The 72089-nt window shown below is 41.8% G+C and overlaps 1 protein-coding gene across 1 annotated transcript; it reads right to left on the reverse strand.

The window, feature by feature from the left end:
• Positions 1-1010: 1010 nt before the first annotated feature.
• LOC309555197 (baculoviral IAP repeat-containing protein 1-like) lies at positions 1011-56232 on the reverse strand. The gene is made up of 10 exons (XM_082257054.1): positions 55682-56232; positions 43311-43410; positions 40892-40973; positions 39193-39241; positions 33894-36041; positions 29419-29589; positions 25975-26133; positions 20681-20767; positions 16281-16445; positions 1011-1384 (listed from the first exon to the last, which is right to left on the reverse strand). Exons 1-10 carry the CDS (start codon positions 56172-56174, stop codon positions 1020-1022), a joined length of 3819 nt encoding a protein of 1272 aa, XP_082113180.1. The 5' UTR covers positions 56175-56232; the 3' UTR covers positions 1011-1019.
• Positions 56233-72089: the final 15857 nt, after the last annotated feature.

The raw sequence follows: 72089 nt of genomic DNA on the forward strand, positions 1-72089 counted from the left end.
TGTTCATTATGGTGCACAGAAGCATTTTTTTTACAGTATATGTATGTTAGGGTGCCATTCAGTATAAATAGCAACATACTGCAATGCACAAATGTACCTGCACATTAGCGTGCGTTACAGTAATGTGCAGTAAAACACTTTTTACCATGCTTTACAACAAAGCAAAATTTATTTTGCATATATTTACATATATATTGTGCATTCACATCAGTCCCTTCCCTCAAGGAGCTTACAATCTAAGGTCCTAAATCACTTTCTTATATACACATAGTAAGGCCAATTTATACAGGATCCAATTAACCTACCAGCATGTCTTTGGAATGTGGGAGGAAGCCGGTGTACACAGATGAAACCCACACAGGCACATGGAAGAACATGCAAACTCGAAGCAGGTAGTGTCATGGTTGGGATTTGAACCAGTGACCCTTTTGCTGCTAGGTGAAAGTGCTAACCACTACACCACTGTGCTGCCCTTTGTGCCCTTAGTGATTGGTGAGAAAGATAGATACTACTGCCACACAAGGCTGCCACACAACTGAAAGGTTTACATGTAACTTCTCCTGATCTTTTTGACATGCATTTATCATGAATGGTAGTCTCTGATATTGCATGTTTTCATAATTTCCTTGGATTAAATCCATAAAGGTTTTACCTTGTACAGTATGCCTTAAAGAGTAACTCCACTTTTGTTGCGAAAAAAGCATTCCCCTCTGGGTGATCTATGTACATGGCAAGGATTATAACAAACTTTGTTGCAGATTCCTGTTTTGTTATTCTGAAGCAATCCCTGTATGTTTCTTCATGCCCATGTGCTCAGTGAGTCTAATGGGGTGGTTTCATAATTATCAACCAGCTGTTGCACCTGCAGGCCTCTAATGAGAAAAATTGCACAACTTTAATTACAATTGTAATAATTAATATTATATATATATTTTTTTTTATATATATTTTTTTCCCTTACTATTGTGGAGTTACCCTTTCAGTAAGTTTTTTAGGATTGCTTTTTGGATTTACATTTTTTAATTCTCAATGGTGGGTGAAAATGGCAAATACCACTGCCACTCAATGATTAAACTTTTAGCTTGAGGGTGACTCTCTTTCATTGCGTTAAACATATCTAAATCATTTTTATCAAGCAGCCAGCCAAGCATGCGTATTTTCAACAAGCGTGGTAGTCTGGACACAAATCGCACAAAGGAAATGACAGTTGAAGCATTGGACTTAATATGCTGCGTGTACATGCGACTTATATCGAGGCAACGGAGCTCTGGCATGTTATATGATCTCTCAAAAAATGTTCTCCACCCAGATTCAGTGACTTCAGTGTTGATTTCCAGTTCAAGTTGTTGAAGCTTTTTCAGGTAGCCGTTTCTTGTAATATCAGCTACAAAGATAATAAATATAGATAAGATAAATACAGTCATAGAAAAATGTTAACATTTTTTAATTGTCCCATACAGTCTTTCTAAGTACAACAGATATATGCAAACATTGCTGATTGGTCTTCAGGTTCCTGTGTCCAGTGTTCCCATGTGCTCAGTATTCTTGGATTTTCTGTTTCTGACCCGGCTTGCTTCCTGACCATACTCCTGCCTCTTACCCCAACTTGCTCTTGCTTGCTCCCTGTGTATGACCCTGGTTTGTTCGCTACTTTTTATGATTCTGTTCCCGATCCTGACTACATCTCTTGTCTAGCCCTGCTGTTCTGGACATGCCTGCACATCCAGTGTGCCATCTTACCCAGCTGCCTTCCAGTCTGGCCTGTCTCCAGATGTATTCGGCAACAGTACATTCGGCAACCCATGCTTCTCTGGGCTCAGCATCTCATGTCACTACTCTCACGGGTACAGTGCACTCAGCCACAAGGAAAGCCTTCTTGTCACTTTGGCCTCATACCAGGTACTTGATAGTACCAATCAGCCACTAGGACAAAGGCCAAAAGAGGTGCTCCCCCATTAGAGGCTTTGTGCCAGCAATTAGCAGCCCTCATTCTTTCCCGTTGTTTAGTCCCCTCCACCAGTATCTAACGTAAATCAAAGTGTTCCATTTATCTATCATGACTTTCTGGATGTTTTTGATGAAAAGAAGGCTGATACATTACCACCCCATTGGTCTTATGACTGCTCAGTCTAGTTACTTCCTGGTGCAGAGATTTCTTATGGCTGGATCTTCCCTCTGTCTGAGATTAAATTAGAAGCCCTATGGCAGTATATTGATGAAAACCTGTAAAAGGGATTCATTGAACTTTCTTTAACTCAACAAAGTACCATTAAGAATCGCTACCCTCTTCCATCTCTTCCAGAGATTCTGAACAGCCCAAATTTTTACAAAGCTTAAACCTATGGGGTGCCTATAATTTAGTTTGTATATGGGAGGGGGACAAATGGAAAACATCCTTCCGGACCCATTTCAGACAATTTGAATACCTTGTAATGCTGTTTGGACTGTGCAATGTCCCGGCCATGTTTCAGCATTTTGCAAATTATATCTTGTGGGAATTCTTGGACCACTTCTTATTCATGTACTTTGACGATATACTAATCTTTTTGCTACATTGTGTTTGTATATAGCCACAGATAAAGGGGCTACCTATAGCTCTTGCTGTGAATAAAAATGAGGCTAAAATAAAGGTGCTTAACCAGTGCAAAGTTGTGATACTAGAGGGGTGGGTATCAATTAGAATGAATAAGCCTGAGTTGCTGTAATGTAGGTTTTCCTATAAGTGACACTCTAAGGTGCTAGGTGTGCTAATAATTAATATATAAATACAGAATTATCACATGAGATGGGTGCACCTGAACAATAGCATTAAACGCAGCACATATGCAATAAAAATAACAAAATTTATGAATACCTCTATGGTGCTTGATAAAGTGTTAAATGAAGACAAGGTGCTCAATGGAACATAAAAATTACTACAAAAAATAAGGCTGAATTACATATAAGTGCATAGTTATAGTGATCGATCAGAAAAATTCATAAGAATTCATAAAAAACTCATAAAAATCAAATAGGCAAAGTATTATGGGTGACTGGAAGTGCAAATATTAAAGTGATGAGTATTCAATAAGTGCTCAAAAAAGAGTTCATAAAAATCCTCATAAAAATAAAGTTCATGGGTGACTTGAAGTGCAAATAAGCAGGTATTTCTTGGGTGCCAATAAAGTGCAGGTGCTCTGTGCTCTGCTTCCAAGCGGTCAGGTGAAGATACTTGTTTCCACCGTGGAAGGTAGTAAATAAACACACTCACCAGAGAGAATGGGTCTTATATACTGTATAGTATTAAGACCGGGTATCACTTTGGCCACCTGGACCAGAATAGGTTCCGCTGAGGGATGTAGTGCCCCAATGCTCCGGACTGTCACCTCCTAGTTTACCTCCATCCGTAGGTCCGGCCAGGTTATGGAATAAAAGAAGGCTCCAGATGGTGTAATAATGTTTTTAAGAGCTTTTATTTAACTTTTAAAATACACACAAGTAGTAAAAAACAATAAAACGCCAGCAGGAAGGAGTCGACGAGTGGAGAGCGGTGAATACCGTTGTGCGTTCCACTCGGCTCCCGTGACGTAGACAGCGTGCATTCCACCTTACGCGTGTTACGTTCATAACGTTGACGTCCTTATTTATTGTAGTAAATTTTATGTTCCATTGAGCACCTTGTCTTCATTTAACACTTTATCAAGCACCATACAGGTATTCATAAATGTTGTTATTTTTATTGCATATGTGCTGCGTTTAATGCTATTGTTCAAGTGCACCCATCTCATGTGATAATTCTGTATTTATATATTAATTATTAGCACACCTAGCACCTTAGAGTGTCACTTATAGGAAAACATACATTACAGCAACTCAGGCTTATTCATTCTAATTGATACCCACCCCTCCGGTATCACAACCTTGCACTGGTTAAGCACCTTTATTTTAGCCTCATTTTTAGTCACAGCAAGCGCTATAGGTAGCCCCTGTATCTGTGGCTATATACAAACACATCCCTACCCTTTCTATAGCAGCTGCAGTTGACATACATTTAATATTGAACACCTTCTACAAAAATATTATTTAACCCATTGGCGCGGGGGATATACTTCCAAGTATATATACCCTTCATTTTAGTACATTGGGTTCATGTGAAAAGGGCCTTGTCCACACTAAAGGAACATGGACTTCATGCAAAAGTGGAGAAATGAGAATCTGAGAAACAATTCATTAAATTTTTGGGACCAATAATATCCACAGATGGGATTGCTAAGGATTCACAAAAAGTACCTGCCATCCTTGATTGGCCTGTTCCAACCAACAAAAAGGGCATCCAGAGATTCGGAGGCTTTGTCAACTTTTATCAGAGAATCATATGGGGTTTCTCAACTATTATCGCCCCAATCACTCAGCTAACTCATCAATACACTCAATTTCAATGGGCTCAGGAGGCCCAATCAGCTTTTGGAAATTAAAGGCCCTATTCACTTCCACTCCAGTGTTGCAACACCCTGATCCTGCCTTACCCTGTGTCCTGGAGGTTGAAGCTCCGGAGGTTTTGTCATAAAGCCAAGGCGCCAAAGCATTGCTCCACCTAGTGGCTTTTTTTTTCCTCGGAAGTTGAGTCTAGCTGAAAAGAATTTTGTGATCACGATCTGTTGGCCAGTAAAGCTGCATTGGAAGAGTGTAGATATTTGTTGGAGGGGGCAGTTCATCCTGTAATGATTTTTACCGACCACAAGAACTTAAAATACTTCAGTAGGCCTGATGGGCCTTATTCTTTTCCAGGTTCAACTTTCATATAACCTATCATCCAGGGTCCAAGAACAGAAAGGCTGATGCACTTTCACATATGTTCCAAAAGACCCTTGAGTTGTATCTCCTAGCACCATTTTATCCCCTCAAAATGTCTTGCTACTACAACCTGATCTAAAGACATCTATTGGGTAAGCTTCTTTCCAGTGCCCTGAATCTAAAGCCCACTCATTAAGGAGACAAGGTGGACATCTTTGGCACAATGGCAAGATTTTTGTACCTCAGGAGATAAGACCTCAGGTTCTTATGTTCCATGATCATCAGCTGACTGGGCATTTTGGAGTGCATAAAACAATGGAACTCATCCAACAGCCATTATGGTGGTAGAGCCTAAGTAAAGATTGTAAAGACTATGCAGGGTCTTGTGCAACCTGTCGCTGCAGCAAGGGTAGCAACACTAAAGCTTGAGGCTTGTTAAGACCACTACCAATGCTGGACCATCCTTGGAAAATGTTATCCATGGACTTTATCATGGACTTACCTCCTTCAGAGGGGTTTACCACCATTCCGGTAGCAGTGGATTGGATGATCAAGATGGCCCTTTTTTTTCCAATGGTGGGTATGCCCTCAGCCATGGACACAGCACATATATTTATCAGAGAAATAGTAACACTTCATGGTCTGCCTAACAACATTTGAACTTTCACTTCAGAATTCTAATAAGTTTCACCCGAACTTCCATGTTTCCCTTCTCAATCCAGTTGTTCCAGATACCTAACTGAGGAGACAAGATACTCCTCCACCACCAATCACAGTTAGGGAGGAGATGGAGTTCAAGGTGGAATCAATTCTGGACTGTATGACACAAGAGAAACAGATCCAATACCTTATCAAATGGTAGGGATATGCTTTCTTCCACAGACTTGCTCTTACTTGCTCCCTGTGTATGGCCCTGGCTTGTTCCTGACTAAGCTCCTGTTTATGGTCCTGCCTGATTACCGTTACTGACCTTGGCTCCTGTTCCTGACTACATCTCCTGTCCAGCCCTGCTGTTCTGGACCTGCCTGCACATCCAGTGTGCCATCTTACCCAGCTGTCTTCCAGTCTAACCTGCCTCCAGGAAGTCTGGTATCACTGCCGATCCATCTGGCAACAGTCGGCAACCTGTGCTTTTCTGGGTTCAACATCCCCTGTCACCTCTATCAGGGTACTGTGCACTCAGCCTCAAGGGAAGCCCTCTCTCCACTTTGGAATCAGACCAGGTACGTGACACACTGAAATCATCTGTTGCCTATAACAGAAGCAGTTTGGATGCTCCCACAAACTAATGCCCCACTTATATGGTTTCTTGCAGACCCCATCCACTTACTCGGTCTCAAGACACCATGTTAATCACAGATGAAAAGGAAAGTGAGGAAGAAGAGATGGGCATAGCCTGGTTGTGGCCCTCCTAACCTGAAAAAAATGCTACATTTTCTGTAGCTAAGGAAACACACATGGTGATTCCCAGATGAGATGTCAGAGTCCACGCCTCAAATTCAGCTGTTAGAGGCCCCAGAGGATCTCACAATGCCATCAGCAGCAGAAGATGTAGAAACTGACCAAGACCACATAGATTTAACAAAAGAAACAGAAGAAGCTGAACCTATTGTATCGCAGGAACCACAAACCAAATGAGCTATTCGGTCCCCAAAGAAACTGACACATGACTCCTTGGGAGAAAGTTCAGAAGAAGACATCTACACTACTCAACAGACTAATGGTAAGGCGACCCTCCTCACTACGAATTTGGTAGGAGGCCACCTACACATCCCCTGACACCTCTAGATGGGCCATCCCTAAATTGAGGGTCCATAGACAAGACAATCTTGCCCCTTCTGATAACTGGTAGGAGGTTCCCTTTTTCAATTGCATATGTCAATGGGAACAATTTAGGCCTATGTACTTGTTAATCTGTGTTATTTTGTATTTATTTATTTATTTATTTTTAAATCAGGAAAATGTTTATTGAAATAAACAGACATCATATCAGTCCAATATGACAGGTAATACAATAAATGATGCAGTAACTTACAAATCCAAAAACATTCATCTCAGATACATTGTCAAATACTGGTTACATAGTTAAATAGTTAGTGAGGTTGAAAAAAGAAATCATTCCATCCAGTTCAACCTATAATGTGTGTGTTTGCTGTTAACCGTACTTTGTATACCCCTTTATGTTGTGGTCTTTAAGGTGCCCATCTAATAGTTTTTTGAAACTATTGATGTTCCCTACTGATACCACTTCTTGTGGAAGAGAATTCCACATCCTTACTGCTCTGATAGTAAAGAACCCCTTACATGGTGTTCGTGCTCATATACACCTAGCAAAAGCTAAGCAGGCACGTCACCACCATGACACCATTTCACCTGTAGCTAAGCAAAGTCACAAATATTCATCCAAACCAAGTGAATATCTTAGTCTTATGCCCCATACACACGTGCAGATTATCTGCAGACTTTTGTCTGCAGACTTACCTTTTCTATGTAGTGCAAGGGCCTGCCGGATTGCATACAAATTGAAAGTGTTTAGGTTTGACCTCATATTATATGGTTTTGGTAAGTCTGCAGACAAAAGTCTGCAGATAATCTGCACGTGTGTATGGGGCATTAGTCTTATGGTCTATTCGGACAGGATAATATTCTCTGGTATACCAGTTCCCATGGGCTAAGACCTGGGGAGTCCACCCATAGTCCCCATACCTTTTCAAACTTGCCAGGGCAACCCCGGCGGCTAAAAATATGGTTTTCACGAAGTAAAGCCTGGCCCACAGCGGACACCCAGGACTTGTGTGTAGGGGGATCTGGTGACTTCCACATCACTAACAGTAGCCTACGGGCGTGAAATAGGGCCCTTCCTACTGCTATCCTAGGATGTTCATCTTCAATGATATCTTCTTGAAACAACATTTAGGGTCTAATGGGATTTTTACCCTAAATACCATATTTAATGTGTCTATAACCTGCTTCCAATATAGATGTAGTTTAGGGCAATGCCATAGTAGATGGATTAAATCACTTTAATCCCTTAACTTTGGTCCCTTTTACATCTATGGCGGTTTGGTTCCGTTCCATATCCCATCTTGTAAAGCCATAGGACTCGGAGAGTATAATGAGAGCGTAAGAGAATATATAATTGAGAGAGCTTCTGGGCCACATTTAAGGAACAGGTTACCACAGCCTAATATGCCCTCCTCCCATTGGTCACCTGTCATTGGTCCCAGGTCTCTCTCCCTGAGCGACGCTGCTTTGTTAAGATAGCCCTTGTGTGCTATAGGATTGTAAAATAAAGCCTTTAGAGCTTTCAGCCATTTGAATCAGATTAAAAATAGGGGTGGGAGACATATGCCATCCCCTTGTGCCCTGACGGCATGCCACAGTTGCAAATAATAAAAAGGCATATGCACAGGTAAAGAGTATGTGACTTGCAGTGAGGCAAAAGGTAGCAGAACTCCGTCCCTAAAAATCTGGGACATATTATCTATCCCATACATCTTCCACCGAGCACCATGCATCAACTTGGCAAGCTCCGGATAATTATCATTACGCCAAAGCAGACTATACTTCGTATATCTGGTAACATGCTGTAAGTATTTGGCTTTGTTCCATATTTTTTGAACGAGGCCATATGTCGGTAGGAGCTTATTTGGTTTAGTAAAGCCAAGGGCCTCAAGACCCTCTGAGACCAAGTCTCTCTGGATATGTGCAAGCATAATGCGGGTCGTGGACGGAATGCGGTCTTCAACACCTTGTGTATGGACAAACTTGAGGCCAATTAGCTGCTGCAATTGTGCCGTTATATAATAGAACCAGGGATTAGGAAAGGCAAGGCCCCCCCACATCCTTGGCCCATTGTACTTGTTCCAGTTTGATTCTCAGTGTGCGCTTTTCCCAGAGCAGATTCCTAAAAATGGAATTCACTATTCTAAATGTTTTTAACCACTTGCCGACTGCTCACTGAGCTGCTACTGCGGCAAAGTGGCTCGTTATCGTCTGGCGACGTAGACCTACGTCACCAGACTCTCCCCTCTCTCAGCGGCGTGCGCGCGCCGCCTGAGGCTCGCTCCCGCTGTATTCAGACACAGCGGGAGTCGGGTCAGGGGAGGAGAGGCGGTGATCACCGCCGCTCTTCCCCGATCGTCGGGATCTCCTATGTGACAGACAGGGACAGATTACAGGATTCAGCATAGCTGAACCTGCAATCTGTGTCTCTGTCACACAACCCCCTCCCCCCCTCACACGTCAGTAAGCATGAGGCATACATTTAACCCCTTGATCACCAACAGTGTTAACCCCTTCCCTGCCAGTGTCATTATTATAGTAACAGTGCATATTTTTAGCACTGATTACTGTAGTAATGTCACTGGTACCCCCAAAAGTGTCAAAAATGTCAGTCAGGGGTCCGATCTGTCCGCCGCAATGTCGCAGTCCCGCAAAAAAAAAAAATCGCAGATCGCCGCCTATACTAGGGTAAAATCTTCCGGTCTTAAAGCGGTTAAAAATAAGCTCATTGAGAATTTTTTTGTCAAAGACATGTAGCTAAATACATTTTGGCCTAAATATATGACAAAAATTTAATATAGTGGATATTTTTTAACTGTAAAAGTAGAAAATGTCAATTTTTTCGCTAAATTTTTGCTCTCTTTTTATTAATATCGCAAAAAATGAAAAGCGCAGAGGTGATCAAATACCACCAAAAGAAAGCTCTGTTTGTGGGAAAAAAAGGACGTAAATTTCGTTTGGGTATAGGGTTGCATGACCGCGCAATTATCAGTTAAAGTCGCGCAGTGCCAAGTTGCAAAAAGTGGCCTGGACGTGAAGCAGGAAAATCCTCCGATGGTAAAGTGGTTAAAGGAACAACAGTAGGGGGGCTGTGTAATGGGTAGAGTAACTGGGGCATCAGTATCATTTTGATAAAGGTTTGTTTTACCAGCAACCAACAATGGCAGTTTGTTCCAGATTTTTTAATTTTATCTCTAAATTTATTCAGTAGGGGGGAAATATTCAGTGGGCAGTACTCTAAGGGAGAAGAAGTCACATAGATCCCTAAGTATTTGAATTTATCTGTGATAGGTATGGGACAAGTGGGAGCGATTGGTTGCGTGGAATCACAGTACAGTAGGAGCAGTGCTGATTTGGTCCAGTTAATGGTCCGTCTGGAGTAATGGCCAAATTCAAGGACTGATGACATGGCCGCTTGCAGTGACAGGGTCATATCTCCTAGCATTAACATGTCATCTGCATACAGCATGATTATTTGTGAATTTCGCCATAGCAAACCCCATGATTAGGGGTTTTTTTAAAAAGCCCGTGGCGTGTGAAACACACTCAAAAGACTTACACCCGGTGCATAAAAAGTGCACACACGCAAACGTGAAGAACACAAAAACTGCACAGGGTGTGCGAATGGTCTGGCCTCCGAAGAGGTTGGACCTATACCTTGATCCCCCGGGGCGCAAGACTCCTGACGGGGACTGAGGTACTTCCTATGGTTTGCCTGGCCGAAACCTGGCAAACCCCGTTCTCTAGGGGGACTGCCGAAACAGCCCACCCCAAGTACTGGGTGGGGCTCCCCCGAAGGGAGACCCCATGAGAGAGGGCGAACTAAGCCAGAAGGCCATGTCCACCCCCTTCCAAGACGTTCAAGGTAGGCCCGAAGACCCACACCGTACTTGTCGTGCAGGAAGAAAAAGGTGAAAGTGAAGTGACACACTACAAAGAAAAATACATACAAACAAAAAGGTGGGGAAGGGGAAGTGGAGAAGTGAATTAGTGCCAATGTGAAAATACAAAGGCAGGCCTTCTGGCCGGAATAAAAATTCCTCTGGTCTAAGCCAAAAGGCCTGGCCCAAGAGGCAGGTGCAGAAAAAGTGTGTGTGGTGCAGTGACCAAGGTGCCGAAAAACTCAAGGCGAGCTGCCCCTCACCAGTGAAAATTAAGGCACCCCTGGGCTGCCACCCCAGGGGCACGTACTCCACGGGCTTTTTTGGTCTCAGCCCAAGGCCAGACCCTGTGTAGCCCTTACCTACCAGGAGGTTTGGAACGTGGACAGCTTAGGGAGAACCTGCCTTCAACTGGGGACAAGCCTTTTGCAAGGCCAGATTCAACCCAGGAGGAAAGGCCCTCCCACCGCCATCCAAATTCCTTACCAATTACATCCAGGAGCAATACTAACCATCTTTGGCCAGCTTTCTTGCTCCCTTCAAACTGATAGGGGCGGACCCATTCAAATCAGAAGGCGGTGGACCCATCCGGCTTTCTCTGACATGGCCTACTTCCCGGTCCTCCAGTTACACCCAGAGCGCCCCGGTTCCTTTCAGCCCCTGCCGATACTAACCATCAAGGTCCATACCAACTGATAAGAACAGATACTACACTTGATCTTAGCCAAAAGGCCGAGAAGCGATGATTAGGTGGTTGGCTCGTAAAAGGGCAGCTAACAATTCAATGGTTCAATGGTAAGCGCAAAGAGCAGTGGAGATAGGGGGCATCCCTGCCTAGTGCCTCTGCCCAAAGCAAATTATGGTGAGAACCTATCGAATACTCTTAACTCTACTGCCTTAAGGATTCAACCCAAGGGTGGCTGTGATATGCCCTCCATGTCCTGCTCAGATGGTGTCTCAGCAGAGCCACAGAGAGCTGGGGGAAGGAATGGAAGTCTTGCAGCTCAGGCATGTCTGGCTCTGTTGCAGGGGAGGGGGCTGGATCAGCCAAGGGAAGTGAGCAACCTGACATCTTCTCTGCATAGTAAAGTATGTCCCTTGGTTGCTCTTTCCCTAATGGTTTAGTGGAGGATTTACTCACAGGATCCCTGGACTTGTCCCTTGGACCACGCTGTGGCATAGGGTTCAGGGTGCCATCTTGGATATCCACGGCCGCGGGTTACTCCCCATTTCTTCCCCAAGGCATCTCTGCTTACTAGGCAGGTTCACTTACGGTTCACTGCAGTCTCCGGGGTTACAGGCAATGAATGCCAGCTGAACGAAGTCTCTAGGATGGGAATTAAAGGCTGGGGAGAGGATCAGTGCCGGATTACTTGTGGGAGCGCTGTAAAGTACGTCCGCTCACATGCCCGTCTTGGTCAGGCCCCAATCTGTGTTATTTTTAGTTACTTGTTTAAGTTAAGTTAACCCCATGGACACCATGGCTATGTGTTTGAAGGACTTCGTCCAATCTTTGTAACATAAGATTTCCAGTAGAGGGAGTGTGTAGCCAGGTGCTGGACTACTGAAACATGGATAAGAAAACATTTACCTCTATACAATCAGTTTACTTTCACTTTCTGCTTTCACTATCTGTTACCTGAAAAGGTATACAGGAAGGCTAACATGTTTCGGCAAACCGCCTTGATCACAGCACAATAATGAAGCGAGATACAGAGAATATATAGTGCAAAAAACTCCACCTACCCAACAAGCAATCAGACAATTGTGCTAATTAAAAATACTAATTTTTTAATTGGTAGCCAGGCTTAACACTGAGAAACATGAATACAATAAGACAAAAAACAAAAAAAGTTCAAAGAAATCAAACAACAAATGAAAAATAAATGGAAATATAAAAAAAAAAACAAATATAAGTACATAAAGGCAATAACCTGTGTAAATATATATTGCCCCAATGCATATACTGTGAAAAAGCCACAGGATAAATAATCCATGATTCAAAGCACTAACAATACACTAAACTAAATGATGGTATCATTTCAGAAAAAGGTCCACATCATACCTGTAGTTGATACCTGCAGAAATCCTAGTGTGGGGATTAAAAAATTCCTGTGGGTGTAACCCCCTCGGAGAGAACCTTTAACCCTTTCCAAACCACAAAATTTAAAAGAACTCATGTTGCTGGCATGAATATGTTTGAAGTGTTTTGAGACATTGGACAATCCCTTGTCGCTAGTGTAAGAAGCGCCGTGATAATGTTTGCTAACTCTGACTCGCGTGACGTACCACCTACATACTGTAGTCTACATGATGTACATTCTATGTCATAGACCACATTAGACCAGTGGCAACACCTGAGGCAGTGCAGCACAGACCACAGCAATCACATCTGCACCGCTGCTGCAGGGAGACCAGAGCATCATCTCACCCTCTACTTCCCACCACTGAATCTCTGAAGGCATTATGTGGAGTGACTGAGGGGCCCCCCTTTCTACAGTGAGAGTTCACAGCTGCACCACAGGGATTGGTGAGAAGGTTCACTGACCATTGTTCACACTGCTAGCAGGAACTAAGTTACTGGAGGCAGGACATTGAGTATATTGCACCTTTATTGCATCAGCACTGCACCTTTACTACACCTGTACAGCATCCTTACTGTACCTATACTGCATGCTGGTTTACTGAAACTGTCCTTAAGTGCACCAATGCTTCTTAAAGGGCCCCAATGATAGCCAGCAGAAGAACATAGGGACTGCCCCTCCCATGAAACCATCCTGCAAGCCCCCTTGTTTCCTTCAATTCATTTCTATGGACAGTGAAACATCCAGTCTGTCTAGGCCTAGCATAGTCAACATTAATGAACTTTGACAATATAGTTCCTGTGTTCCCTAAATCAAGTTTTTTTTACTGTCCACTGCTGCACTTTAGGTGACTTTGCTACAGTTTATGCTGATCTGGATGCCACGTGTCATCTTATGCCTATTTCTTATTAATCACCCTGTATTCTAAGTTGTTTTATTACCATTCTTAAGCAATTTCTTACTTTGTTACCAACCATATCAGGTGACAATATATTATATTTGCCTTTACTAACCGGTTCAGTGCCTGTTTACTTTGATATACTGTAGTACTATTACCAGGTACTAAGTATTACTTTCAGTGATTTTCTGTGATATTGCATGCTTTGTACACTCAACCTAGTGTGTTTGAGGGGCTGAAGTTCTTAAACAGGTCAAGGCAAAGAACAGAGGACCCATCCTAACCAGTGGCTCCTATAGGGATATTGCAAAAGCGCTTTCCCTGAGAATAGTACAGGGGCTGCCATCCACAAGCACAGTTCAATGCACATGACAATCCAGTCTCAGGCAAGGGGGGGAGCGAGTACCTGGTTTTGAAGTTATCCTTTCCCCCCTTCCTCCTTGCAGTTTTCTGCAGAACCATTCATAATTGTGAAGCTGCAAGCTATCACAGTCGAATGCCAACAGTTAAGATGACGGCACTGGCAAGGAGGACTAGAGAAAATGGCTCCAGTGAGCACATCGCTGGATCCTGGGACAAGAAAGTGACTGTTTATTAAAAGCCAGCAGCTACAGTTTTTGTAGCTGCTGACTTTTATTTTTTACAAATATGACTGGAGCTCCTCTTTAACAACCAGAAAGTGCTTGTAGCTCCTAGGAAAAATAATACAACTGTGTCCATATTGGAGGAGTTAAGGGGCTAAAATCTTTGTGTTAAGTGGCTAAAAGCTTTAAAAGAGCCTGTAAGGTATCTAAGATTTTTAACCGCCACTCCCCTGCAGTAGAAGACAGCGTATATTCATTTCTTCGTGGCCCATGTATCCTTCCTCTTCTCCATTTCAGCACTGGAGAAGAGAGTCCTAGTTACTCAACACTTCTAAGAAATGTCAGATGCCTGTGTACTGAGAGTTCCTTCTTCTAACCCCTGTCACTGCTAAATCCTGTTGAGGTATTGATTAATTTATTAATTTTTTAATTTAATTTTATATGTGCTAATGTTCCAATTTCATAAAATTTGTGATATAGACCTACATATAAGCCAGTGATATTATTATGATATTATATGTATTTTATAGGATTTTAAACACTAAGGGGTAATGATCAAATATTGATTTTAAAAGAATATTTTATATTAATATAATGATTTACTGAATATGTGTAATTTATACAATGTCTACCTCCGGATGGAATCCAGTATTAAGAGACTCTGTGATTGTGACTACCACCATACCACATCTACCTAAGTGTATGTGTGGTTGATGACATGTAGTGTCAATATGAATGTCCATACACAGTGAGATTGGTGACCGATCGGTGAATCAGGGCGGCGCTGTATAAGTCCTGCTCTGTGATTAATTATCAAGGTGCTTGACAACTATTATTAACATTGCATGAATCATACCGATTTGGATCTTGTGTCAGTACTAACGTCCATATACAGTGTGATCAGGGATTGATCAGTGATTTGGGGCGGTGCTGTGTATGTCCCGCTCTGTGATTGGTCGTCAAGGGACTTGACAATTTTGACCAGAAATGTACCTAATCACACTGATTCGGATGGGTTGTACTTGTAATACAAACATTTGCTCACACTCATGGTGATAAATGTTGGATGGTCGGATTAGGATGGCGCTGTGTAAAGTTCTGTCCGGGCATCCAGCGGTTAACTGATTAGCAAGGGAAGGGCTCCGGAGGTATACATAAGGAAGCATAATGCAACGTACTGGTGTCCTCAGTTGAAGTCCACGTGACGAAACGCGTCAGATGCACGTGCGTTGTTTCCTAGGAGACCGTAGACGCCACTGCTGCAGTTCCGGGACTCACTGCGGCCAGCGGTTTGGTTGATCTACGCCTTGCTCGCGGGCGGCGAGCAGCGGTACTCTCTGTCTCTTTTCTAAAAGCTGTGATTGATTTACATTGATGTAAGCAGATTGAAATAGGGGAGTTGGGGTTTTGTGTACTGTATGTGGAATAAAAGTTTAAACGGTATCACACTATCCCTGTGCCTTTGTCTGCTTGCATTTCAATGGTGGCTTATGGTCCTTCATCCTGCCATTTGGAAGAAGTATATTGGGTATCCTGATCTGAAGTGCCTAGGATTGCTGGATATCTTGAGAAAAGGGCTCATGCAGCCAATGCATACAGGCTTAAAGAGAAGTGTCTTTTGGTGAGTGTCCATTTTGATGGGGAGCACTGAAGGTGTGGTGATGGTTATCAAATGATCTGTCCAAGGAACACTGATGTGATCTATCGTGGTTCTAAAAGTTTCTGTTTTCCTGACAGCAATTTTAACCATCGCATATTCATATATGAACATTTTGATGTATGGACTACTTATTTATGATATATAAATCTTAGACTAAGCACTGCTGAATGTGATATGAAGCTGCTATAAATCTGTGCAGAAGATTCCATTTTACATATAATTTTTTTTATATTTATTCACCGCGGCTGCTATTGTACAACTGAAGTGTTTTTTTTTTTTATTTTAATGATTTATTCATGAATTTTTTGAAAATTTTAAATATTTATAATTTCTGAGACCACTAGCGCTGGGCGGGTGCTTGATGATTTTATCTCCAGACACTTTGTTTACAATGTAGGGGTTAGAAAAAGTAACCAGCAAACATTGGGCAATACAGTAAGTATTGATGCCAAACAGGCTGGAATGGAGCACAGGTGGGAGAAATGGGCATTGGAGGGGCCCTACTGCAGGCAGACTGATTTTAAATCTTTAGAGACCTACAGGGTCTCTTTAAAGAAAAGATAAAAAGGGCCAACCCTGAAGACACTAGCGTCCACATACCCATAAAGTACTCACCTAAAAATGCAATAGATTCATCATCTAGAATCTCTGTCATGGCGAGGAACTGGAGGTTGACAAGGTTCTGGAACTGTTCAATGAAGTAAATAGCAGCATGAATCATTCCTTGGCCCTTTGGCAAATGCAGCTTTTCCAGATGAATGAGGGAGCCCAATGCCACAGCTGTGAGGATATAATGATTAATTATATTTATCTCAATTACATTTAATTACATATCTCAATTACATTTACATTTTGTCTTATAACTTAAAATATCTGAGACGAGTGACTTAAAGAAAAACTTTCCTAATAGAGACGTGAAAGGTACTGTTGCTGGCTTCTCATTCTGCAAACGCTAGTGACCTGTTTTTCGGGATAATCCTTTTGTATCAATAATTTGTGGCACCAACCCAGAACATGTGTGCAGAACTCTAACTTCCCTGATATGTACACTTGTACTTGGTCAGAAGTGGATCTGTATAACAGCTAGGCAGCTAGCATTATTAGAAGGAAGCAATAGCAGCTGCCATTTTTCACGAGGTATACTTTAAAGGATAATTTCACCTTTTTTTTTTTTTTTTAAATATTAAATGCACATATTTTTGCAGAAAAAAACTGTGCATTTATTATTTTTTTCACAGAAGCCTGTAAACTTTGCACCGCGATCAGTAGATCGTGAGTGCAATGTCAAGCTCCTGCAAACACTGGCTGCAGCCCTGTTGCCCATACCTCTCTACATGCTTTCTGTTACAAAGCTGTAAGCAGTGTGAATGGACTATGAGGGTGCTGATCAGCATACTCGCGGTCCTTTGAGAACTTCAAGCCATCTGCTGCTGTGGCAGCGGGGACTTATAGTTTTCTCATTCACAGATTCTTGTGAATGAATGATGCACCTGTGTAGGTGAAGTCCCACACAGCCATGCTGTTTTTTAAAATGTTACGGTGGGTGCAAGGGAGAGGATCCCCCGCCAACTGTCACAGGGCGGGGGAAATCAAGGGCGCAGGGGGGAGTTCTGGAGCATATTACATAATACACCCTAAATATGAGTGTAACCTGTAACATTCTCCAAAAGATGAAATTACACTAATAGTAATATGACATACATGTCAGATTTCAGCTGTCCTTTTACTAGGGCAGATATCAACACCACTTGTTTTAAAATTTTCAGTGGTCTGCAGCGTTAACAAAGAAAAAGGGGTCAATGTGCTCTCATGAAATAAATGAATGAAATAGTGCTCCACAATGTAACCAATATAAGTCTAAAAAGTCATTAAAGGGGGGGGGGGGGATGATTTCGTCACAATAGTGTGTATATTCTCAACTGACACATGTCAGTTAAATATCAATAGTATATATAATTCTCTGTGCTTGTGCTCTAATAAAACTTTGATTACTTCAAGTGTCACCCAGTGTGAACCCTCTACAACCTTACAGAGGACACCCTCGCCAGAACAGCTGGACCTCTATTGCTAAAGGTTGAATGCCACTTCCAAATGATATCCCCTGGGAATTTATTCATACAAAAAGAAATGAAGACACATCTACCCAAATGTTCATTATTAAAAGATTACTACCAGCTTATACACTCACATGGTTTTAGTGCTCACAAGCATACTGTATGCCAGTGGGTAAAAAGTATCCCTGTAACCGCTCAGACTCATTTATGAATACTCGTTTGGACAGCTTGATGCTCTAGCAACTTTTGATCACATTTCTTTTGATTGTTAGCACTGCATTCAGTTAGAATATGGATGTGTTTGATTTTTGTAAAAATTGGAGTGTTAATGTGGTCCAATTTTTTCTAAACAGAATGGTACAGGCAGAAGACACTGAAACATCCAAGTTTATGTTGAAAAAATAGACTCAATAATTGGTGGGACACACTAGAAAGATATCTAAGTGAAAGTCTCATAAAATACAGATTGAGATGGGAGGTCACTCCCAACAGTGGAGTGGTTCTCTTTTTTACATTTTTAGGAGAAAAATTAGAGAGAAATTTATATCCTCAAAGGAATTGTAGTACCATAAATGTTCTGAAAGGGTACGGAAAAAAAAAATTCAGAGAGGTCGCAACGATTTTAAAAATAAAAATGTGTACAAATGGTGAAATCTCAAAAAATAAAATATAATAAATCATTCTAGGACACCTGTTACCAGGAATGGTAATTGAGGTTTTTAAACACTTAGGCATGATTTTGTTTTTACCTAATATGAACAGATTTAAACGCGTGGGAAATTAGTATGACACAGATTTGGACAGTGAAATGTTTAGGAAAATCTCAATAAAAGTTTTTTTAGGAGGGAACCGAGGACCATGAAGAAACTGATACCCAGGCGGAACATGCAGGAGAATACAGAGAATAAAACACTCATAGGAAAGGTGTATTTTAATTTATGTTCCCCAGTTTTAGATTATTTTTAGATAACGATTAAATAAAAAGTTTGGATATAAGACTCAAAAGTGTATCCAAATACAATGGGAATAAGTGTGATATCTTTCTTGATGTTCACAAATACTGTATATCAGAGAGTTCAATATCAAAAAATATTATTTGTCAGGATCAGGTTCAACAAATAGGGCCAACCCGGGACTAGCTCAACAGAAATATATTTCCCTAGGTCTGAGAAACAGTTCAATATTGAATTCCCCAATTGGGAATAATCACTTTGTTGAAGCTTTTAAGACGTTTGCAATATATGAAAAGAGTATTCAATAGGCAGAAAAAGTGGGGTGGGTTGTGGTTCTTAACAAATATGACTGAATCTTTTTTATTATCAGACACCTCTGCATATACATTTTTAGGCAGCAATTATCCAGTATAAGAAAGAATTCATAGTGGATAAGGGATTTAATTTTGTCATTCTGTTTTAAAAATGAAATATTGGATTCCAACTTCCATGAAATTCTTGTCATTTATTATTTATTTATTTAAGTTGCACAAAGACTTGGAATATCCTCTTGGTTGACAAATTGGAGTGGATTTACCTAAGTCTTTAGCCACAATTCAAAAATAATTTATATTTTATTGTTTAATATTTTCTATTACAATGTGATTGTTTTTGGTATAAAAGTCTATACTATTTGAAACAATCGGGGCTGCAGTGGGAGGAAAATACGCACCTAGTTTAGCTAGTATTTTTATGTCCCATTGGGAGGAGGGTGTCATCTATGCTAATAGTCCCTAGAACTCTGAGGGGGGTATATAAATGGCACGCTCCAAAATATGATCCCCATAAATAGGATCCCCATTTACAATTCACTAGCATAAAAATAAACTGTTATTCTATTACATATTTTTATTAACAAAAAACATGTTAAAGACAACATTTTAATAAAAAGGATATGATTGGCAAGTGCTCTAGCAGGAAATAAATTCTGCTGCTTCTCTGATATTGTAAAGTTTCTCTTCACCAGGTGTGTTGTCAACATAACATACTTCTGAACTTACATTCTGTCCCCATGCTGCTCTTCCCTACACCTGGTAAACCACATGCAGTCGGAATGCATGTCTGGTGTTCCACAGGTCTTTTCCCTCCAGCCTCCTTACTGATCCAGCTTCCAGGTATTTTTTTCCCAGTATGGCATCCAGAGTTTTGTGGGGCTACTGAGCCTGAGCAGGATCACAATGTAGCACAGGATAAAGCTAGGAACTATCACACTGCAGTGGAAGAGATTTTGCAATCCAGTTTGATGAGAACTCCAGTGGTCTGCATTCTGCTGACCAATGGTCAGCCTCTCATATGGAGTATCTTCTTTTGACACCGCAGTCCTTCTACTCTGGTGGGCCTTTCCTTTTTTTCACCTTCTGTTTCCCTATACTTGTCTAATATACTGTATAGAGCTCTACTACCTGCCCTTCAAACTCTAAAAGAGGCTGACAGCTGCTGTGGCTGGATGGTGCACCTAACAGTATTTTTGTTTTAGTTCAGTATGCACCCTGGGATAAATGACTGGAACTCAGACTTCTTGTGTTCCCAGCATTCGTCCCTGGACACATACTGCCCAACATGGTTATACCACTGGGTGCACCATCCAGGCTTGCACAGCCACAGCAGCCATCAGCCTTTCACACAATTCGACAGGCTGCCTGCAGGGGAGCTGGATGGCACACCTATACCTTCTGTCAGCAGCTAAATGTCAGAGCTCCATGTACCAGGGCTAAACATCCAGTATACATGGGGCCTAAAAACTTTAGAGATGTTAGATGGCTGGCAGACTTCCAAGATTCTTCTCTCTAAAGAAAGTAATTAGAAAGGCTATGTGATTTCAATCCCTCTGTTGAGAACTTTGAAGATGTATTGCTGCACAATGCCTATATCTACAGAGTTGAATAAAGTCATGGTTCTGAGTCTGATTTGTAAAGCTCGCTATTGTACATGTTAGCAAATGAATTGATTAATCATTTAGAAAGCTTACCTAGGGTCTCTGCTGTATCTTTTTCTGTAACATTAAGCTTGTTCAGATTTACACATTTCAGCAATGTAAAGTTCTTAATTCCTGTTGCTGTCCAGGAACAGATAATAACAATTAGTGCTTAATAGGCTGTAGGGCAGATTAAGGATGCAAAAAAAAGTTAGCCACGGACAAGAATCTCAGCCCAGCCCACTTAGGAGCTAAAATCAGACACTCCCTGCTAGAAGATCAATTGCAGGATTTAAAACTAATTGCTATTACAGTGGGGGGGAAAAGTATTTGATCCCCAGCTGATTTTGTACGTTTGCCCACTGACAAAGAAATGATCAGTCTATTTTAATGGTAGGTTTATTTTAACTGTGAGAGGAAAGAATAAATAATTATAATACATAATAAACAGTGAAAGACAATAACAATAAATTTCAGGAAAAATGCATTTCAAAAAAAGTTATGCATTGTTTTGCATTTCAATGAGTGAAATAATTATGACCCCTTAGCAAAACATGACTTAGTACTTGGTGGAAAAACTCTTGTTGTCAATCGCAGAGGCCAGACGTTTCTTGCAATTGGCCATCAGGTTTGCACACATCTAAGGAGGGATTTTGTCCCACTTCTCTTTGTAGATCCTCTCCAAGTCATTAGGGTTTTGAGTCTGACATTTGGTAACTTGAACCTCCAGCTCCCTCCACATTATTTCTATGGGATTAAGGTCTGGAGACTGGCTAGGCCACTGCAGGACCTTAATGTGCCTCTTCTTGAGCCACTCCTTTGTTGCCTTGGCCATGTGTTTTGGGTTATTGTCATGCTGCAATACCCATCCACAACCCATTTTTAATGTCCTTGTTGAGGGAAGGAGGATCTCACCCAAGATTTGACTGTACATGGCTCTGTCCTTCTTCCCTTTGATGCAGTGAAGTTGTCCTGTCCCCTTAGCAGAAAAAAATCCCCAAAGCATAATGTTTCCACCTCCATGTTTGATGGTGGGGATGGTGTTCTTGGGGTCATAGACAGCATTCCTCCTCCTCCAAACACGGCGTGTTGAGTTGATGCCAAAGAGCTAGATTTTTGTCATATCTGACCTCAGCACTTTCACCCAGTTCTCCTCTGAATCATTCAGATGTTCATTAGCAAACTTCAGGAGGGTCTGTACATGTGATTTCTTGAGCAGGGGGATCTTGTGGGCGCTGCAGGATTTCAGTCCTTCATGGCGTAGTGTGTTACCAATTGTTTTCTTGGTGACTATGGTCCCAGCTGCCTTGACAAGATACTCCTGTGTAGTTCTGGGCTGATTCCTCACCATTCTCATGATCATCGAAACTCCAGGAGGTGAGATCTTGAATGGAGCCCAAGACTGAGGGAGATTGACAATTATTTTGTGTTTCTTCCATGTCAAAATGTAAATCGTACCAAATCGTACCAATTGTTGTCACCCTCTCACCAAGCTGCTTGGCGATGGTCTTGTAGCCCATTCCAGCCTTGTGTAGGTCTACAATCTTGTCCCTGACATCCTTGGACAGCTCTTTGGTCTTGCCCATGGTGGAGAGATTGGAATCTGCTTGACTGATTGATCGCTTCTGTGGACAGGTGTCTTTTATACAGGAAACAAGCTGAGTTTAGGAGCATCCCTTTAGGAGAGTGCTCCTAATTTGAGCTAGTTACCTGTATAGAAGACACCTGGGAGCCAGAAATCTTGCTGATTGATAGGGGATAAAATACTTATTTCACTCATTAAAATTAAAATCAGTTTATAACTTTTTTGAAATGCATTTTTCTGGATATTTTTGCTGCTATTCTGTCTCTCACTGTTAAAATAAACCTACCATAGAAATGATAGACTGATCATTTCTTTCTCATTGGGCAAATGTACAAAATCAGCAGGGGATCAAATACTTTTTTTTCCCTCAATGTATGCCCCCTGAATTTGGGTACATATCTATGTGTCTGTGTTCTAGCTGTTTGAAGAATGACAAATGGCTTTCTCTATAAAAAATAGAACAAATATTTCCTAACATATGCTGGTAATTTAAAGAAAACCTTTTACAAACATGGACACTTGTTTGTGGTGGCTGCATTCGTTTTTTTTTTTTTGTTTTTTTTTATATGCTGGTAATTTAAAGAAAACCTTTTACAAACATGGACACTTGTTTTTTTTTTTTTTTTTTTTTTTGGCTTTTTCTCTTTGTTTTTAACAGGTGATTTGACCAGATATATACTTTATGTCCTAGGGAACCTACAGTCTGGATGAAGGAGCAACAGAGACACCATTGGACAGCAGCATTGTCAGTCTTGGGGGAGGGTAGTGTTAGATGCACGAGAATATTTATATGCACTAACAAATTGAAGCATAAGGCTTCTTTCATACGGTCCGCATCCGTAGGCGGATCCGTGCTGCTCAGCAGGGGATCTATGCACTGATCCCCGCTGAGCAGGCAGGTGACAGCTCCCTCTCCGCTCTGTGTGCGGAGAGGGAGGTGTCAGAACCTCGCTGCTCTCTATAGGGAATCGGATGAGAACGGACCGCCGGTCCGCTCTCATCCGATCCCATCTGATCCGATCCCCTGGACAGATGGAAAATAGGGTTTCCATCCGTCCTGATTTCACGGACAGGATCAGATGCGGATGGCAGCGGGTGCCAGCGGACATGTCTCCGCTGACATCCGCTGCCCCATAGGGATGCATGGAGGATCTGATCAGATCCGCCTAAACAACGGACAGGTGGATCTGATCGGATCGTCCGTGTGAAAGGACCCTTACTCTTTTTAAGCAATTACACCAACAATGTTGTTCCTTTTTGGATAAAGGTTTTACATAAATAAAATCTAAATATTGTAAGCACTCATGTCAGTGGTAAATGGTTTGTTTCAACCCTCTAATTGCTACATCTGGAGGACAGCTTGTTCTGTAAAAAAAAAAAAAAAAAAACAGACTTACTGGCAAGATCACCAGTTGGAAAAAAAAACGAATCCAGCCATCACATCTAAGAACTGGTAAGCTACAATATAATAAAAAGAGAGCCTTGGGGTTTAAGTGCCGGTTCACATTTCTGCGATCACAGAGATCGCATGTAATTCGGAGCGCACTGCTCCTAAAATGACATGCGATCCCTGTGCGGTGCATATTCAGCCATACAGTTTGTTCTGCAGCAGAATCGGATCGCATGGTGGTTAACACTAGTGCAATCCTATTCTGTGCAAACTTTCAGATGGCACTGCGATACGCGATCTGATCTGGGGGTGTCGTTAACTTTTAATTGACACCCCCCAGCGTATCGCATATGGCAGTGTGAACTTCCAGGGGTGCGGATGCGATGCGGGAACACGCTGTATATTTGCAGCGTTCCCGCTTCGCAGAAATGTGAACCGGCACTTATACTGCTTTAACCTCCAAAAAAAAAGGAAAACAAAAGTATTTGTTTTTCCAAGTATATGTAAAACTATAAAAGAGAACCATTATAAGGTGAAGCTGGGCTTTAACCTTTTATGCCTGGATGCCCAGAACAAACTTTGCAGTGTCAGAATGTGTCAGTTAACTTTAAGTAGTTCTACAGCCTTAATATTTTTTACTTTAATGCATTCTATGCATTAGGAAAAAAAAATTCTGTGCTTCAGGAGCCACCTAACTCCCCCCCCCCCCCTTTATACTGACCTGAGCCTCATCCGACCCAGCGACATGCACAAGAGCAGTGGCTCTCACTGCTGCCTCCCTCCTCATTGGGCAGATTGATAGCAATGGCAGCCATTGGCCCCTGCTGCTGTCAATCAAATGCCATGATGAGGGAGCGGGGGGCGGGGCCAAGTCGTCCGGCCTGTGTCATTAGACGCAGACTGGGCGATTTGAGAGCAAGCACACACAGGTGCCTCCTGGACAAATAGCTTACCCTGGGAGGCACTCACCGAAGAGGAGGGGCCTGAAGCACTGGCGGGGGACCACAGAAGAAGAGGATCGGCTGCTCTGTTCAAAAGCATTGCACAGAGCAGGTAAGTATAACATTTATGTTATTTTGGGGGGGGAAAAAAAAAGAAAAAAGGAATATTTATAATCACTTTAAAGTATAAATAAAGGCAAAACTTTTTTTAGTTGTGGATAGAGTGAAGAGGGATTAGAATGATTGTCAGTTTTTTATTGCTATCTGTGCCTCGTTTGGGAGATTCAGCCCCCGTTCACACTGGGGCGACCTGGTCAGGCGACCTGGTCACCTGACAGGTCGCCGTAGGTCGCCTTCCATAGAGAAGCTGCGGACCCGTTCTAATAGGAGCGACACAAGTCGCTCCGACTTAGAAAAAGTGTCCGGAGCTTGTTTGAGGCAACCTGGAGCGACCTGCATAGACTTCAATGTTATGAAGTCCGTGCCGGCCGCTCTGAGGTCGCGGTGCGAGCAGCGCGCCGTGACCTATGAGGTCGCCCGGCAAAGTAGCGTCGCCCCAGTGTGAACGGGGTCTTACCCTCTCTATTTGTTCTGTTTACCATTATCATTGAAAGTGGAAGTAAAATAAAATCCCAAATTTTTGGTTGTCCCCAGAAAAGTAATTGAGGGGAAATCTTCCAATGGGGACACTATTTCTAGTGACCTGGGGGTCCCCAAGGGATTCCCTTAAATTGCAGGGGTTTCCTCTTACTTCCTGTTTGGCTATGGGACAGGAAATTAATGGAAATATTACAGGCTCAGTGGTGTAGTGGTTAGCACATTCGCCTAGCAGCAAAAAGGGTCACTGGTTGGAATCCCAACCACGACACTACCTGCCTGGAGTTTGCATGTTCTCCCTGCGCCTGCGTGGGTTTCCTCCGGTTTACTCCCACACTCTAAAAACATGCTGGTAGGTTAATTGGCTCCTATCTAAATTGGCCCTAGTATGTGTATGTATGAATACGAGTTAGGGACTCCTTGAGGGCAGGGACTGATGTGAATGTATAATGTATATGTAAAGTGGTGCGTAAATTGACGGCCTTATATTAGTACCTAAAATAAATAACCTTCCCTTGCTCTATCCAAAATGGGAAAAAAGTTTTGCCTATAGTTCTACTTTAACAATAACTCAATTTGCCTACCTAAATCATTTTTTAAAGAGACAACAAAACAAGGATATTTTTTTGCAGGCTGCTGAACAGTCTTAGCATATGTAAACAGAGCTTGCACTTTGTTCAGGGGAGCGGCTCCTGAACACAGCCTGAGTGCTCTCTGTTAATGTAACATATAACTTAGGAATAATGACACTTCCATTATATATCTGAACCATTTACTGTTATTTTCCCTTCATTATAGCTCAAATTCACATACATCGAATGCAACAAATCTTTACCCAAAAATTTCAGGTCACTCTCCTGTAGAGTTGATCTATGTAGATGCAGCTCTTTCAGCTTTTTACAAGTCACAAGTGAATTCATGAGATCACCGCAATCCATATTATTTATACCTAAGTCCAGATATTCCAGGTTTTTAAAGCTTCGGAGGAACTGAACTGCAATGTAGAAATAATTAATAAACGCAATTTAGTAACATTATTTAGCCATTTGTATGATACAGGCAATATCTTTTAAATGAACACATATTGGGAAGACTATTCACAATAGAAGAGGGGTAGTAAATGGGGATACAGAGGTACATGAGCAATGCAAGGAGGGCCTGTAGGTGGAATGTAGGGTCAGAGCAGTAAAGGGTAAGTGCTGGAGGTGAATAAGATGAGCAGTTGAAGGGGGGGGGCACTGGAGCAGAAAACAGTAGCAGTAAAGAGGGACACTAGAAGTAGAAAAGAGGAGCAAAACAGTTGGAAGTGGAGGAAAAGCATTCTACAGGGGGGCCAGGGCTAAGAATGTGAGGTGCAAAAAAGCAGCCTTAGATTGTAAGCTCCTTGAGGGCAGGGACTGATGTGAATGTACAATGTATATATGTAAAGCGCTGCGTAAATTGACAGCGCTATATAAGTACCTGAAATAATATTAATATAGAGGGATTCTGGAGGGGAAGGAAAGGTGCAATATAGTGGGGATACCAGAAAAGGATGTGATGCTCCTGCACAGGTACACTCAGAACAGAAGTTTTGTCATACCCCTATCCCTTCTGTTATCACTGGAGGAAAAGGAGAGTACTGAGGAGGGGATGATGGAGGTGGATAGGACGAGCAGCAAAAAGGGTAATAGAGATAGAGTTAGCTGGTAAAGGTTTCAAAGTTTTTTGGTTCCTCAAACCAGGGAAAAAAATTTGACTTTTTAGGCAATTTTATACATTTTATAAATGAGATTTTAACGATTCATGTGATTTTATATAAAACATATTTATTATTATTTTACAAGTGATTTTGCATGAGGTGGTGCTCCACTTGGGCCCATAGGTGATTTGTGAAAGAAAGTAAGAGATTTTGGCATACAATACCTATTATTAAAATATTAAAAACGAAGGCTAGAAAGAGTATCAGAACAAAACCCCCATTGTAAGCTGGTAAAGGCAGCCTTTACTTCTAGTTCTACTAGTATTACTAATATTAGCACTTCTAATTATGGCCAAGCCCTTTTTATGTGAAACTCAACATTTTAGAGTTGCCCCAGAACTAACAGTAAAGGGAAATCTTACAATGAGGATACCTGTTCTGGGGACAACTGTCTAAGCCTTACTTAAGCCCCGTACACACGTAGCGATTGTCGGCCGAACGATCGGCCGTCTTTTGTCCGGTGCTGTCCTGTCGGTTGAAAAGTGCTAAAGACTGCACACAAATTTTGTCGGCCAACAACAGCCGACTGCAGAAGTGATGTCATGTGATGGTTAACTTTCCGTGTGTTTTTTCTTTTCTGAGCATGCCCAGTCTTGCTCATCTGCTGTTTGTCGGCCGAATTCTGTACTGACTGAGGAACAATCGGCCATTCTGGTGTTGGCCAACAAAAATTTTAAAGCCTGCACACCAGATTCTGTTCGGCCGAAAAGTCGCAGTCGGTTGTCGGAAGCATCATACTAACAAGCCGACAATCGGCCGATCGGATGTTGGCCGAATATTTACGGCCGACAATCGCTACGTGTGTACGGGCCTTTACTTCGGGAGACTTCCTTTAAGTTATTTTTGAATCTGTGGGATACAACGTAAATGGAACTGTCTCCACTGATACACAAATAGATAAAAATAAACTGGCAGGAGTTGTAATCCTTCTCTACCCTATCAAGAGCTACAAAGTTGTGTCAAAAAATACACTTTCAATTATCAAGAAGCTTGGCTGCCTCTTAAGTGAGCAACTCTGGAGAAGGCTCTGCATCATGCACACGGGGTGCTAGAGCTTGGAAAAGCTCCAACTGTAAATATTAGTGCAGCAACAGTGGCACTTTCTCGGCATCTTTAGTATAGAAACGCCTATCTGCCAACTAAATGCACACCTAGCCAAGTTATTAAAATGCAGTAAATGCTTTTTAACTAGGCTAGTCATCATTTTTTCTACAGTGTACGGTCAAGTTCTCTGGAACATTAAATGCTCCTGGGAATTTTTGCTGCGTATCCTGGTACATGCCACTTTTGGCAGCAGTAGCACTTGTTATTAAGAATAATACTTCATATGCTTTTGGGTATCATCATTTTGTATTGTTTTTCATATTTTGTAGAATTAAGTATGGAAGAACTAATCAATGATTCATTCTTGGATACACAAAATTTTTCAGCCATCTCTGTCTGATATAAATTTTGCAAGCCCTGCTGTTTTAGTTCATGCTCCAAAGAAAAGGAAAAAAAAGTAAAAGTTGGGCCACATATGGGAACTCAGAAGGAGTCTTTACCCATAATGAACCCTATAAAGGCCCACAATGAGAAAAGTCTGTGACAAAGCAGATCGGTAGGTTGGACCAAGCAAATCATCAGTGCAGCAGACTTTCAGACATTTACTTATGTCAAGTTTCAAATCCTGAGCTATGTGTACCTACCCTAAGGCCTTATTGACATGGGAGGCTGAAGGGTGGCAAAACAGGTGCCCACCTAACTCCTAATATGGAGGCCAGAAGGGTTTTTATACATGCCATGGCACATTTAACAGCCTAAAACCATTCTTCCTTCAGACACTTTGACAATAGTATGAATGAACCTATGTAGGGGAAAGACCACTAAATTCTGATCATTCATTGTCTATACTACTTGACACAGTATTACACAGTAACTTGCTACAGTAATACAGAATTATCTATTGCTGTATGGGTACATAATTGTAAAGTGGTGAATAATCTCAGAACATTTGCCTCTCATTTTCCAGAGATTGTTTACAGTCGTTATAACCCACATTTGCTGCTGGCACATTTGTCAAATAAAGTCCCTATTACCACTATTACACCAAATCCATATCCCAGTAATGTCCATAGTTACATATATGATAATAGGCAAGAGCATAATCGTAGTCATAGCAACCCACGTGGTAGTTTTGAGGCCTGGGGGTCCAGTTAAGGTCTACAAACTATTTTTAAAAAGCTCACTGCCAGCTATTTTATTCCCCCCAATCCTTTTGTTCACTTTCAAAGATCCATTAAGTTGACACCCCCCATCCACCCTCCCAACCACACACACTCAACTCCCTCTTTCACGCATTTGCTACACTTTGGACAACCTGTAAAAAAGGATCTTAGCTGTAAAAAAACTCTTTTTTTTCACTCGTCCTGCTCCTGCCAAAAAATCTATAGTTAGTAATGTACAGTGAATAGCAGGTGCATGTACATAGATTTGCCCGCTTTTATTAAATGTCTCACAGTCTTGTATTATCTAATAAGGACATTTATTTGCACTTACCAAACCTTTTTGGTTTGAGTTCAAATTTATTAGACAGAAAAAGAATCTTTTTCACTTTTTGCAGTCTTTGAAATTCATCTGGTAAATGATCCAAAACCTCTGGGTTTTCAGGAAGTTCTAAAAGTAGTTCAGTCAATTCAGGAAATTTGTGAATGCCAGAAATCAGTATCTCTGAAAGAAACGATGCAGTCATTATAATTTTAAAATAATTTTAGTAATAATACATTTTGGCAAAATATCAGTAAAGCCTACAGTCCATTTCACACAAGCTTGCACTTGTGTAGGAGCAGCTTTGCTGAAGTTTTTAAAGTACCATTCAGCTCAAATTTGTAAATGTTGAATACAGATCGTAATGGTAGTGTTGATTGCCACTTTGAACAAGCTGCTAGCAGGTATCAACACTTAAAGCCTGTCAAAAGCCTGCTTGCTTTAAAGTGGCAATCAACACTCCCATTAGGGTCTGTTTAATATTTACAAACTGGAGCTGAATGGTTTCTTAAAAGTTTCAACAAAGCTTGCTGAAAACTCTGCAAATGCTTTGTCAAAATTTGCTGTTCACACTGCTCAAAACACAAGCTGAAGCCTGTGTGATACAGGCCAGATAAACATGTCTGAATGATAAAAAAAATTCCCAATTGCAGCTCGAAGCACCATAGAGAGGAGGCTGTGGGGAACCAGTAGAGCAGATTGAGAGTGCCTGCTGGAGCCAGCATTAGGTACAGCCTTATCAAAAAAAAAAACTATATTTAAAGGAGATGTGAGGTCAGAAGGTTTTTTATCTTAATGCATTAGGATAAAAAGCCTTCTGTGTGTAGTAGCCACCCCAGCACCCCCTAATACTTACCTGAGCCCCATCTTTATCCAGCGAACTCTGCATGCCCCTTGGCTGTCTGGGACTTTCCCTCCTGACTGGCTACCACTGCGGTCAATCAAAGTCAGTTAACCAATCAGGAGAGAGAGGGGCGGGGCAGAATGGCAGCTCCATGTCTGAATGGATACACGGAGCTACAGCTCGGGTGGCCCCATAGCAAGCTGTTTGCTGTGGGGGAACTTGACAGGAGGAAAGGGCCAGGAGCAGCGAAGAGTGACCCGAGAAGAGGAGGATCCAGGCTGCCCTATGCAAAACCAACTACACTGAGAAAGTAAGCATAATAAGTTTATTTAACTATATAAAGTCCCTCCCCCCACAGTTAGAAAGCACTCCTCTAGGCTCACATTTAACCCTTTGATTGCCCCTGGGTTAGCCCCTTCCCTGCCAGTGTCACTATTACAGTACCAGTGCATATTTTTAGCACTGATCACTGTAGTAATGTCACTGGTCCCCCCAAAAGTGTGAAAAATGGCAGTTGGGTGCGTGCCATTACTAAAAAACAAAAAAATAAATAAAAATGACAATCTTTCCCATAGTTAGTAGAAGCGATAACTTTTGTGCAAACCAAAATATGCAGGAGCAGTCACCTCGGAGCTAAACCAGCCTGACCTGCAGTGTGTGTAGCAACAGATTGGGCAAATCTATGGTTGAAAGCGAGGATCCCAGAATTCATGTTTGGACCCCGATTATTGATTACCATACAAGCTTGACTGAGTTTAACATCTGGTAAGAGGCGACCCCTACTGGTGCTTATCTGGTATTGCATCCTGTGTCACTTGGATTGATTTCTACACACTTGCTTTAAACTTGTTTTTGGTAAGAGGCTGATTTAGTTGGTGATGGTCCAAACACATATCTTCAACACTTTATCTTTCACTTGGGCTTATAATTTAATTTTGTCTGGTAAGAGGCAACTCCAACTGGAATATTTTTTGCACCTTATCCTGCATCTGTTTTGTTAGGGTTATTCACCCCTAAATTTTTATAAATTTTCATAAAATTTTTTTTGTTTCACTCTGCTATCTTGGTGGCAGCCTTTTACACGTTTCCCAATCTCCACTTTAAGTCACACTCAAGGTGATACTATATTTTTTTGTTGGGTTTTACGCTATTGCGTTTGTTTGTATTTTTTACATGATCCAATGACCTCCGAGTTCACTGCTCACACAGGCCTGGATCATCTATCAAAGTGACAAGATTAAGCATATCCGCTTTATTCTTACCTCAATCTGGTAAGCGTACACTCTTAAGGGAGTCGAGTTCAGGATCTTACCCAAGATATTTTCCATCTGTCATCAATATTGGGACTTTGTGGACTTTATACCTCCATAGATCACATTAGCGCAACTTGATTTACATATATTCTTTAGGGTGTGGTCACACTTGAAGTTGCTGCTTGTTTGTTTTATTCCTTTAGCGCGGTTAATTCCCCAATTTACTACAGTTTTAAAAAAGGGTCGGGGACTTCTTTCCCTGCATTTTAGCGGGTGGGGAAGCCCATTGAAATGAATGGGATGCAATACATGCAGCATGCAGCCACACAGGTGTAAACCAAGGGCTTGTTCAGATGTCAGGTTGCAAGGGCGGTAAAACCACATGGTTGAACTGTTTTGACCACCCCCAACTTCTCCCCCTTTAGCTGCAGAGGCAGCAGCTGGGGGTGTACACATGCTAAGGCTGCAGCTGGAGGTATATCCAACGTGAATGGGGCTGCCCTGCAACCACCCCGCAACTGTGTGCATTACATGGTTGCAGTGTAGTGATGCTTCATTTACGGGCTTAAAACAGGTGGTGAGACTCCCTCCGGGCACCTGCTGATACCCCCCCCCCCCCCCACATGACCCTCCCCAACTTACCTCACTTTCATTCCAACCCTGCCAACCCAGCCCCCCCCCCCCACGACCCTCCCCAACTTACCTCACTTTCATTCCAACCCTGCCAACCCAGCCCCCCCCCCCACTCGGCCCCTGGTGTACCCACTTAAGAGCTATACCTTGGTTTTGGTTGAGACCCCTTCTGTGTGGGGGTCCATCCACGCAGCGTGGCCTCGGCCACACCTACAGCTTGAGCCCACCCTCATTGCATCCTAGACGAGACGCCGGGTCGATCCCATATACGTATTGCATTTTCTACATGTTGTTTATGTGTTATATACAGCAGTTTTGTATCTCAATGCGCCATGTTTTATCTAGGCATGTACCTACTGTTTCCACTGCATATTGCTGTACCATGTTTCTTTTGCCTTTAATAAAAACCGTTTAAAAGAAAAAAAAAAAAAACAGGTGGTGAGGAGGCAACATATTGCCTCTTTACCACCTGTTAAATGCCTCTGAAAAGAGATCTGAGCGTTGATTGTTTTTTACAGGAGCAGCAGTCCTTGCTGCTATCACAAACAAGCCCTACAAAAACAGTCCTGATGAATAGAGGGGTTCAGGAAAAAAAGTAACACACACAAACACATGTACACACACACAAACAGACACATGTACACACACACACACAACCAAATGTACACACACGCCACACACACACACATATATATATATATATATATATATATATATACATACATACATACACAAACAGACAAAGATGTATACACACAAAGACACATGTATAAAGCTCTTGAAAACATTCCAGCACAGTACCTTTTCCATTCAGCCGGGTATTGCACTGTAGGGGGAACTTTCCCTTTTGAGGCTTACGGAGCTGATTAACAGTGGCGTTGTACAATTCGGTAGGAGATCAGGCTCATCTGACAGCCCTTCTCTCCCATGATCCCGCAGCAAACCTGAGGACCTCTAGCGGCACACCAGTGTGCCACCACACACTGGTTGAGAAAGGCTACACATACTGTAGCTGCTGACTTTTAATATTAGGACACTTGCCTGTCCTGGAATCCAGCGTTGTTTCCATCGGCTGTCGGATGCTGCCGCCGCCATTGCCGGTAAGGGAACCCGGCAGTGAAGCCTTGTGGCTTCACGGCTGGGCCCCGAAATGCGCATGTGCGAAGCTGCTGTGCTCGGTTACTGGCCAGAAAGCAGAGGAAGGAGAAGGGGGGCTGGACTGCCCCCCTTCCCCCCGAAAGGTGCCGAACATGGCATTGGAGGGAGGAAGGAGACAGATAAGAAGAAGTTCCACTTTGGAGTGGAACTTTGCTTTAATAAAATCATGAATGTTGGTAGCTATATAGAGCACAGTGTCATTTTTATTTTTTTTATTTCTGCATTCTGTAACAGCCCTGTACTTGACCAGTAAAATCTCAGCAGTTACAAAATGCAGAAATAAAAAAAAAAAATCTGCAGTCCAATCGATTCCTTTCACCAGACGTTCATTTGTTTGGGGGAATCTGGTTGCTTGCCTGCGTCCTGATGCACGGGTTTTTAAGCGTAACCCAATTGGCTGAAGGTGAAATTTTTCATCTCACAGCACTCGGCTACGCTGTGGGGGTTTATTCACTAAGTGGTGATGGGGGTTTATTCACTAAATAATGTGGGGATTGTATCTGGCTCTGATACTAGCCAGTGCTTTACCAGCCACTGACCTTACCGCACATCCCTGTTGTAATAGTAGTTACAAATAAAAGCATAAAGAACAACCATACCAGGATAAAAAGAACGGTCAGAGTTTCTAATCTCCAAGGATTCCACAGAAGACATTTGAAGTACCAAATCTTGCTCCTCTGTACTCAGATATGTGTTATTGAAGCTCAGTACTTTAAAAGAATTCAAGAACTGCCTAATTGCTGGGCCAATGTGCTTCACAAAATCTCCACAGTTTTCCAAAATAAGCTCAATATGATTAGACATTGAGAACAGAACATGAAGCTTCTGAAATTCATCTGAAGAAAAGTTGTCATTGGTAATATAATTTGCTATCAACCTGAACGTAGGCACTTTATGCCTACCAAGTCCCCTAAATGGACGAATAATTGCATCACTGATTTCAATTCTTTGGGGTAAAAGTGAAAAATATTGATTCGCAACAGCCTTTTTCTTTTCAATGTACTGCATTTGATCACTGAGTGACAGATAAGCAGATGAATAGTCACTTTCCACAGTAGGAGCTCCATATGCTGCAAAGCCTTTAAATTCTGAGACATCTATTCTTTTGTATTCTTCATTTGAATTGTTCATGATAAAATCAAACGATTTCAGTACACTAATACTTTCAGGGAATTTTTCTATGAAAGTCAGGATACTTCTTGAAGTATTAAACACAGACCTTATAGAGAAGGTGGCAGTTTTCCCAGCAAGAAATTGCATGATCACAGGAGCACAGTCAGGAAGACCCTGACATGCAATGGCTGCTTCAACAGCAAATGTCATCAGACGATCCATGCATAATAAAGAAGTGGTTAGTTTAATTTGTTTGCGTAGGCTCAAAATAAACATCTCTTCTTCCACTTCAAGCTCTGGATGTTGCTTCAAATGTTCTCTGTTTTCTAAATGGCAATCTAGTGCCTCGGGATCATCATACAGGCTAAATACGAATGATAACATCTTTACAGTTGCCACTGCAGAGATGCTTCCGGCGTATTTCATGAAATAGCTGTAACGTCCTATAAGTTTGAGTAAAGTATTAACCTGGTGAAGGTAATAGAGACCTTTGTTCAGATCTTCTGATGTTTCAGATTCTAATAGTCCACTTAGTCTCTTTCCTGCAAGAAATTCCTGGAATGAGGGATCAAAAAACTCATAGATAGGCTGAAGCCTTTGTGCTGTGAATTTACTCAAAAGTCCATATTTGATGGCTCTGTCACTATCGACTCCAGCTGCTCTTAAATCATTGTCTGTGAACTGAAATTGTGATTGAAAAAGACCCTTGAGGGCCAGTTCTCCACATGCCGACATCTGTGACATCACTGCTTCTCTCTCAGTAGGAAATTTCAGCATGCCATATTTTATGTATGTTTTAAAAAGATTTGTGTCACAAAATGTACTGCCACTAGGATTTTGATTTCGTGAAGAACACTGAGTAAGGATCATTAGAGGTGTTTGCAAAATGAATGTGAGGTTTTCACAAACTTGTAGCTTCATTGTAAATTCTTTGACATACTCAATGTCATGTATAAATAGGTTCTTCACTAAATAAACAGTGCTGTATAGGGGGAATTTTCCAATATTCATTATAGTATTTGCATATTGTCGCACCTTCCATGACTTGTTAGGATTCACTGTGACTGCGAATGTCACTTGGTTCCAAGGATTCTTCAACAAGAGCTCCTCTAAAGCTCTCGGAGTTGAATCCATCATGCCATAGTCATCCAGAAGGAACAGCACTTTGTCCATTAAATGCTCTATAATTTCACCCAATATCTCTTCAGTAAGAGATTCTGTGGATCCAATTAGCTGCTGGCAGATGATGTCACTTAGAGATTGTTGGGTCTCAGTGGAAGAAAGGGAAATATAAAAAACAAGGCTGAACCTACTGAGAATAGGACATTTCCCTGAGGCCCAGAGAATAGCAATTTTCTTGAGCAATGCTGTCTTCCCACTGCCAGCCTCTCCTTCTATCATAGTGATGTCCTTCAGCTCTGACAGGACGTCTGGTAAAATGAGTTGTCTCACTGGCTGATTTCTGGTGTTCTTCAACATAATAGATATGTCAGCAAAAAGCAAGTTGAGATCTATAGAAATGGAATCTTTGAATGGGGATACTTTAAAGAAAGTGGTATCAGTGTACTTTTCAATGAGCTGCTTTTTTAACATGGTCAATTTTTCAAAAAGCGGAGCCTGTCCAAGTGTGGTTCCTATGAGGAAAAGAGCACTGTCAATTTCATTAAGAAAAATAGGTAATCCTTTTATATTTAACATAGAATTACATCACAGTTATATTGGAGGAGATTTACTAAAACAGGTGCACATAGAATCTGGTGCAGCTGTGCATAGTAACCAATCAGCTTTTAGGTTTTATCGTCAAAGCTTAATTGAAAAAGCTAAAGTAAGAAGCTGATTGGTTACTGTGCACAGATGCATCAGATTGTATATGCACCAGTTTTCTTAAATCTCTCCCATTGTGTGTTGGTTCAGTTTTGCTGTACATACATTAATTATTTATGTATGTATTGTATGTTATACATTTGGTTTATTTATTAAATGTATTCAATTAAATGGAGCGAATTCACAGAGTTGTGCAAGCCCAATGCCTGTACAACTCTTCTAATTCAAAACATGGAGCAGATGCTGCTCCACATGGCAGGCACTGCTCAGAGAGCATGCTTCAATCTCTCTGCCATCCCCACTGCCCCACCTGACCCCATTCAGCTCAATGGCAGGTGGGAGGAGGGTGTTAACTCTGTGAAGACTCTGCTCATGATGCATAATCACTGTCACAAGGTTGCTCCTTCTGGGAAACTGCCATATTCCCTCTGGTAAACAGATGCAGACCTGAGCTAGTTTCTATTTGTGTCTGATATAGAAACTGGCACAGGTGGCGCAGATATACCTGAAGCAGGTCTATCTGCTCTGTTGACGTGGCACACGCCTCTTCTGGCAGTTAATGGCGCAGGAAGCTTAGTTCATTTCCCAGAATGTTCCTACGGAGAAGCATATGGACAACAGTTTTACCAGACAGGAAGAGAGGAAACATCTTTTCATTAGAGTAAAGGAAGGCTGGAACCCCTGTCAGTTCTTGCTTAGTGAAACCATTGTCACTAAAATTGAAAAATTTCAGTTGGAAAGAATTTTAAGAGGGGCCTCAAGTAAGGAAAAAAAAAATGTTGTTAAAATCTTTAGCAGACCCTTTAGGTCTAGTGTGGGTTTTAAGGGGGAGCCCCATGCAAAAATCACAAAAAAAAGTGTGCCCCCCCCCAACCCCCCAAAAAATCCACATTAGACCCTTATCTGTGCATGCACCCTGGCAGGTCAGGAAACATGGGTGAGCGTATGCTCTCCCCTACGTGACTCATACCAGGTCACATCCCTTAACATGGGAAGGTACCTATTTAGGGGGAGGACCCCTAGAAAAGCACCTTGTCCTCATGTTGATGAGGAAAAGGGCCTTTTTGCCCACAACACTTGCCTGGTAGTTTGAGGATCTGCAGACAGAAATTTATCAGAATATGGAAGCCCCCTTTAACAACAAGGGAACACCCAGATACTACCTTCCCCCACATGTTGATGAGTAAGGGCCACATACTATCCTATTCATTCACAGAAAAAAAAGTACAGTGTTAACCCATAACATGGCAATGCCCATATATTGGTAATGACATCACCTGAGAAACCCAGCCCCTTTATATTAGCTGTCATCTGCTGGATCTGTTATTTTGGGATTGGAGCAATGAGACCAGCTGAATTGCTGTCTGCTGTGTTTTTTTTCCTCTAGCGGGGCATGTGCAGCCAAATTGTGTTCAGACCAGACATTAAGCTCATCCCTAGTCCTGATCTTTTCCCACTTTATCTTTTAAAAAAAAAAAACATGTTTTGGCTAGGCATACACTTCTAGTGATACTGTATGTTTGCCTAACAGTATCCATCTTACATAAAAATAAAAATCTTCTCTTATTATTGCTGTTGCAGCATTCAATTTAGTCAAGAAGTGTAAGGTTTGATTTTGGGACCTTAGTATGGGTACCCTAAAATGAATGTCCAACTAAAACCTTTTTTTTAGTCTTAGGTAAAGCCCAGGTTTAGAACCCCTTTCTGACATTTAGTGCTATTTGGGGCTCCATTAGAGAGGTTTCTGCTCACTTTGTCCTGCTGACAACATTTTACTCTAACAACATGGACAGAAATAAAATGTTTCTCTTTAGTAACATAAATTAAAGCTAGTCAGATTTCTATTCCTGTTTGTGTCCCTGCTAGGCCCTTTTCACACATGGCGGATTTGCAAGGAGTCCACTTGCTCAGCAGGGGATCTGTCTGCTGATGACTGCTCTGTGTCTACTCCGCTTATGCAGAGTGGACACAGACACAGCCCGCTCTCTTATATGGGTGGTCGGATATAAACAGACCACCTGTCCATTTACACCCGACTGCCATCTGATCCAATCAGCCAGGGGTTAACGGATCCACAGCCGTTTGTTTTTAGCGGATCGGACTGGATGTAGGTGGGTGTAAATGGACACATGTCCATATACACCCACCGCTCCATAGAGGAGAATTGAGGGTCCAGTCTGGTACGCCTAAAAAATGGAGAGGCGGACCTGATCGCACCATGTGAGAGGGGCCTTACAGATTTCCCTTTACTTCCTGTCTGACTAAACCATACTCAGCCGGACAGGAGGTGAGTAGTAATCCCTCTAATGGAGCCCAGACAGCATAAAAAACCACACTGGAGTTCTAATCCTTCCCCACTCTTTCCAAATATTAAAAAAAAAAAAAACTTTTGACTAGACGTACATTGCTTGTGATGTGTCCACCTAACAATACTCATCTAACATAAAACTAATTATTTTTTTTTTTTTAGAGGACTCCTCTATCCACACATTTGAGGTGGCTGTGCTATTGTATTCAGCCAGTGAAACTCCTCCGCTCTCAAAATACACTCATCACCACTGCAGCCGCTGATCGCATTCAAATTTTCCCGTTTGGGAGGAGTTACCATTAGATCAACATCTTCTGAAAAGGAACGGCCATACATGGATCGAAAAATTTGTTCAGTCACTGCTGAACCAGCTGAATTTCAATCCATCTATGGCCAGCTTTAGTCTTGAATAAAATGGGATTAGAGATTTCCTCCCTGTTTGGCAAAACCAGTCAGTAGGACAGGAAGTGACAAGCAATCGCTCTACTGGAGCTCTAGGTAGCAGATGTTCTTAATCCTACCCTGCTCTATCCAAAACTAGAAATAAAGTTTGGCTGGAAAGACACTATAACACAAACTGGAACAAAATATGCAAAAGACAGATTATAAATTTATAATGTTCAAACAAATTAGGTTTTAGGTGCCTAACTTACCTGGCAATGCTAATGTTTCATGATCCAGAAAATCTGTGAATGTTTCTACCTAATAAAAAATGTATAATAATATTTTTATGAATACTACAAAATTACAATGAATTATTGTTGGAGTATAAGTAGCTGGAAGTTATATAAATGAGCTAAATATAAAAAGTTATATATAAAGAGTGTTTTTACAAAGTCAATATTATTACTTTGACGACAGGGATTACTTGAATACACAATAAAAGGGAGAGCTGTAACCATACAAGCTTACAATCTAGAGTGATAAGGAATACACATAAGATGCTTTCAACTAGAGAATCCCTTGGTTAAAGCTGAACTCCAGGAAACTACAACTATTCCAAGAAACGAAAATTAATTGTAAACATGTTAACTTGAGTTCTTTCTAATCCTCTGCAGAAGACCTAAAGCTGGCCATCCACTGGTGGATTGTCCTACAATCGTTCGCACAATAAATCTTTTTTTTTAAATTGTATTTTTATTGAAGAAAACAAAATATAAGTAACAAACAAGGGGTGGATAACCCTATAAACAGAACATTACAAAGTATTACATAGCAATCTCAGTAAGCTCAAGAGAAACGCCAGAAAGCCAGCCATAGCATAAATCAGAGCATAGAAATGAGTAGCATAAAGGGAAGAGTGGTAAACTATTCGGTAGTGTATAGAGGTACGATCATGTCAAATCAGAAACATGTAGATCCCAATCTGCCCAAATAGCATTGAAGCGAGATACTTCATTTTGTACTGTAGCCGTCAAGAATCTCCATCACCAAACGCTGGAAAAGAGCCATGTCAGGGGGTCCTGGCTGACGCCAGCACAACGGGGTAGCCCTCCTGGCCGCTACTAGAAGGTAGGAGATCAAGCGCCTGGTGAGTTTGGAAACCCCGGGGAAGGGATGGCCCAGGAGGTAGTGGAGAGGGTCAAGCGGGAGAGACAAGCCAGTCACCGACTGTATCTTTGACCCCACCATTTCCCAAAAAGGTTGTATGAGAGGACATTGCCAAAACATTTGATATAGTGTGCCTAGACCATCACTACAGCGCCAGCAGGTAGCCGGAAACGATGGATCAATTTTATGTAATCTAGCTGGAGTCCTATACCAGAACCACAAAATTTTCAATGTCGTCTCTCTCTGCACCACGCATCTAGACGATTTAAAGGCAGAAGACCAGATCTTGTCCCACAGCTGTAGGGAAATGGGCTTCTGCAGAATTTCGGACCACTTACCTACAATAAATCTTATTAGTATGTTTGATAATGCCATCAGAGATGGGGTGAATGTTGTTTGAAAGCACTTAAACATTTTATTTGCTTTTAACATTTGATTTTGGAATTTCTCCTGCATCAGAAAATGGGGTTCTCGGGTCATTAGTATAATAGCAGGAGGAAAGTGGTGCAGTGGTGCATTACAGCAATGCCCAGATGAAAAACCAAAGTACTTTGTATGCTAGGAATGTTCTTTGCCTAGTGAAAAAAACTTTGTGAAATAAGGTCTAAGATCACATGAAAGAATTGCTGCTTGTGATTTAAGTTGAAGGATGCTTCAGGTAAATCTGAGCATTAAGGTGGGCAGTAGACAAGTAAGTTTACTGAAAAGCGGTAAAATGATCGAAATTTAAACACCTATTGCAATTCGATGAAGACAATGAAAATTGAAAACGATTCTTTCAATACCAAATACTGTATTTACCATTATTCCATTATATCTCAGCTCATGTTGAACATACTGCTGAATGTCTTCTTGAGATATTTTGCTCTTTAGAAATGTACACCTTTAAAAGAAAAATTGTGTTGATTTATTAGCTGTAGTCCGTTTGAATTTTAGATTAATATATAAAAATCATTCTTTTAAATAACCCAGTGACAACAAAATCAAGCTTGAAATGAAACTAAACTCTCTGAAATCAGCATTAACTACTTTAAATCCTTATGCTGCTAGCGTTAGTAAATAGATAGGAGGTATATTATATTTAATTGTTTTAAACTTTTTTTTTTTTTACATTTCTTTAATTTCTTCCTGGTTTCTGACCTAGGCCAAAATTATGTTATACATCCCAAGAATATTCATGGGCATTTTTTTCTTTCATCTAATGAAGAGGGGAGGAGATTCCTCTGCTAAGCACACATTCCTGCCTGCATGCCAGAGCTAAAGGCAAATGGAAAACACAGGGCTGGTGCAAGGATTTGACACCCTAGGGGAAGCCACATTTTAACGCCCACTGTTCTAAAATTTAGTCGGACCCATGAAAATTCCGGACCCTCGTCACTTCCGGTCACTTCCGGGGACGCTCCGTCACCACCAGCTGCTGCGAGCCCTGCTGCGAGCCCCGGTGCGCATGCGCACAAGGCATTCTGAAGGTCCGATGAAATTCTAAGACTTACGAACAGCTGACTGAGAGGAGGAGGGGCTGAGGTGGGGCGCACACACCGCCGCGGGAAAATGTTACAACACCGCCGCGTCATCGAGCAAGGAACATGTTGCAGAGCGGACTTAGAGGAGGCGGGAAGGAAGTGAATACTCATACTAAATAGTAATGATAAAAAATGTTTAGTATTTCTTATTTTTTTTTTTTTATCATTACTATTTAGTATGAGTATTCACTTCCTTCCCCCCTCCTCTAAGTCCGCTCTGCAACATGTTCCTTGCTCGATGACGCGGCGGTGTGTGCGTCCCACCTCAGCCCCTCCTCCTCTCAGTCAGCTGTTCGTAAGTCTTGGAATTTTATCGGACCTTGAAAATGCCTTGTGCGCATGCACACCTGGGCTCGCATCAGCTGGGTTATGACGTTGCGTAACCGGAAGTGACGAGGGTCTGGAGTTTTCATGGGTCTGACAAATTTTTAGAACACCACCGCCCCCTCCCCTGACTCTGACCCTGACTCCATTTGTTGTGGTGCGGCTCCACCTATTTCTTCAGTCGTGGTTTGCAGGCTCGCACCTGCGCCTCCTGACCCGACCTAACAACAAAAAATGGTGACACTAGCCCGCTCACGCCATAGATATGGAAAGGCTAGGGTAGTATACAGGCAGGCTAGGGTGGTATACGGACAGACTAGGATAGTATACAGGCAGGCTAGGGTATAATACAGGCAGGCTAGGGTAGTAAAAAGACAGGCTAGGGTGGTATATAGACAGGCTAGGGTAAAATAGGCAGGCTAGGGTAGTATATGGACAGGCTAGGATAGTATATGGCCAGGCTAAGGTTGAATATAGGCAGGCTATGGTAGTATATGGACAGGCTAGGGTAGTATACGGACAGGCTAGGGTAGTATACAGACAGGCTAGGGTAGTATACAGACAGGCTAGGGTAGTATACAGACAGGCTAGGGTAGTATATAGACAGGCTAGGGTAGTATATGGACAGGCTAGGGTAGTATACAGACAGGCTAGGGTAGTATACAGACAGGCTAGGGTAGTATACAGACAGGCTAGGGTAGTATATAGACTGGATAGGGTGGTATACAGACAGGCTAGGGTAGTATACAGTCAGGCTAGCAGCAGTGCAATACGCTACAGTTCTCGGGTCCCTGCATCTGTTTTTGTCAAATCTTAGGTCCACAGGCTAGGGCCACCAATCCTCCGGGACTATGTGTCCCATGATGCTCCCCTAGATCCTAGTCACTTCTCATTCACCCTCTGCTGTGGCCAATGGGGAGAAGAGAGAGCAGGAAGCTGGTGCGAGCTGCTTTCTCTTCTCCCGCACTGCTGACAGGAGAAAGGGAGGGAGTGAGCGGGGGAAACACTTTTGCAACCGTCAGCTCACCTCTCCCCTGCTGCCTTTGATCTCTGGAGGACTGAGCAGGAGAAAAGAGCCTGCCTCACTATCAGCGCTTAACTCATGGGGGGAGGAAGCATCCCCTGCTGATGTGCGCTCTAGGCTGGCGCCTACCTAGCCTATGGGTATCGCCGGCCCTGGGATTACAGGAAGTACACCATAAATGCCCCTGGAATCATCTGCCCTTACTTAAGTTGGCCATGGCTACAAATGCTAAGGGGTTGCTTTTCAGTGATTTCTCAACAAAATAAAGCATGGGGACATGGATGGATGGGTGAGTTTGAATATTAAAAATGATTTAAATAGTTTTTTACTTTAAACAACATAAACTCACTCAGGAAACCACTTTGCATGTTCTTTCCAGGGGTCATCATCCTTTTCCCATATTCCTAAGCATCCCCCACAGGAAAAGCACTGAACTGTATCTCTTGATCCTGAAATAAAAGGGAGTACCAGCTTATATTACTTTCTTTCCAAGCAATACAAATACACAGAAAAAAAAAACATTTTGTAAGGCATGTCTGGTTAAACAATTTAAATTGATTTGAAATGCACAACTAACTGTCACAGGTTACCTCAATACCTTGCAGAAGCTGTTGTAAAGCATTAGCCAACCCTTTTTAACCGGCTATACTGGTTTGTGATTGTGTATACCATCTACTGGGAAGGAATCTGGCAGATAGCTTATCAGTTTCCGAACTTTCTGAATTTCACAGATCACTATATTTTTATATATTTATCTTTTTATGGACTTTTCTGGACTGGCACTCATGCCTTATTATTGATTCATTTTCACATGTGGATGTCTTTTTGATATATTGATTGGGCATATGGAAATGTACAGTATATCGATTAATTGTTCTTTCTTTAGGAATATATATTGAACACGGATATTTCACTTTTTAGTTGTGGAGCAAGCACTGTTGGGAGCGTGCATTAGGCATGCTATTCCTATCATCTATTGTGGTTGTGGTAATGTTTGTGGTTTTTCAGGATTGAATACAGAAGAAATGCTTCTCTGTGTGCACTACTCTCTAAATTGTGGGGTAAAAAAAGGGGGGGTGTCTCAGCTACAATACACAATAGCTTAAAAAGTAGTATTCTACAAGATATGCATCTTTATGTCCTAATTATCAAGAAAAGATGTCTTAAATCTACACAATATATTCTAACTGTACAGGGTGTCTTAAATCTCTAGATTTACCAAAACTATATCATGTGAGTGCCCACCTAAACAATTTATTTATTTGTATCCAATCAAGCCAGCCCTTGCAATGCATGGTTGTATGTAGATCTAAATGAGATCAAATTAAATTAGATTGTAATGTGTATAATGAGCAAAAGGTAGGACATTATAGAATGACAAAAAATGTGTTTTATTTCTTCTGGTTATTTCACTAAGGCCAGGTTCACACTAGCTGCGGCCCCGGCTCACATCAGTGGCCCGGTTGCGTTTTTTTTTTGCCTGATTTTTGCCTGAATTCGGACCTGAAACGGAGCCAAAGACGCACAGGACCCTTTTCCAGTGCAGGCCACGGCCACACTAGAGATGTGTGTGAACCCAGTCTAAAGATACAGAACAGTGGTATATGTCAATACTATACAATACAGGTTTGCTCATAAGTTTACACACCCTGGCAGAATTTATGATTTCTTGGCCATTTTTCCGAGAATATGAATGATAACACAAAAACTTTTCTTTCACTCATGGTTAGTGTTTGGCTGGGGCCATTTCAATCAACTGTGTTTACTCTTTTTAAATCATAATGACAACAGAAACTACCCAAATGACCCTGATCAAAAGTTTACATACCCTGGTGATTTTGGCCTGATAACATGCACACAGGTTGACACAAAGGGCTTTGAATGGCTAATAAAGGTATCCATCCTCACCTGTGATCTGTTTGCTTGTAATTGGTGTGTGTGTATAAAAGGTCAATGAGTTTCTGGACTCCTGACAGACCCTTACATCTTTCATTCAGTGCTGCACTGACATTTCTGGATTCTGAGTCATGGGGAAAGCAAAAGAATTGTCAAAGGATCTACGGGAAAAGGTAGTTTGAACTGTAAAAACAGGAAAGGGATATAAAAAGATATCCAAGGAATTGAGAATGCCAGTCAGCAGTGCTCAAACTCTAATCAAGAAGTGGAAAATGAGGGGTTCTGTTGAAACCAAACCATGGTCAGGTAGACCAACTAAAATTTCAGCCACAACTGCCAGGAAAATTGTTCGGGATGCAAAGAAAAACCCACAAATAACTTCAGGTGAAATACAGGACTCAATACAGAAAGATGGGCTGCATGGTCGAGTCGCCAGAAGCCATTACTACGCAAATGCCACAAAAGTATCCCGCTTACAATATGCCAAACAGCACAGAGACAAGCCTCAAAACTTCTGGCACAAAGTCATTTGGAGTGATGGGACCAAAATGTAGCTTTTTGGCCACAACCATAAATGCTACATTTGGAGAGGAGTCAACAAGGCCTATGATAAGAGGGACAACATTCCTACTGTGAAACACGGAGGTGGATCGCTGATGTTTTGGGGATGTGTGAGCTACAAAGGCACAGGAAATTTGGTCAAAACTTATGGCAAGATGAATGCAGTATGTTATCAAAAAATACTGGAGGAAAATTTGCATTCATCACCCCAGGAGCTGCGCATGGGACGTACTTGGACATTTCAACATGACAATGATCCTAAACACAAGGCCAAGTCGACCTGTCATTGGCTACAGCAGAATAAAGTGAAGGATCTGGAGTGGCCATCCCAGTCTCCTGACCTCAATATGATTGAGCCACTCTAGGGAGATCTCAAACGTGCAGTTCATGCAAGACAGCCCAAGAATTTACAGGAACTGGAAGCTTTTTGCCAGGAAGAATGGGCAGCTTTACCATCTGAGAAGATAAAGCGCCTCATCCACAAATACCACAAAAGACTTCAAGCTGTCATTGATGTCAAAGGGGGCAATACACGGCATTAAGAACTAGGGTATGTAAACTTTTGATCAGGGTCATTTGGGTAGTTTCTGTTGTCATTATGATTTTAAAAGAGCAAACAAAGTTGATTGATAATAAATGGCTTAAGCCAAACACTAACCATGATTGAAAGAACAGTTTTTGTGTTATCATTCGGATTCTCTGAAAAATGGCCAAGAAATCATAAATTCTGCCAGGGTATGTAAACTTAAGAGCACAACTGTATATACACACTGAGATACCTATAGATTAAATGTGTAGGCAGGTGCCTAATTTCAGAGTACAATTTACCTCCTGTTAATTTGTACAGTAGTGTGCTAGGTAGGTTCATGTATCATTTATCCTGACATGTAGCTGTCCTAGGGTTAAGGTAAGTGTTAAGTCTGCCTACTCCCAGGTCGTTATGGAGCTGCCTCCTTGTGGTGGGCTATAAATAAGGGTGCTGCAGCTCACTGTACATAGGCAGACAGGCAGCTAGGTAATTTTAATGCAGAAGCATGTCTCTTCTGCATTAAAAATCCTGTTGCTTCGCCCATTTTTATTTATTACCTAAAGTTTCACTTTAACTATGTTAAACTCTGTGCTCAGTAAAAAAAATTATTAGGTATAATAAACTATTTGGAAAGCTGCACTGAACTTATCTGAATACAAGCCAATGAACCAAAAAATAAAATACTGTAAATAATAAAAACCATGTTGCGCTATCCATTTAAATGATAATTGCAATACACTCCTATAGAACCAGTGTTAAAATACGATGGGGTGGATTTACAAAACCGGAACAAACAGAAGTTGGTGCAGCTAAGCATGGTAAACAATCAGCTTCTGACTTCAATATGCTCAATTACGTTTTGAAAAAAAACCTAGAAGCTGATTGGTTACTATGCACATTTGCACCAGATTCCGTGTGCACCGTTTTTTTAACTACTTCCGGTCCGCGCTATAGACGAAAGACGGCTGCAGCGCGGACTCTAATTTTCGGGAGGCCGTCTTTAAACAGCCTCCCAGTGACAGGCTCCCCGCGCGCTCCCGCGAGCGCGCATCGGGGAAAATCTGTGTCGGCCGTGTCCCTTGGCCAGCCAATCACAGATCATGGTAAATGGCCAATCACAGCGGCCATTTACCACGTGATCGGCCCATGCAATGAGAGATGATCTCATATGTAAACATATGAGATCATCTCTCATCGCCAGCGCTCCTTCCTCACACGGAGACTGCAGTGTGAGGCAGGAGGAGAGCCGATCAGCCGCCGGGGACACAGAAGAATGCAATCAGGGCACTGATCACCAGTGCCCTGATTACACAAGGTAAAAAACATACACAAAGTGCCCACCATCAGTGCCCACAGTGCCTGCCATCAGTGCCCACAATCAGTGCCCATAGTGCTGCCAGTCAGTGTCCATCAGTGCCTGCTGATCTAGGCACTGATGAGCACTGACTGGCAGCACTATGGGCACTGAGTGTGGGCACTGATGGTGCTGCCCATCAGTGCTCATCAGTGCCACCCGTCAGTGTCCATCAGTGCCATCCGCCAGTGCCCATCAGTGCCGCCTATCAGTCCCCATCAGTGCCGCCCGTCAGTGCCGCCTCTCAGTGAGTGCCCAGCAGTGCCACCTCTCAGTGCCACCTCTCAGTGCCCAGCAGTGCCACCTCTCAGTGCCCAGCAGTGCCACCTCTCAGTGCCCAGCAGTGCCACCTCTCAGTGCTCATCAGTGCCGCCTATCAGTGCTCATCAGTGCCGCCTATCAGTGCTCATCAGTGCGGCATATTAGTACCTCCTCATCAGTGCCCATAAGTGCCACCTCATCAGTGCCCATAAGTGCCACCTCATCAGTGCCCATCAGTGCAGCCTATCAGTGCCTATCAGTGCCCATCAGTGCCGCCTCATCAGCGCACATCAGTGAAGGAGAAAAATTTATTTATTTTCAAAATTTACTCGCGGAAAATAAGAAAAACTTTTTTTTTTTTTTCAAAATTTTCTGTCTTTTTTCTTTTTTATTGTAAGAAATAAAAAACCCAGTGGTGATTAAATACCACCAAAAGAAAGCTCTATTTGTGTGAAAAAAAATGATAAAAATGTCATATGGGTACAGTGTAGCATGAACGCGCAATTGTCATTCAAAGTGTGAGAGCGCTGAAAGCTAAAAATTGGTCTGGATGGGAAGGGGGTTTAAGTGCACAGAAGGCAAGTGGTTAAATACACCCCCCCCCCCCCCCCTCATGTTAATTAGACTTTAAATCAACACACCATAAACAATATGTGCTTCAACCATATGTGTTAATATCTGCCAAACAAGGAAAAATCATGACAAAGTGAATCCTTTACAAAAAAGTTCACAAACAATAAGGACACAAGACAAGCACAACACATTCATTTCAGCGGGTGTTGTCTTGTCTTAATTGCTTTGACTCAAGTTGCAGCGATAAAAAAAAAAATTGTTCCTGCACTACTTTTCTGCATCTGCGACATGAGTGCTATAGACTGCAATGTTAAAGGAAGTTGTTTCTTTGTCTTATCTGTGTGACTTTGGCTGTGACTTCAGAGGGTTTTGTAAGTTCAATATTATGTGTCACACTCTGTATTGTTATTATTGGCCAAAGCCAAAGTTGCAGAACTTTAAAACTGCATTGAAGCCACATCAAGTCCCAAAGCAAAGTCACAGCCTTAATAATTATGGACGCAGATCTCACTTTGTCACGATTTTTCCTTGTTTACTGGAAATCAACACGTATGGCTGAAGCACATATTGTTTATGGTGTGTTGATTAAAAGTCACAATGGTGCATCTGTTATATTTACCACTGGGTATAGACACTTCTATGGTACAGAGATTGCCCATGTTGGACACACCTGCTAAAAGCATTGAGAAATCAGTTAACTTGCCATGGTCTTATAGCCTGTAGGTTGCAAGTGGTTAATATAAAATACAGTGGGCTCCATCCACTAAAGTAGATTGCATGCGGTATGTAGGTGTCCAGACACATTTTCCCTAAATATCACATGCAATCCTCAAACTGTCAATTCACTTTACGGTTTTGCAGTATTTACCACAAAATACTCGGTAAATACCACATGAACAGATGTTAAAGTCAAAGGAAATAAATAATTAAATACATGCGTTAAGTATTGGTCCAGTCATGCGGTATTTAACCCCTTGCTGACCACCCGCCACAGATATAGCGCGGCAGGCAGGCTTGGCAGTGCGAACCGCCGTACCTGTACGGCGGTTCGCGCCTGCGCTCCTGGGTGCGTGTGCGCTCCGCCGGGGGCGCGCACCCACCCCATTAGGAAGCGGGGAAGCCGATCCACGGGACCGGCTGCCCCCATTGCCGCTGGGCACCCACGATCGCTCCCTGCTGAGAGAGAATGACGGTCTGCTGTTGTAAACACATCAGACCGTTGTTCTCTCTGGAATGAACACAGAGCGCCTGTGATCCTCCTATTTAGGATCACAGGTCTCTGTGTTGATTTCACAAGTCCCTCCCCAATACAGTTAGAAAACACACCCTTAGGCTCACACTTAACCCTTTTATCACCCCTGGGTTAACCCCTTACCTGCCAGTGTCATTATTACAGTAACAGTGCATATTTTTAGCAATGATTACTATAGTAATGTCACTGGTGCCCCCAAAAGTGTCAAAAATGGCAGTTAGGGGTCCGATCAGTCCGCCACAATGTTGCGTGCCCACTAAAAATCGCATTACTAGTAAAAAAATAAAAAATAAATAAAAATTACAAATCTTTCCCCTAGTAACTTTTGCGCAAACCAAATCAAAATACCCTTATTTGGATTTTTTTTTTTTTTACCAAAAATATTTAGCAGAATTCAAATTGGTCTAAAAGGATAAAACAATTTGATTTTTACATTTTTTGGGCGGAATGTTATATAGCAGAAAGTGAAAAACGTTTTTTTTTTTTTTTTAGAATTGTCGTTTTCTTTTTGTTTTATAGCGCAAAAAAATTAAAATCACACAGGTGATCAAATACCACTAAAAGAAAGCTCTATTTGTGGGAAAAAAAGGACATCAATTTTATTTGGGTACATCGTTGCATGATGGCGCAATTGTCAGTTAAACTAACGCAGTGCCAAATCGCAAAAAATGGCCTGGTCATTAAGGGGGCAAATCCTTCCGGTCCAGAAGTGGTTAAGGAATGTAAAAAATATAATACCCAATTTCGAGTAGTCTCTGTCTTTTTGGATCAGTTCTCTCAACAGTAAGGCATAGAAACCTAAATATGGAAATATGGAAATCATTGGGGTTGATTTACTTAAAATATAACTAAAGGGAAAATTATTTTTAGTTTTGGATAGAGTGGAGGTGGATTAGAACACCTGTCAGGTTTTTATTGGAGATACACCATCTCTATGTGTCCTGTTTACCATTATCATTAAAAATGAAAGTAAAAGAAAATCCCAAATTTTGGGTTGTTCTCAGAAAGGTAATAGAGGGGAAACCTTCCAATGGGTACACAGATGGCAAAAAAGTAAAAAGAAAAAATTGACAGGGGTATATTTCTCCCTTATTCTATCCAAAAATTGAAAAAAAAAAGTTTTGCCTATAGTTATACTTTTAACCTCCTTAGCGGTATTCCCGAGTGTGGCTTGGGGGTTAAATTTCAGTGCCATTAGCGGTAAACCCAAGCCACACTCGGGGTACCGCCGGGGAGCATCGCTGGATCATGGAAGGGGTTACTTACTTTGCCCCCGGGATCCCGCGATGTGTCCCTGCAGCATACGGCAGCCGGATCTTCCGCCCGATGCTGTGAGCCCCGGCTTCCATCTCCTGCGACGTGACGCTCGCAGGGGGGTGGAACCGGCGGCAAATTTGAAAAGTAAAACACACCAAACACACTGATATATTGTAATCCTATTGGATTACATTACAAAATAAAATAAATTGACATTAGTTTGCCCCCCAGTGCCCTTTCCTGCAGTTTTACTGTACTTTTTTTATATATATATGTATATAGATATAGATGTATATCTATCTATATATATATATATAAATATGTATACACACATATATATATAACATCTATATGTATGTATATATATATAAATATATATATGTGTGTGTGTGTATTATATATATATATATATATATATATATATATATATATACTTTAACGTATTTATAGTTATTTATTATATTATAATTTATGATTTTGTGTTTCAAACTTTATCATACCCGAGATGTTGTAAAGAAGAACGCACAGTAAAAAAAAAATCATATGGAACTAGTTGGTTTGGGCTGCTCGTCCTTAAGAATTACTAGCAAAATAATTGTACCGCTTTCAGCACCTAAAATCGGAAACAATCATACCGCCAGGGAGGTTAAGGCAAATAGACTGTGCACTTTGCAAGTTGCTCCAAAGCTTAGTACATGAGGTAAAGCTCATAGACGGCTCTCTAATTAGGCAAAATAGGCGGTCGCCTAAGGCCTCGCACCTACAGGGGCCTCGTGGCCAGTGGCGGAGCGACAACATTTAGAAGGGCGCAGTCAGGGAAATCTCCCAAGTAAAAGATTGCTTTAAATCCTCGGATTTAAAAGTTGCAGCAGTGTGCTGCAGTCCCTTCACTGCGGCTGCCAGGTGTCTGTTGTCTGCTGACACTTACCCTGCCTTCTCTGCCTAGGAATTGGCCGTCTGATCATGTAATCCTAAGATGTGGAGGAATCGGTGAGCGTGTACCTGCATCAGTAGTAAGTGACTGCCCGGTCAGCTCACTCTGCTATCATCGGTTGTTGCTCTGGGAGGAGAGCTCTGCCCTGGCCCGGGAACATAAAAGTAACCAGGCCCCGACTTTTCACTCTGCAGGCTGGTCATAGATTTGCAGTGTCTACTACGCAAAGGGGGCGAGAAGCCCCAGGAAGTTGGAATAGTCTTAGAATGGTTGGTGGAGGAGGAGAAGAAGAAGGCCCTGAGTGGCTGGGGGAGGAGAGGGTGGCTGGAAGAGAAGGAGAGGGTCCCTGGGTGGCTAGGGGAAAAGGAGATGGCCCCTGGGTGGCTGGGGGAGAAGGAGATGGCCCCTGGGTGGCTGGGGAAGAAGGAGATGTCCCCTGGGTGGCTGAGGGTGAAGGAGAGGGCCCCTGGGTGGCTTAGGGAGAGGGAGAAGGCCCCTGGGTGACTGGGGGAGAAGGTGAGGGCCCCTGGGTGGCTGGGGGAGAAGGAGAGGGCCCCTGGGTGGCTGGGGGAGAAGGAAAGGGCCCCTGGGTGGCTGAAGGAGAAGGAAAGGGCCCCTGGATGGCTGAGGGAGAGGAGAGGGCCCCTGGGTGGCTGAGGGAGAAGGAGAGGGCCCCTGGGTGGCTGAGGGACAAGGAGAGGGCCCCTGGGTGGCTGGGGGAGAAGGAGAGAGCCCCTGGGTGGCTGAGGGAGGAGGAGAGGGCCCCCATGATGCCAGAGTCAGTTGCCAGGGAAGAAAGTGGAGCTGAGCCAGTCCTGCATATCTGACATCAAAGCCAAACATGGTGGAGCTGGAGCCCTTTGCCCTACACAATGACAGCACCCGAGGTAGAAGGTGAGGGGTAGCGGGGCTGTGACATAATATAGCATATGGACTCTGTACATTATTGGTAGTTTTGGTTGGAGTTGTCCTTTAGATGTTTAACTCTGTGTTGTTTTTCCCCCCAGCTGTGAGGGACTGAGGAATGACAGCCCACTATGCTGGGACTTATAGTGCCCTAGAATGTGCCCTCAAGGAGAAATGGCAGTGCACTATACTGGAATTTACAGTGCCCTCTGTGGGGACTCAGGTATGGCAGCCTTCTACAGTGGGACTTGTCGTGCCGTAGACTGTGGCGGACTGAGTAAGGGAAGTGTAAGGGGGACTCTCGAAACTCTGATGCAAGGGGGAGCTTTGGTGACCACAGAGTTCCCTTTTACACCAGAGTCCCCAGCTTTCCCCCTCAAATCAGGGTTCCCAGAACTCTCTTCACATCATAGTCTCCAGCATTCCCCCTTAAATCAGGGTTCCCAGAACTCTCTTTACATCATAGTCTCCAGCATTCCCCCTTAAATCAGGGTTCCCAGAACTCCCCTTACTTCAGAGTCCCCAAAATTCCCCCCAAATCAATGTTCCCAGTACTCCTCTTACATCAGGGTCTTCAGAGTTCCCTCTTACAGTGTAAGGGGGAAACTCTGGAGACTCTGGTGTAAAGGGGGCTCTGTGAAATTTGATTTAAGAGGGGAACTCTAATGTAAATAGGAATTCTGTGGACTCTGATGTAAGGAGGAGATGCTGAGGGGAATCTGATTTAAAGAGAACTCTGATGTAAGGAGGGACTCAGGGAATCATGGCCTATAGGGAAATGTTGGGGACTGTGACGTAAGAGCAGACATACATATATATATATATATATATACATACATACATACATACATACATACATACCCGATGTTTAATGATCTTTGATTAAAGAAGAACTGGTTAGAGAAAATTCTAGAAACTGTGAATTCATAGTACAAAGGTTAAGGCTCTTAACCGGTTGCCGAGCGGCGGTCAGCCCGGCCAGGCAAAGTGATGTATATATACGTCACTAGCGTGGGAGCCAATAGCGGGCGGGCGCGCGCCGCCGGAGGCGTGCTCCCGCCTCGGCTCGTTCACGGACACCTCCATGCGTGTGACCGGCGGACCCGATGTCCGCCGGTCACTCGCAATCGTCCGCTGTGAAGGGAGAAAGGCAGGCAGCTAATGTAAACAAAGCCGCCTGTCATTCTTCCCTGTGTAAAAGCACTGATCTAACGGTCCTGCTATGTAGGACCGTTGATCTGTGCTGTTACACAAACAGCCACATCCCTGCACAGTAAGAAGCACGCCCCCTAGGGACACACAGTCACTGCATCTCCAATAAAGTTAACCCCTTCCCTGCCAGTGTCCTTTTTACAGTAACATTGCATATGTATAGCACTGATTACTGTAGTAATGTCACTGGTACCCCCAAAAGTGTCAAAAATGTCAGTCAAGGGTCCGTTCTGTCCGCCGCAATGTCGCAGTACCGCAAAAAAAATCGCAGATCGCCGCTATTACTCGTTAAAAAAAAAAAACAACAAAAATGACAAAAATCTTTCCCTTAGTTAGTAAACGCAATAACTTTTGCGCAAACCAATCAAAATATGCTTATTGTGATTTTTTTTTACCAAACATAGGTAGCAGAAAACAAATTGACCAAAAATTTAAAAAAAAATAGATTTTTACATTTTTTGGGGGGGGAATTTCATATAAAAAAAATGTGAAAAATATTGTTATTTTTGCAAAATTGTCGCTCTTTTTTTGATTATAGCGCATGATCAAAAAATCGCACAGGTGATCAAATACCACCAAAAGAAAGCTCTATTTGTGGGAAAAAAAGGACGTCAAATTGAGTGGTTAATATGCAAAATATGCAATTTATACAGTTAATTTTTATCGCTTTAATTATTTTTCCTATTATGGGCATGAGTGGGGCCTCATGTCCAAGTTTTGCCTTAGGCCTCACGCTTAGAGCCGCCTCTGGTAAAGCTTCACTATCATCATCACTATTACACATCATTAGGATTTTCAGCACTTTGAAGGGATGTAGGAGGATTCGTTTAATCTTTGTGTATCATCTGAGGCTATTTACATCACTGGGTATACGAGAGGGTTTACAATAACATTGACAGCAAAAGAGAAAATCAGGTTTCCTGCCAGTATATGCACAGTATTACCAAAAGTAATGCGACGCCTGCCTTTTACGCGCACATGAACTTTAATGGCATCCCAGTCTTAGTCCATAAGGTTTAATATTGAGTTGGCCCATCCTTTGCAGCTATAACAGCTTCAACTCTTCTGGGAAGGCTCTCCACAAGGTTTAGGAGTGTGTCTATGGGGATGGTTAACCATTCTTCCAGGTTGAGAAGGCCTGGTTCACAGTCTCTGCTCTACTTCATCCCAAAGGTGTTCTATCGGGTTGAGGTCAGGACTCTGCACAGGTCAGTCAAGTTCCTCCACCCCATACTCTCTCATCCATGTCTTTATGGACCTAGTTTGAACACTGGTGTGCAGTCATGTTGGAACAGAAGGGGCCACCCCAAACTGTTCCCACAAAGTTGGGAGCATGAGATTGTTTAAAATGTCTTAGTATGATGATGCCTTAAGAGTTCCCTTCACTGTGACTAAGGTGCCAAGCCCAACCCCCGAAAAACAACCCCGCACCGTAATCCCCCCCCCCCCCTCCACCAAATGATTTGGACCAGTGCACAAAGCAAGGTCCACAAACACATGGATGAGCGAGTTTGGGCAGGAGGAACTTGACTGGCCTGCACAGAGTCCTAACTTCAACACAATAGAACACCTTTGGGATGAATTAGAGTGGAGACTGAAAGCCTGGCCTTCTCGTCCAACATCAGTGTCTTACCTCACAAATGAGCTTTTGGAAGAATTGCCAAAACACTCCCATAGACACACTCCAAAATCTTGTGGACAGCCTTCTCAGAAAAGTTGAAGCTGTTATAGCTGCAATGGATGGGGTATTGAACCCTATGGACTAAGACTGGGATGCCATTAAAATTCATGTGTGTGTAAAGGCAGGCGTCCCAATGTTTTTGGTAATATAGTGTATACATACAGTATATTTTATCTGTGTATTTAGCTTTGTGCCTGGAGTTCAGCTGTAAACGTTCTTCCAGTGTTGTTGATTTGAATGATCTTTTCTTTAAATAGTGTTGATAAAAAATATATTTTTATAAGTTTTATGAAAAATAAAATACCTGTGAAGAAGAATCCAGCTTGTACCAAGACAGAAGGGTCTATTAGAGCATAGGGTGGCCAACAGGAAAAAGATTGTAGCCTGGCCTGTTCACCTTTCATTGATTCCTTAAAATCATTCTGTGCACTTTTTACAGGCCTCGGATGAACTTCATACTTTAAAATATTCCCACTATCACCATCTTTAACAAATTCACAGTTAGGATTGAAATGTCTATGCCTTTCCATGGGAGTGAAAGGTATAGAAGTTTTGCAGAGGACTAGCCCACAGCAGAAGCATTGAACGCTGCTTTCCAATTCTGTACAGAAGAATCCAGCAGAAGCCATCTCTTTTGGGCTCCAAGTTGACAAAGGCTGGTATAGACTAAGGAAACTCCTCAACCTTTTTGCTTCACTTCTCATGGAGTAATTGGGCCCTCTGGGCAGCTGCTCCCGTATCTTTCTAGCCTTTTGTTCTGCTCTAAGGAATGCTTTGTCCCAGTCTATATGCTCCATGGATGGTGGGATTGCGAGCTTAAAAGATGGGTCATACTCCAATATCTGTGTAAGATCCATGTTTCAGAAAAGGCGGAAATTAGTTTGCAGATATATCTGTAACAAAAGAAAGGAAATACTGTATGAAATGGAAAATGTTATTTAATACAACCTTTATTGCAAAACTGAGTGTCCCAATCAACTCAAAAAAAATAGGAATTTAGGCTCGTTTCCACCCAGCTTTAATAATAGGTTCTTTATGACTTATGTGGTTGCTCTGTGTCATTCTCAATACTCTGATTGCATCTAATGATCTCTGAATATGGTACTACACTTTTGCTGCTTACGCAGTCCGTGCCATAGATTGTTTTAATGATTGCTCTGGTGTTGCTTTTTGATATGTTTTGTGTTCCTGATTACATAAATAGGAATATCCTACAGTTCCTATAACTTTTATCTGTGTCTGCGCAATGGGATATGGAGTGTAATATAGGAAGCAGCTGTCACCGGCACCAGTAGGGTATATAGCATATTGAAGATGTTTTTGGTGTGGCGCTACCAAAACTCCACTTAACTGTTGTGCTTGCTCTATAATAAAGCCCTAAAAATCCAAAATAATAAAAATCTTAAAATTGCACTTACAGCATGAAAACAAAAAAAAATACTGACGCTTGTTCAGGTTCTCTGACCAGATGTGATGAAAAAGAAAGTGACGGTGATGACCTCGCAGGGCAGGAGGGAACAATACTCGGCGACTTGGGGTTGTTGGAATATGTTCATCCTTTCGGATGAAGGCAGGGCACTACAGGATGGCGCCTGAACCTTGAACACTGCGAACTCGGAAGACCACACAGGATCCACCCGGAACCCCTCATGCTCCCCTCCCTTTTTTCTGTCCCTCTTACCCGCTTAACTGCTGTCTTATTTCCCGCTACTTTCCCCCCCGTCCCCACCATTCCTTTCCTCCCCCCCCCCCCCCCCTATGTTCCCCTCTCTCCCCTTCGCATACACTATATAACTTCATTCTACCCATGTGTGACTTTTACCCATCATTTTGTTTACCCGGTGAGGAAAGTTTTTTTTCTGTGTATTTACCCCGAGCACTGCATACTGAGGCATATATACCTCGATGCCCATCTTTATGTGGATGTTCTGACCCACACCTCTGTGCCTGTGTTGATGTGCATGGTGACCGCACTTTGTTGGTCTACACGCTTAAGTGATTACGTAAGCCCTCCTTTTACTGTTTCTCCTTTTGACATGCTGATCATCTGGGTTTTTTCCTTTTTTTATGTTTTTGCTCGATAATGCTTTTCTCACTGACCTGCAGTCAGTTGTGTTTCTGTCATACTGCACTTACTAATGTTCCCGTATGTGACTCTTGTTTTTGTTGCTTTTGAATATTTCAATAAAGAATTTGAAAAAGAAAAAGAAAGTGACGAAATTAGCCCTATCCAACACATTTCATCATCAAGAGCGGCCTTTTGATGACGTAACACGTTTGGCAGTGCTAGTTGCGTCACTTCCAGTCAAAGGAACGCAGGATCGACACAGACATTGAATTCCTAAAGCGCCAGTATCTTTTTTTTTTGCTGTAAGTGCAATTTTTAGGTTTTATTAGTACTAATAAATAGTATAACACTATGGAAGATTCCCTCTTTTAAATTTACACTGTATGGTCTGTGTGGAGGAGTGGAGAGAGGACGGAAGCAAGCAACCAATTGTGGAGGCAACTTGGAGCCAGTGGATATTTTACCCACAAGCGCATTCTGACACACTTAATTATAAAGGGTCCAGGAATTGTGGTGAATGCGGTTTTGGAGGGGGAGCATGAGTGGCACAACTGTTTATCACATGGAAAAAGAACATGTATACTTTGCATGTTGATAAGGATTTCACAGAAGACTGTTAAAAGACTGTTTGCAATATATTTATGTGGAAGGTGTTGCATAGTTTTTGTGTATGCACTTCACATTTTTACGTGGAGCACAATTTTGATTTATGGTATTTACTTATTAGTTGATATTGTCTATTTTTGCATTTTTTGAGTGGAGGTGTTTGTAGTACACCATAATTCAGTTATATTTTAGCATTTTAGTATTCAGCCACAGTGGAGTGTCAAATATTTTAAGCTCTGTGTCTGTTAAAGCTCTGTGTCAGCTAAAAATTGGTGGAAAATATCATGCAGAGATATGGACCCCCCTTCAACAGTGCTATTTGGTCCAGTGCTGTGACAAGGGGGTCCTCTCAAGTGCTTGGAGCAGTGGTAAAACCTTGCACAAGAGAGGGACACTAACAACAGTCCAAGCAGGTTTGTCCTGCACTATTATTCAGCAATGCAAAAACACAGATTTAAAGCGGAGTTCCGGCCACAAAATCGACATAGTCGATTTTGGGCCATCCGCTTGCTTCTAGTCACCTGAAAAAGAAATGGATAATTACGATTTTTTTTTTTTTTTACTTACCTTGTTATTGCAGAAAAATATACTCACGTTTCTTCCACTTCCTCCCTCTGCGGCCGCGGCCCGCGTCGTCACTTCCTCTTTGCATTGATTCCTGGGAGCTGAACGTCATCGCTCCCAGGAATCAATGTGCCTGCACCGGCCCCCGCTTGTCACTTCTGGTGCGGCGCCTCATTCCCTGCTAAACAGCTTCTGGGCATGCCCAGAAGCTGTGGAGGGATGAAGCGCCCGCACCGGAAGTGACAAGAGGGGCCGGTGCAGGCACATTCTGGGAGAAGAGGACACGGAAGAGGACGCAGAAGAGGATCGCGCTGACTTCAGCTGCCCACATCCGAGATGGCAGCGCTGGAGAAGAAATTTTCAAGGTAAGTATTTCTTCTAAAAGGTAAGTGCGAACCGGGAGAGATCAGAGGCTATCCATTGTGGAATGTACTAGCCCTGACTGTCCCGGGGGTATTTTCATTTAAAAATTTTTTTTGTGGCCGGAACTCCGCTTTAATGTAGGAGAAATGGTTTGCACAGCAAGTCCATAGCATGAAACAAACAAAACCTCTTCCAAGCCACTAAATAAACGTAGGTCTTTTCCTGAACAACAGAGACCTTACTAATGGGTTCCCCCAAAACAAACAGGCAGCCTTTGCATCTTGTTAGTGTTCTGTTAGTAGACAGCCTTTTCACCCAACAGCAATCGTAGAGACAGCGAGAGAGTTAAATCCCAGAGCATTAGTCAGCTCACATATAAAAAAATATAGCTACAGTGAATTGCGAAAGTATTCGGCCCCCTTGAACTTTTTGAACTTTTGCCACATTTCAGGCTTCAAACATAAAGATATAAAACTGTAATTTTTTTTTTTGAAGAATCAACAACAAGTGGGACACAATCATTAAGTCGAACAAAATTTATTGGATATTTCAAACTTTTTTAACAAATAAAAAACTGAAAAATTGGGCGTGCAAAATTATTCAGCCCCCTTAAGTTAATACTTTGTAGCACCACCTTTTGCTGCGATTACAGCTCTAAGTCGCTTGGGGTATGTCTCTATCAGTTTTGCACATCGAGAGACTGAAATTTTTGCCCATTCCTCCTTGCAAAACAGCAGTTTTCAGTTCTTTCCACAGATTCTCGATTGGATTCAGGTCTGGACTTTGACATGGCCATTCTAACACCTGGATATGTTTATTTGTGAACCATTCCCTTGTAGATTTTGCTTTAGGTTTGGGATCATTGTCTTTTTGGAAGACAAATCTCTGTCCCAGTCTCAGGTCTTTTGCAGACTCCATCAGGTTTTCTTCCAGAATGGTCCTGTATTTGGCTCCATCCCTCTTCACATCAATTTTAACCATCTTCCCTGTCACTGCTGAAGAAAAGCAGGCCCAAACCATGATGCTGCCACCACCATGTTTGACAGGGGGGATGGTGTGTTCAGGGTGATGAGCTGTGTATCTTTTACGCCAAACATAACGTTTTGCATTGTTGCCAAAAAATTTGATTTTGGTTTCATCTGACCAGAGCACCTTCTTCCACATGTTTGGTGTGTCTCCAAGGTGGCTTGTGGCAAACTTTAAACTACACTTTTTATGGATATCTTTAAGAAATGTCTTTCTTCTTGCCACTCTTCCATAAAGGCCAGATTTGTGCAGTATACGACTGATTGTTGTCCTATGGACAGAGTCTCCCATCTCAGCTGTAGATCTCTGTAGATCTATGTTCATCCAGAGTGATCATGGGCCTCTTGGCTACATCTCTGATCAGTCTTCTCCTTGTATGAGCTGAAAGTTTAGAGGGACGGCCAGGTCTTCGCGGCCAGGTCTTCGTAGATTTGCAGTGGTCTGATACTCCTTCCATTTCAATATTATCGCTTGCACAGTGCTCCTTGGGATGTTTAAAGCTTGGGAAATCTTTTTGTATCCAAATCCGGCTTTAAACTTCTCCACAACAGTATCTCGGACCTGCCTGGTGTGTTCCTTGTTCTTCATGATGCTCTCTGCACTTTAAACGGACCTCTGAGACTATCACAGTGCAGGTGCATTTATACGGAGACTTGATTACACACAGGTGGATTCTATTTATCATCATTAGTCATTTAGGTCAACATTGGATCATTCAGAGATCCTCACTGAACTTCTGGAGGGAGTTTGCTGCACTGAATGTAAAGGGGTTGAATAATTTTGCACGCACAAAGTTAGAAATATCCAATAAATTTTGTTCCACTTCATGATTGTGTCCCACTTGTTGTTGATTCTTCACAAAAAATTACAGTTTTATATCTGTAGGTTTGAAGCCTGAAATGTGGCAAAAGGTCGCAAAGTTCAAGGGGGCCGAATACTTTCGCAAGGCACTGTAATTAATGAGTTTTGGCTTACAGGTAAGATATGGAAATAGGAATGGAGGTTTTATCCCACCCAAAGCTCTATAAAGTCTCCAGGTTCCAGGACCCAGCCCAGAAGCATATTAAGACTGAGAACATAAAAAGTTTTTTTTTTTTCATATCAAACACAAACCCTGGAGTCCCTCACCATGTGTAGGTGAGAATCCTAGGTAACATGGCAGCCAATGTCTCACAATATATACAGTACATACACACACACTATATTTTTTCAAACCTAATTTTATCAAACATTTTTATATTTTTACATTTAATAGTCAAATAAGCTAATGTACAACATGCACAATAATAGGAGGGTTGGTGAATAAGTAACACCACCTTACCCCTCAGTGGTGGAAGTCATTTATAAGGTGCCTCAATGGGTTAGCATGTCAAACTTAGGGTCTGGTCCTTGGTGCATGGTGGGGTAGAAATGTGTTAGGTGGCAGAAGCAATCATCCCATTAAACTTAGGGAAGATCTGCCTGAGCCTAGAACAAGGTAAATACCAGCTTAGGCTGGGTACAGTACATCCCAGCAACAACACACACCAAACCTAGACAGGGGTACAACAAAATAGAGGTCCCTACAAAAATAAAGACCAACGTGTTGCTGAGGCATAGTTCAGATGTAAATAAATTGATTAATTTAGTCAATAAAATCAACTGTGGGTCAGAACACATTGACTGGTCAGCTCTGGAAAATAAGCTTGTTTTGCAATGTATTTTCTCACAGGAAGTATTACCCAGTTACACAAAGATTAGGCAAGACTGCTACCGTAATCAGTGCTTTATAAAGCAGAGCCTAAAGTGTATTTAAAAAGTGTATGCAAAGCCATTTTTCTGTTTTAGATAAAGGAAAGGAGTATTATAACATCTGTTATGTTTTTATTACTCTGCCCCTACCTAAGAGATGCACCTCTCTTTTTGTCCTAATGACCAAAAAAAAACATCAAAGCCAGTATTCTATTCATTTGTAAAACCTTTCTTTGCACAGATCAGGTGAAAGAAAGGTGTCTCGTTCTAACGTTTATTGTAGCCGATCCTGGCTATAGTCATAGCCAAAGGTTTCAGGACCATCTACCCCCCCCCCCCCCCATAAATATACTCCCAAATGAATGGAAAAGTAAGTACCAGGAAAAGATGCACTGGAGCACCAATGCATGGGAACCATAATACAGAGTACATACTACTAGACTCAACATACAGTATATACTTCTTACTAAATAGGTGTGCTGTCACTTTACGGTGCTATTCATATAAATGTAGATACGACAACAATGTATTAGAAATGAAAATAGTGCAAAAAATATGAAAACATAAGGGATGAAAACAATCGAAGATCAATAAAAAGTCCACATATGTGAAATAAATTGCAAAAAGTCCCAAAGTTGACAATATTGAACTGGAAAGCAATCCAAAAAAGGTCTCTCTATGGCTGGGTTCACATGAGCGGCAGCTGCACCTCAAAGCAGGGGGTCCAGTGTGTCCCTCTTTTCCATTTTAGGTGCGAATCAGGTCTGAATTTCTGCCTGAATTCGGACCTGAAATGGAGTCAAAGACGCACAGGACCCTCTTCCAGTGTGGACCGCGCCCGCCCCAGAGACGTGTGAACCGGCTCCATTGAGAGCCATTCACAATCTCCTGTCGTTGCAAATTGGATGCAGGGAAAGCTTCATCCAATTTGCATAAGTTTGAACGCAGCTTTAGTAAATGACACCAGTTCTCACACACTCTAACCAATTTGAGAATTCTCATTAAACAGAGATAAATTGTGCTTTGCTGTGATACAACCACAATATCCCCAACAACAATTCAGGCTTGATATGGCTCCAGATAAATGGAAAGACCACAATTTATAGAGATCAAATGTTACTCAGGATGACCCTGCCACAATATCTGCAACAGCTACTCAGGTCTGCTACGGCTCCATTCATATGGCATATGACGCGAAGACAGAAAAAAGGGGAAACTCATAGTGCAGTAAATTTTAAAACCATACAAATTTATTGCAGTAATATATGAGGTAAATTAAATTGCAGTATGAAGAAACCCAGATGACATCACAAGCCTAGACTCCGCCCAACGTGTTTATCAGATGACACGAGCACCATTTTTTGTGACAAATCAAAACAATCTGGTAAAAAAATGGAAAAGTCTGAACAACCGAACTAAGCCAATTTAATGGCACTATATCCTTACCCATCCCACCTGACCCTCAGTCCCAACCTTATTGAGAGCTTTTTATTTCAAAACTAAACAACCAAGTCTGGGAAATGATTGCTGTTACCGCCAGTAAATTATAAATAGTATGATATGAGTAATTGCCAAATTAGAATGTTCCAAATCTCTATAACATACACAGATTCAAAATGATTTAGCCCTCTCCAAGGAGCATCAGACTAAAACAACAAAAGTGCCATTAGCCCCCTCATTAGAGTATATTATAATATTGTAAATACTGATAAAAAAAGAAGATTGGGCTCACTAAAAGACATGTGTAGCCTAATACAATGCCACCAAATAATTATAGCAAATCTCTTACACACTGTGATTAAAAAGATTAGATGTATGCAAAAGGACTTATCCACATCAACAGTAATAAATAGATGTCTCTACTGGTAAATTGGGTAGTTAGAATACCATACCAGCCATCTGGTTCAGCAGCAGTCCAGCAAGTGTGCTGAACCGTCTCGTATTTATATTAATAATGGTGCTCAAACATGGCATCTTGGTGCTAACGCGCATTCGCAGGTAATGACGTCATCCCGCATGGCACTATGGCATCAGAGCTTGGAGGCCTTCTTAGCACAATTAGGAAGCGCTAATCCGAATACACACATTTTAGGGCATCCATAATGCTCCTCAAAATATATTTTGTGACATACCCAATTCCAGAGAAGATGAAAAATGTTAACACAGCTGAGAACCTATTCAGCACTGCAGGGTAACCGCTAACAAATAAATGATATATAAAAGGAAAAAAATACATAAATAGATACAAATAACAGAATCGGACTATTCACTGCATCTGCTTTACATTTTGGATTGTACCTGTACAGACAAATAATATAGATACAAGACATAGGTGGATTAATTATGTTTACAGAATATACCCAAAGTACAATTCATTATCACAAAAATATTTATGTTTTTTATTGGTTTCAAAAGAAAGAAAGCAAAATATGAAAATAGCAGAATACAAAATGCGAGTATCAAATTTAGCCCTAATTATGTATATTATAAGAATGGTTTATAACTCACAGCATCGTTTAGACCGGGAGGTTTTGTTGCTTCCAGATGGTAAATCCATCTGGCTTCCCTTGGTAGGATACGTTGATCCCAATCACCTCCTCTTATATCTAAATCAAAAGCAAAAAATTTGACTGGTATTTGGAGATACCATAGATTATACTTCTCGTGGCTGCAAAAAAATGTATATTGCAGATTAGGTGTCCTTAGCTGTGGTAGCTGCATTCTAGTGATTCTGCCAGTAACATATCCTAGGTGACAACATTCACACACTGTACTTTATAAGAACAACAGAAACAGGACAGGATTACAGACACCTCCACTTATTTTTCACATAGAGTAGATGAGTCCTGTAGTCCCTAGAGATAACTGTAAACAATGGAACTGACAACTGCAGCACAAGCAGTTAGGCAGGAATGTAGCATTGGACAAACCTTCTAGCAAGATTAGGAATTTTGCAATTGTCATACAGATATAACAAAACATGTTCAATGCTATATTTAACAGACTATTAGAGACCAAATAAGCCTAGATTTACACTGTAGCGGGTCCATGAACACAGGCAATATTCACTGCTCTTTTGCATTCACACAGGGGTGCAAGGCATATGCAGCATGTTTTTAGGTATGGGAAATTGCATGGTGCTGAAGCTAAAGACATGAATTTTTCCCTGCGTTTCTCACAAGTACAGCAAATGAATGGGCTGCTGTACCCGTCCAAACTCAGCACACAAGAGAGGTTTGTTGTTAGGGTTTACACACCCTTTAAAAACAACAAATAAACAAAAACGTGGCGCAATTGCATGCAGTTCTGGCATGGCCCCAATCAACTCAATGAGCGAGTATTACCACTTGTCAAAATCTGCATCCTGAGTTAAAATTGCCATGGCCATGGTCACTATGCTTTGTGAGGGCAAAAGGCGCAAATGCCCTGGGCCCCCTGACAGAAGTATAATAAGAAGTATATTAAGTAATATAAAACTATATAAAAATGATCTTAAATAATCCAAATAAATAATAACAAAATAATAAAAATGTATCATAATAAAAAATTACTTTATTTTATTAAATGTATCTTGGGAAGTATGATTTTTGCCTGTTATCTGTAAAAGTTTTATTCTAGACTGGTATTTTGTATAATTTTTGAAGTCTGTTTCACATCTATGCGTTTTGCAGTGCATTTTCAGTTTTGCGAAAATGTACTACAGTCCATTCAACGTGGTTTCCTATGGGTAACATTTGCATTTGTTCATTTTCCACCGGTGTGTTTTTTAGAAAATGTCAGGGACTTTTTTTTCCGCAGCAGGTTGCACTTTTGGTTCCATTAACTTGAATGGAAACGCAGCAGAAATGCATCAAAAACTCATTAAAATGCAATGCTTACATTTTTGATGCGTTTCTGCTGGTTTCTCCAGCAAGACAACAGACACCTTCCAAAAACACAAAATGGACCAGAAAAATGCATCAACTGCAACCTTCCAAAGGTGTGAACCAGTCCTTAAAGTAGGCCTTAAAACTTTTTTTTATTTTGGATAGCGTAAGGGAGAGTTTTAACCCCTGTCAGATTTTATTTCGACATCTGTGCCCCAATGCAGAAATTTACCTTCACATCCTTAGCCAAACAGGAAGTGAAAGAAAATTCCTGCACAATTAGGGAAATTCCTTGAGGACCCCCCAGGTCACCAGAACTCACGTCCCCATTTGGATAGAGTAAGGGAGAAATATACCCCTGTCAATTTTTTATTTTTACTTTTTTGCCATCTGTATACCCATTGGAAGATTTCCCCTCTATTACTTTTCTGGGGACAACCCAAAATATGGGATTTTCTTTTACTTTCACTTTCAATTATAATGGTAAACTGGACAAACAGAGAGGATGAATCTCCATAACAGGGACACAGACAGCAATAAAAACTGACAGGTGTTCTAATCGGTCTCCATTCTATCCAAGGTTTTTAAAAAGTTTTGACTTTAGTTATACTTTAACCACTTCAGTACAGGGCACTTTCACCCCCTTCCTGCCGAGACCAATTTTTAGCTTTCAGTGCTCTCACACTTTGAATGACAATTACGCAGTCATGCAACACTGTACCCAATCAAAATTGTTATCATTCATTTTTGGTGGTATTTAGTCACCACAGGGTTTTTAATTTTTTTTTTGCGATATAAGTGAAAAAAGAGCAAACATTTTGAGAAAAAAAAAAACACTTTTTTAGTTTCTATTATAACATTTTGTAAAGAAGTATTTTTTGTTCATAAATGTGGGCCAAAATTTATACTGCTACATATCTTTGGTAAAAATACCTAACCTTTTTAGTCTGTGTGACAGTCATAGAGTCTACAAGCTTTGGTGCACATCATTAAAAATTGATCACATCTGATCACACCTGATATACTGATGGCCTATCATTTCTTGAGGCCCAAAAATGTCAGGACAGTACAAATATCCCCCAAATGTCCCCTTTTTGGAAAGTAGACATTCCAAGGTATTTAGTAAGAGGCATGGTGAGTTTTTTGAAGTTGTAATTTTTTTCCCACCTATCTTGGCAAAATTAAGAAATATATATATATATATTTTTTTTTACACAAAATTGTCATAATAACACGTTATTTATCACACACAGTATATGCATACTTGCAAATACACCCCAAAATACATTCTGCTACTTCTTCTGAGTATAGCAATACCACATGTGTGGGACTTTTACACAGCCTGGCCACATACAGAGGCCCAACATCCAAATAGCACCTTCAGGCGTTCTAGGAGCATAAAATACATATCTAATTTCCTGATGACCTCAGGAAATGATGCCACCCGGAGGGACAGAGTGTTCCTGCCGGCGTCATTTTACAATGTGCTGGTAGGGAACTGGTTAAGGAAGGTGGCCTATGACTGCGCGTGTATGTGTGCAATCTTGACCTCGGAATGATGCAGTGTTTTAAAATGTTAAAAATGTATGACTGCCATTGAGAATATAAACCAACTCTCTGTATAAGCCCCCCCCCCCCCCCAAGTCTGTAGTGCCCTTGGCCCTCCAATGTTTAAATCTGGCCCTAACCAGAGGAAAGGGGGGGGAGTAAAATCACGCCTCAGCCACTCCTTTTTACTGCCCATCCGACCACCTGTCTGAAAGAAACCTAAAGAAATTGCTGAGGTACTTTCTATTGAAGAGTAGGCTACAGTACTTTTGCTTTATGGGTTTTAAAACCACCTTGGAGAGATGAAATAACATGGAAAATGTATACAATAGTAACTACTTATCACATAAAGTGTAGAATATATCAAGATATGCTCTGGTGGGCTTCAGACACAAGGTGAAGCCCTATATAGACAGACACACAGCACAGGTTTACTTCAAATAGTAAAGTGCTCTTATTACGTTTTAACATACACATTACACATATACTAAAATCATGAAGCTCATACAAACATGAAAGCCTAATGCTTACTTACCAGATATAATACATCATCTTCAGATAGTAATGTTACACCTCAAAAAGTGCTGTCAGTCCAAATCAACAGGAAGTCAAGGTGAATATAGAGCTGAAAGGAAAAACAATGAATGACATGTTTTTCTGAACACAAGAACCACCCATAGGACAGAAGGTGAATCATGACTAATAGGAATGAGGAAGTGGAATTAACACTCGTTCATCTAAAAGGTCTCCCAGTCCAGAAAAACACACACATACAGTATATACATTATCTCACAAAAGTGAGTACGCCCCTCACATTTTTGTAAATATTTTAATATATCTTTTCATGTGACAACACTGAAGAAATTACACTTTGCTACAATGTAGTGAGTGTACAGCTTGTATAACAGTGTAAATTTGCTGTCCCCTCAAAATAACTCAACACACAGCAATTAATATCTAAACCACTGGCAATAAAAGTGAGTACACCCCTAAGTGAAAATGTCTAAATTGGGCACAATTAGCCATTTTCCCTCGCCAGGTGACACATGAAGTGTTGTCACATGAAAATATATAATTAAATATTTACAAAAATATAAGGGGTGTACTCACTTTTGTGAGATACTGTATATATTTATTTTTGTATTTAATTACAGGCACTTTTATAGCGCTGTCAGTTTACACAGCACTTTACATATTTATTATACATTCACACCACAGTGTACATGTATATATACACACCTGTGAGGAATGTACTCACTTTTGTGAGATACTGTATAGATAGATATATATATATATATACATATATATACAGTATACACACACTATATTGCCAAAATGATTGGGACTCCCCACCAAATTATTGGATTCAAGTGTTCCAATCACCTCTATGGCCACAAGTGTATAAAATCAATCACCTAGGCATGCAGACTGCTTTTACAAACATTTGTGAAAGAATGGGTTGCTCTCAGGAGCTCAGTGAATTCAAGCGTAGTACAGTGATAGGTTGCCACCTGTGCACAAAGTCCACCTGTAAAATGTCCTTGCTTCTAAATATTTCACAGTCAACTATTAGCGTTATTATAACAAAGTGGAAGCAACTAGGAACAGCAATTTAGGCACGAAGTGGTAGGCCTAGGGTTGTCACCTCTGATTAGGTGATATAAGGTGGTTTAGCTGATTAAGGTGGTATTTAAACTCACTTAGTGCCATTTCTGCATTATATTAGCCTCATAACCTGTGTAATTAATATGTGTCCTGGTTTAAAGTGATGAGGTGGCAACCCTAGGTAGGCCACGTAAAATTACAGAGTGGTGTCAGCTCACAGTGCATAGAAGTCAACAACTGTCTACGGAGTCAATAGCTACAGACCTCCAAACCTCGTGTGGGCTTCAGATTAGCACAACAACAGAGCATAGAGAGCTTCACGGAATGGGTTTCCAAGAGCAGCTGCATCCAAGCCTTTTATCACCAAGTGTAATGCAAAATGTCGGATGCAGTGGTGTAAAGCATGCCACCACTGGACTCTAGAGCAGTGGAGACGTGATCTTTGGAGCGACGAATCACACTTTTCCATCTGGCAATCCTATGGAGGTGTCTGGGTTTGGCAGTTACCAGGAGAACGGTACTTACCTGACTGCATTGTGCCAAGCGTAAGGTTTGGTGGAGGGGGGATTATGGTGTGGGGTTGTTTTTCAGGGGTTGGGCTTTACCCCTTAGTTCCAGTAAAGGGAACTCTTAAGGTGTCAGTATACCAATACATTTTGGAAAATTTCATGCTCCCAACTTTGTGGGAACAGTTTGGGGAGGCCCCTTCCTGTTCCAATATGACTGCGCACCAGTGCACAAAGCAAGGTCCATAAAGACATGGATGAGCAAGTTTGGTGTGGAGGAACTTGACTGGCCTGCAGAGAGTCCTGACCTCAACCCAATAGAACACCTTTGGGATGAATATGAGTGGAGACTCCGAGCCAGGCCTTCTCATCCAACAGCAGTGCCTGACCTCACAAATGGGCTTCTGGAAGAATGGTCAAACATTCCTATAGACACTAAGTAGGGCGGGACTGCGGCCGCAATTGTACTATATAGGACCGCTAATGACGCTAGGCTCCACCCCGCTGACGAAGTCGATGACGCAACGCGTACGGGGGAGGAGCCTGCACGTCACTACGTCGGTCCGGAGGTTCCAGGAAGTGTTTGGAAGGCTTATGTGAGCTGGCACGGCTGAAGTGCCAAGTAATGTAAGTGCAAGTCTTATGTATATCAATAAATAGCCCCTTTACAAATACAGAGAGCACTAGATCTCCTTTTGTATGTTTTCCATCCACCACGTGCTTGAGACCTGAGAGATTGGTTGGAGGTGAAGGCAGAGGGGATCACCAGGCGACCGTGGATGTTATTCTATGTGCCTATTTTGACTCATTTGAGTCTCTGTCTGAGGTGAGCTGCTAATCTCACTATCTGTCACTGGAGCACTTGGAGTGAAGCATGCAGCACTTTTTTGCACAGATGAAGATTGTTTTACTTATCTGTCACTGAGATTGCACTGTGTATTGGGACTTTTTCACATACAATATTAAGTCACTTCATTTTATTTTAATTGGGACATTTAATATCTTGGTTTGTTTGATTCATATTAATTTATGATTATCACCATATTTGTATATTACTTGTCACATATTCAAGCGATATTGGTTAACATTTATTCACTTAGCGCAGCAATATTATTTATTGATTCCTATAGACACACTCCTAAACCTTGTGGACAGCCTTCCCAGAAGAATTGAAGCTCTTATAGCTGCAAAATATATATATATATATATATATATATATATATACATACACACACACAACGTATTTACTGCATGTGACAGAACCACTTGGCACCTCGATTAGGTGCTTCTGCCAAAAAGTGCCTCCTGGCCTCCAAATCGTTCCAGCAGACCGAGAGCCAATACCGGCCATGTTACCCAAAGCATTGTACACAGACAAGATGTTGGAAAAGAACCAAAGGAAAGACTGTTTAATGAACAGAAATACAGACAAAGTAGTGTCGACACAAGGCTAATCCCATCATAGATACCTCAAAAGTTAGCCAAATTAGCCAACAGACAGAAACAATAGTCAACACAATTAACAATGGTAATGCACACATTGGGAGAAAAATAATTAACGCATAACGCCTTAAACAAATTATATCAGGAGACCCACAGCACCAGGTTGCTTAAGCTGATTATATTAACATCTGCACTGTCACAGACTGTCTGAAGCACTAACTGCTTGTTTGGGCCTTTGGGGGACCCAAAATATGTATATGGGTCCTCCAGTTACCAGAGTCTGTGTGCTTTGGGGAAATATTGACTTGAATACGAAGCAAGACCACTCCAAGGGTCCCCCAGGCACACATTTCCCAAAGGTGTAGTGCTCCCTTAACCACTTAAGCCCCGGAAGATTTTACCCCCTTCCTGACCAGGGCCTATTTTGCGATTCGGCACTGCGTGATTTTAACTGACAATTGCGCGGTCGTGCAACGTTGTACCCAAATGAAATTGATGTCCTTTTTTCCCCACAAACAGAGCTTTCTTTTGGTGGTATTTGATCACCTGTATGATTTTTTGATCATGCGCTATAAACAAAAAAAGAGCGACAATTTTGCAAAAATAACATTATTTTTCACATTTTTTTATATGAAATTCCCCAAAAAAATGTAAAAATCTAAATGTTTTAACATTTTAGGCCAATTTGTTTTCTACTACATATGTTTGGTAAAAAAAGTTGAAATAAGCGTATTTAGATTGGTTTGCGCAAAAGTTATTGCATTTACTAACTAAGGGAAAGATTTTTGTCTTTATTTATTTTTTTAACGAGTAATGGCGGCGATCTGCGATTAATTTTGCGGGACTGCGACATTGCGGCGGACAGATCGGACCCTTGACTGACATTTTTGACACTTTTGGGAGTACCAGTGACATTACAGTAATCAGTGCTAAAAATATGCACTGTTACTGTAAAAATGACACTGGCAGGGAAGGGGTTAACTTTATTGGAGAAGGAGGGGTTAAGTGTGTCCCTAGGGGCGTGTTTCTAACTGTAAAGGGTGTGGCTGTTTGTGTAACAACAGAGAAATACGATCCTGCATAGCAGGACCGTATGATCTCTGTTCTTACACAGGGGAGAATGACAGGCGGCTTTGTTTACATTAGCCGCCTGCCTTTCTCCCTCTCCACCCGACGATCACGAATGACCGGCGGACATCGGGTCCGCCGGTCACACGCGCGGGGGTCCGCGAACGAGCGGGGGCGCGCCTCTGGCGGCGCACGCTCGCCCCCTAGAGCCTCACAGGCTAGTGACGTACCCCTACATCACTTTTCCTGTGAGGGGCTGAGTGCCGCCGTATATAGTCGTGCCGCAGTCGGCCAGTGGTTAAAAGCCAAGGCCCATAG

The sequence above is a fragment of the Pelophylax lessonae genome, assembly GCF_965119305.1.
Source record: "Pelophylax lessonae genome assembly, chromosome: 1".
Lineage (NCBI taxonomy): Eukaryota > Metazoa > Chordata > Amphibia > Anura > Ranidae > Pelophylax > Pelophylax lessonae.

What these genes read in the sequence shown, in the direction of transcription:
- LOC309555197 (XM_082257054.1), bottom strand. Translation starts at nt 56,174, where the DNA reads ATGGAGCATATAGACTGGGACAAAGCATTCCTTAGAGCAGAACAAAAG. An exon ending in TGACCGTTCTTTTTATCCTG is followed by an intron (nt 29,590 to 33,893) that starts GTATGGTTGTTC and finishes CGTTTCTTTCAG; the next exon opens with AGATACTGATTTCTGGCATT. An exon ending in AGATACAGCAGAGACCCTAG is followed by an intron (nt 16,446 to 20,680) that starts GTAAGCTTTCTA and finishes ATATCCTCACAG; the next exon opens with CTGTGGCATTGGGCTCCCTC.